The sequence below is a fragment of the Salvia hispanica genome, chromosome 5, assembly GCF_029641045.1.
Source record: "Salvia hispanica isolate PSC_SH4W2 chromosome 5, Shi_PSC_v1, whole genome shotgun sequence".
In the NCBI taxonomy this organism is placed as follows: Eukaryota; Viridiplantae; Streptophyta; class Magnoliopsida; order Lamiales; family Lamiaceae; genus Salvia; species Salvia hispanica.
In genome coordinates this window covers 15,558,102-15,629,235 of record NC_142696.1, presented here as the reverse complement: position 1 = coordinate 15,629,235, position 71,134 = coordinate 15,558,102, and the positions used below count along the sequence as shown (strand labels likewise).

Below are 71,134 nucleotides of genomic sequence, written 5' to 3'. Positions count from 1 at the left end.
CAGAAATTTAGATTACTCACGCATGGTGATGTTGTCAGAAACAGGCACGAAGGTGATGATTTTGCCCTTTCTCTTTCCTTGTAGTTCAGGTGTGCTGCCCATACATCAATTACACCTTTACTGATTTCTGAATGGGATTTCAGAGATGAAAACACTCCTTTGCTTGCCCAAACAAAGCCATTAGTGTAGACACATAAATCACTGACATGAAAGCATGCAGACAACATTTAAATATCATTCATAAATTATGTCAACTGTATGTAAATATAAAAGGATTGTAGAGATTATTCAAAGAATTAAATTATGCATACTCTTTTGTTCCTTCAGTTTCTACTATGTAGTAGTACATATCTCTTTCGCCTGGGTTCAGGGTTGTTTTCATATGCACAGCTCGTATTTCAAATGGTGAGCGTAGCACTGGGCTAGGACGTATTTCAGCACGAGTCCGTTTCTCTCTAGCTTCAACCAGTGGAATCTCAGAGATCGGAACAGGATTGAGATGCTGTTGTCAGTGAATTTAATGTTAGTTGCAATTACAAATCTTGTCAAATATATTACACTAATTGTTTCAATAACTAATATGATTATGTCAACTACACTACATATCATGTCAACTGCACTACATATCGTGTCAATAACTGTGTCAATTACATTTTAACAACTATTACAAGCAATGTAAACAATAATTCATTCATTTTTTTACCTTGTAAAGAATCATTCTTCTTTCCGTGTTTTCAGGAGTTTTTTCTTTTTCCTCATGCATCTTCTCTTTCCCTTTATGTTCTTGTATTTGTATGTTGGATTCAGGAGGAGTGTCATCCAGTGTTTCAATACCCTCTCTCATCATATACTCAACAATTGAGCATACAGCTGCATCCTCCCTGTCTTCCTGAAACTCCATGCTATACCATGTCAATTATATTTTTATCTATGTCAACTATGATATCCACAGTGTCAATAACTAATATAAAATCATATAAAAATATTCAAGAGTTTAATATAATCATTATAAATTGTACATGTTCATTTATGATATCAACAATAACATTTGTTGCCTTGATTGCTTCTTCATTGTTGCTGATTTCAAAGTCAGTACATGCTTTTGATAATAGATACAAGGCATTTTGTGTTCTTAAGTCTATATCGCTTCATCTTCTGCTTGAATTTCAAACTCACTTTTCCTGTTCTCAAATCCTATAATTGATGCTTCAATATTGACATGTGCAGGAGATTCATTTATTGGTGATGTCCTATCAGCTTCATCTTCTGCTTGAATTTCCAACTCACTACTCCTGTTTTCAAATTCTATAAGTGATGATTGATTATTGACTTGTCCAGGAGATTCAGTTGTTGGTGATGCCCTATCAGCTTCAACTTCTTCTTGCATTTCCAACTTAGTTCCACTGTTCTCAGATTCCATAATTGATTCTTGAGTATTGACATGTCCAGCATATTCAGTAGTTGGTGATGCCCTATCAGCTTGAACTTGTACTTGAATTTCCATCTCACTTCCTCTTTTCTCAGATCCTAAAACTGATGCTTGCTTGTTGACATGCTCTGAAGCATTGGCTTCTTGTTGTTGGAGATATGGGGATGCTGTGTGTGGAGATCCTAATACGGCTGTCAAGATAGGAGAGTTTGATTCATTATCACCATCACACATCATGTTCTCCTTGCTTTGTTCATCTCCTTCAACAGTTTGTCTAACCTCTTCAGGATTATCAACTGGTGATGTAGGTAAATTTTCTCTATTTCTTTCTTCTACAGCCTGTTCAAAAATTAGTTCAACAATGTATCAACAAAATGATGTATTAATTTAAATATAGGTTGTTTATGTGCTTACTTTATCGAAGAAATCTCCCAATCTGAAAGTTGGAAATTCATTCAAATCTTCAAGTGTTTCGTTTTCTTTTTCAGCATTCCGTATTGAGTCAAATACCGCTTTCCAGTTATCAACAGCAACATTGTCGTCTATATGAAATGACTGGGACAAATGCAGGAAAGTGTCACTCACAGATACGACCGGAGATTTCTGGTTTCCAATTGCACTTCTAGCAATGTCACAAACAAATCCAAATAAATCATTATTCTTGATCTGTGAAGAAGCTTCTTTGAGGACTCTAACAAGATTGGTCCTTCCATTATTTATCTGATTGATGTATTTTAAAACATTTTTCACCATATCTGATGGTAGTATGTTCTGAGAAGAAGACCCCACTCCACTGTCATCTACATCAACTCTTTGTTCTTCATTTTCTTGCTGCTGCTCTTCATTTCGAATGTATCTCTTCTTTACATTTCCTAAACCAAAAACTCCTGCACTGATCTCTCTATCTTCTCTAGCCTGAAGATGCTCACTTTTCCATCCTTTCATTAATGGAAATGTCCGAGGAACAGGACGCTTGTCTTGTATAACTCTGTCTAAGTAGCAGAGCTGCATATGTTAAAAAATGCATGTCAATTACTATTGTGTCGTGTCAACTAAATACAAAAGCCACTTAAAATAACTAATACAGCTTATGTTAATTATAGTACGAGCTATATCAACTACACACACAACCTAATGTAATTATGTTAATAATCAACAATGCAAAATGTAAAACATACCATAAGGAAGGGAAGTGGTCCAGCAAATGCATTCTTCTCTGTGATTGACCAATTTACATTTCTCACGTTATCCAGATCATCAATTATCTCTCCAATCTTAGATTTTACCATTCCACATGTTGATTGCTCAATCAATGTTGATTCTAACAATAACAAAAACATTGTCTTAAACTGCCTTCCTCCTTGAAGATCATTGAACATAACCTTTAAAACATCGTTATGGTTCACACTTTCTTTTTTCGTACCACATTTCTTTGCTATCTTCCTCATGAAAGCTGCATTACTTTTACACTTATCTCTAGAATAAGTAATGTCACCTCTTGGGAATCCATATACAAGCTCCACATCCTCTTCAGTGATATGAATTTGTTTACCATTATTAAGCTTTATCTTGCACTTATTCTCTTCAAATTTTTTTAATAATACTAATGCTAATCTGCTAGGAATGTAATCAATCTTGAAATGTAGGACACTCTCGAAACCCAACTCCTTCACAGAATTAATCTGTTCCTCATTCAGTCTGCTTATTGCATCAACAAAATACATTGGCTTCCTTTTCACTAGAAGCCTTTGAGATAGATTTTCAGCAATAACAATCTGTTTTCCATCTTCTACACTTTTCTTTTGCTTTTTCTTAACAATAATTAACTCTTTCTGAGATACTGAGGTACTCCTTTTTCGCTTGGATATTCTTCTGTTTTCTGGTTTAAAATCAAACATAATAAATCTATATCAATTATACAAAGTATCATGACAATAACAAGTGTACTCTGTTGACATCAAGTGTGTGTATATTACTAAAATTATTTCATCAGATATACCAATCACAATTAACAGAATTTCAGGCATTAAGTATACTCTATCATTAAAAGGTATTTTCCATATATAGTTAGAACAATTATATTATTACTATTATGTCAACAGTTAAAGTTGACATAACCTGTTGATTATCTTATAAAGTTTATGTCAAGTATACTCTGTTTATATAAATATGACTATGTCAACTATTATTTAAACAAGCTTAGAATATGTCAATAGCTATTGACATACTACTACAACCATACATATGTTTTCTACAGCCATCCTAACAGCCATTGAAACAAGCATACCCTATGTCAATAGTTGTTGACATACTACTACAGCCATACATTTGTAAGTTTTCTACAGCCACTCTAACAAGCATACAATATGTCAATATTATTATGTCAATACCTATTCAAACAAGCATACACTACTGTCATTACTGTCAACAGTATATTATTATAACTATGTCAATAGCTAGTATATAAAATGTCAATAATCTTAAAAATTTAAACAAATCCTTAACTGGAAGATGAAGATTCTTCTCTTCCTTTTTTTACAGTAGCATTTTTCGTTGGCATCTTTTCTGATTCTACAATCGTAAATCAACAAAAAAATTCAGCAAGTATCGAATTCATAAAAAACGAAATCGAGATGTTTATTAAAACACCAAAATCAAAGCAATATACTTAAAATATGAATCAATTTCTTAACCTGAAGAAGTAGCTTCATGCGTCGCCGATTTTGACTGTTGTTCCTCAGCTTCAATCGATTTTTCAACCGATTCTTTCCGATTTTCCTCTTCGTTCGTCATTTAGATCAGCGAGATTTTCAATGTTTTTGGTTTGAATTTTGAAAATCACCGAGTTGTTGCAGATTTTGAAGGATTCGAAGTGTATGAAGATCAGCGAGACAGATTTTTGACGAGAGATTTTAGAGTTTGAAATCAGTTGGGATGTTTCACGCTTTTTCTATTTATGAAATTACAATTTTACCCCCTTGTTGACATAAAGTTGTATTTGTTGACATTTTGTTTAGCTTGTGGATTAGTGGCCCATATTGCATCTCATTTCTCAATTTAGCTAAATAATCTCAACCTAACAAGGTCACCACAGCTTCGCGTTGTCGACTGCGCTGCGACCCATTGGTTGGCCTTCATTTTAATGTCTCTTTAACTCAAAATAAGTAGACATAGTTAAGAAATCTTAGGACTAATACTAATTATGAGATAGTACATGGTGGATATTGACATGTACTAGTAGGAATTAATCTAAATCCTACCATAAGGGTGATATGTTAATGAGTAGTACTCCCTCCGTCCCAGATAATTCGTCCCAGTTCATTTTTTATACTCATTTTGCAAAAATAATAATAAATAGTTAAAGTGGAGAAAAAGTAAAGTAAAAGAGAGAATAATGTAGAGAATAGTCTTATCTACATTATTGTTTCTCTTATTTTACTTTCTCTCAACTTTACCTATTTATTATTATTTTTGCAAAACAAGTGTGAAAAATGAACTGGGACGAATTATCTGGGACGGAGGGAGTATAATTTAAGAGACGTGAACAACCTCTGAGCCCTGGTGATCACTGGGAGCTGCCTAAGACATTGGGAGTGCGGATTTCGAAAGCAGAGAGCGAGAATTTTGGGATACTTTCATATCTCTATTAACTGTCATGCTATATAGTGTAGCTAATCCACTACAAAATTTGACTTGATCATGTTGCGACATTTACATGGGGAAGGAAACTATGTTTGCTAATTTCTTATCCCATCATGCTTACATGGCCAAATAGACATCCATGTGCGGGAAATTTTACCTAAAAAGGCTTAGTATTTGACATTTGTATGATAGATTTGGTGTTTTTTTTGCATTTGTTAATAATTTTTCTTATGCTTTTGCTTGTTTCTTTTTACAATAAAAGATCGTTAATACACTATATATTCTATATATAAGGCTTAATATTTAACTTTTGCATGATAAATTATGTGTTTTTTTGCCTTGACTAATAGTTTTGTGTCATGTCTTCTCACTGGCTAAAAGAAATAATTAAAACTTTAATTTTCTATTAAAACGGAATAAAATATTCTTCTCTAAATCCGATTGAATCCAAACCCAGGACCTAAAATTTTTGTTCCGTATGCGCACATATATATATATATATACACACAGTGTATCTCATTCTTAGACCTACTCGCATTTGCTAGAGAGAGATGGAGCATCAGCAGCACGAGCAAGACGACGACGTTTACGGCGGCGACCTGCCCGACGAGGATTACATGGAGTCCGAATTTGACCCTTCTGCCGACGCCGACGCTGATGCCGAACCCGACCCTGATGCTGAAGCCGCCTCTGAATCCAAAACGCAGGTATTGGGCGCCACTTGTTTAATTGACGGTTATGCTTAGGGTTTACTTAATTATTGGTTTTGGAATTCAAGGAGTTGGATTTTTGTGTATGATATTGTCGATGCTTTACAATTCTGTAGGAGTTGGAGAGCATGAAGAAGCGGCTGCAGGAGATTGAGGAAGAAGCAGGCGCACTTCGCGAAATGCAAGCCAAGGTTGAGAAGGAGATGGGGGCGAATCAAGGTATTGTCGAAATTCGCTTACATTTTAAATTTTTTTATACTTTAGAGTTACAATCTGGGATCTATAGCTTTTAGGTAGTTTTTTGTATATAGCAATGCATAGTTTAAACGTTTCATGGTGAAGATATTGGAACTGCCTATAATTCATTTTTACCCTAACCCCCAATATTCAGTAAAGTAAAATGCACAGCAACCTTAGTCTAGGAGAAAAGGCTTATGATGCTGTCTTGAATTGTTTGAAGCTCCGGACCTTGATATGATTGGAAGTTGAAGAAGGATATACTTTTTCATGTGCTTTAAAGGCAAGGAACTAGGGTGGACCCTTAAACGAAACCTAAATGGTCAAATTTTCATATATGTTTGGCCTAGCTTACAGTCTACTTGCATGATTTCTAATCTCCAATACATGGATCGGGATCTATAAGGGGAACATATATACCATTAATCTGAACCAAACGGGACCAATATTTTTGGGTAGAAAATACATGAACTGGAAAACAGATCCATAGTTTTGTACTTAACTTCACTAATTCAATAGCCCATACTCAGTACAAAGAGTAAATATATAGATTTTACTAAGATAAAAACCATTGGAATTCAGTGTTGCATAAATTGTATATTTTTTAAAAAATTTGCACACCTAACTGAATTAAGAGATTCCCTGTTGTACCAAATATCAGAGCAATATTGCTTGGATGTTACTAAAGTTGTAGTTAGAAAACAAAAGGATAGATTCCTGATTACTTGTGGCCTATCCTTTCTGATTTATATTCTTTAGCTGGCCTATCTGTTCATTCTACCTGTGCTTGTAAGACATTCTACTCAATGTTGTAATCTTCCTAAGGCATAACTGAGGCATTTATAAGGCGAGGTGGTTTGAGGCTTATGCCTTAGACTCATTGTCTCCCCCTTGTTTTGCTCTTCCCTAAGGGGTTGCTTTGATACAAGATCATAATGCCCATAGGAATGTCCATGAATTTTATCATCATCTTGATTAATTAACTTTTAGGTATAAAGCATTTCTATTACATCATGTTGTTTGTAAGAGCTCCCATCCTTCCACCAAATAGTCTGTTTTTTTTTTCATGGATACTCGGGTAAATACCCTTGGATTCATTGTTTGCATACTGGCTTCATATAATTCAAAAAACACTAGTTTTTTGGGCCCAAAAAATAGACCCAGAAACCATTTAATAGCCTAAAATTTCTTCTTGTGACTCGGCATCTTAGCGGACCGAGGCGTGTGCCAGTCCGGCAAGGTGTTAGACTCAAACCCATCCAGCAAGGCATGTGCTTTGAGGCATTTTCTGGCCATCTTGAGGCGTATGGCTCAATCGCTTTCAACTTTGTTGAATGTTTTTGGCCTGCCTCTAAGACATCATAAATCGGGGCGCAATAACAGTTACATAAGAATTTGAATCAAATCTGGAAGAATTTGAGCCAAATCAGGAAGAATTTGAGTCTAAAGGAAAACTGAAGTGAATATGCCTTGTATTTACTGTGGATGTGTTATTGAAGTAAAATGAAGGGAGAAGAACAAATAAATTATTTGTATAGATGTGGCGCTGGTTTTTGGAGCAATGGCAGTTCAGTGAGATACGATTTAAGGGAGGAAATATGACAGATGTCAACATTTATTGTGTTTAAGTTATTTTAGGAAAAAAATATTTTAGGTTTTAGGGATTTAAAAGGCCTCGCCCGCCTATTTTAGGGTTTCAGTATTTGAAAAGTCACAGCCACCCCACCTGCACCGCAGACGCCTCTCCCGCGCCCCTTTCATCTCGTTCTCCCCCTGAGGCAATTCCGTTCGGCCAGCGCCCCTAGCACACTTTTAACAACACAGGATGTCAGTTAGAAGTCGGACTTTGACAAAATCCTATCCTTTTTATGGTAGGTGAATCTCACATCGATTGATTGCCCATCAAAAACTGGATATGATTGTTCATTATGCGAAGTTTATGCAATTTGATTTCAAAGTTAATTATTTCAGCAATGCCATTATGTCTTCACCTTTCTTCACAGCTGTAGTGCAATATTTCTTTCTTTTTCTCTTAAGTAAGAAGTGTGAATGAAAGCTTTTGTTCCTCTTCCTCTCACTTTAAGCACTTATGTTATGTACCAGTCACATATAGTCCTTTTATACCATGCGTGTGGTGTCTTTTCTTCCCTTTATGAAATTTTTCATGCTCTCGGTCATCCATAAGCAATTTAATACAGTAAAAGGAAATTTCAAATCAAGCCTAAGAGGACTTACTTTCTCACCAATTAATATACTCATTTCTTTGTAAGACACTATTTCTTTATTCGGAAGGGCAAACGGTCATGAAGGGTCTTTATGGTATGCATTCTTGGTGCAGAAGTATGCTCTTCCTACATCTTTAGCATATTCCAGATTTTCAACTTTCTTAATAACCTTATTTTTCTGATTAGATCCGATTGTGCCTAAGTTACTTTTCCTATGCATATCCAGTTATAGTAGGGGCATACCCAGTTATAGTAGGGAAATTAGGTTTGGGACGGAATTTTGATGCAGCTCAGCTAGTAAAGTATATTTCTTGATATATATAAATTGATAAATTTATAGTGATAAATTTAATAATCTGTGTATTTTTGTTGATGAATTTTGGATGCTAGCCAAGTCTAAGTTAATATTTAGCAGCTAAAGTTTCATGTGAAGCTGGACACATTTTCTATTGCTTAAATATTCTTACTGTATTTAGCAGCTAAACGTTAATATCTCTGTGAAACAATTAGACCTACACTATTTTCATTCCGTGTGCCTAATTTGTCCCCAAATACAAATTGATCATAATCAATTAAAAGAAAAGTAGAGGCTATTACCTGGTTGGTTGATCACTTTGCTCTTATATTCTGACTAAACCTTTATTATGTAGTTACTTTGGAAGTTTAAGCAATGAAAAGTTTAAACCTTTCCTGGTGAAGATATTGGAACTGCCTATGATTCATTTTCACCCTAACCCCTAATATTCATAAGTAAAATGCACACCAACCTTAGTCTAGGAGAAAAGGCTCAGGATGCTGTCTTGAAATGTTTGAAGCTCCAAACCTTGATATGATCAGAACTCGGAAGTTGAAATGGAATATATGTTTTCATCTAGGGTGGAACCATAGACGAAACCTAAATGGTCAAGTTTTCATATTTGTTTGGCCTGGCTTTCAGTCTACTTGCATGACTTCTGATCTCCAATACATGAATTGGGATCTGTAGGAAGAATATGTACACCATTAATCTGAGCCAAACAGGAACAAGATTTTGAGTAGGAAATGCATGAACCAGAAAACAGATCCTTAGTTTTGTACTTGACTTCACTAATCCAATAGCCCATTACTTAGTACAAAGAGTAAATATAAAGATTTTACTAAGATCAAAACCATTGTAATTCAGTGTTGCATAAATATATTTTTTAAAGTTTGCAGACCTAACTAAATTAAGAAATTTCCTGTTGTTCTACTGTAGGATGTTGATAAAACTGTAGTTAGAAAACAAACGGATAGGTTCTTGATTACTTGAGGCCTATCCTTTCTGATTTATATTCTTTAGCCTGCCTCTCTGTTCATTCTACCTGTGCGTGTAAGACATTCTACACAATATTGTTATCTTCCTAATGCGTAACTGAAGCATTTCCAAGGCGAGGCGGTTTGAGGCGTATGCCTCAGATTCATTGTCTCTCCCTTGTTTTGATCATCCCTAAGTGGTTGCTGTGTAACAAGAGCATAATATGCCCATGGATTTAACTTTCAACTTGGTTAATTAATTTCAAAAAAAAAAAAACATTCCTATAACATGTTGTAAGAGCTCGCATCCTTCCACCAAATAGTCTGTATTTTTCTTGGATACTCGAATTTAAATACCCTTGGATTGATGGATTCATTGTTTGCTTACTTGCTTCATATAATTCAGTAAACAATAGTTTTTGCGCCCAAAAAATAGGCCCAGAAACCATATAATAGCCTAAAATTTCTTCTTGCTACTTGGCGCTCGAGGCGTATGGCAGTCTATGATGGTGTTAGACTCAAACCCACCCAGCAAGGCTCGAGATTCGAGGCATTTTCTGGCCTCCTTGAGGCGTATGGCTCAACTGCTTTCAACTTTATTGAATGTTTTTGGCATGCTTTTAAAACTTAAGCAGTGTTGTTAGGAGCGCGGAGCGCACCGAGGTTATTAGGTAAAAATCTGGGGCACGGGGCAGTAATAGGTAAATAAGAATTTGAATCAAATAAGGAAAAAAATTTGAGTGGATGAATCAGGAAGAATTTGAGTTTGAAGAAAATCTGAAGTGTATATACAATGTATTTAGAGAACTGTGGATGTGTTATTGAAGTAATATGAAGCGAGAAGAATATATAAATTATTTGTATAGATGTGGAGTTGGTTTTTGAGCAATGGCAGTTCAGTGAGATAAGATTAAGGCATGAAGTCTGACAGATTTCAACATATATTGTGTTCAAGTTATTTCAAGAAAAAAAATGTTTTAGGGTTCAGGAATTTGGAAGGGTCATAGCCGCCTATTTTAGGTTGTCAGCATTTGAAAAGTCACAGCCGGTCCACCTTAGCCCCAAGTGTCTCACCTGCGCCCCAGGCGCGCGCCCCCTGCATCCCACTCGCCCCATCCACCCTGGGGTGATTCGAGCCTCACCCGGGGCATACTTTTAGCAACACTGGACTACGTCAGACTTTGACCTATCCTTTATTTGGTAGGTGAACCTCACATTGATTGATTGCGCATCAAAATCTGGATAGGATTTTTCATTTTGTGAAGTTCATGCAATTTGATTACAAAGTTGATTATTTAAGCAATGCCATTATGTCTTTACCTTTTCTTCACAGCCGCAGTGCAATATTTCTTTTCCCTTTTTAGTAAGTAAGAACTGTGAATGCAAGCTTCTGTTCCTCCCTCTTAAACCACTTTTCTTATGTACCTGTCACATATAGTCCTTTCATACCATTCACGTCTCGTGTCTTTTTTCTTCCCTTTTGAAAATTTTCACGTTCTCGGTCATCCATAAGCAATCTAATACAGTACAGGGAAATTTCGAATCAAGCTTAAGAGGGCTTACTTCCTCACGACTTAATATTCTCATTGCTCTGTAAGACACTATTCCTGTATTCGGAAGGGCAAACAGTCATGAAGGGTCTTATTGGTATTCATTCATGGTGCAGCACAAGTATGCTCTACCTACATCTTTAGTAAATTCCTGATTTTCCTTTTATCAAGTTATTATGTGGAGTTGTATTTTTATTTCTCCAATTGCTTTATCACCTCCTCAACTTTCCCAGTAACCCTATGTTCTGATTAGATCCAAAGAGCGAAATTGTGCCTATGTTACTTTTCCTATGCATAACCACATATAGTCGACATATTAGGAGTAGGATGGAATTTTGATGCAGTTCAGCTAGAAAAGTTTATTTATTAGTACTATATAGGAGTAGTAATTGATAAATTTTCACTAAAGAATCAATGAATATTCCTTGCCTTTTTAATGTTGATGGTAATGCTATATTTTGTTCATCCCAGGTTTCATAACTTTTACTTTGTGTATTTTCTCGCTCCTATATAGTGATATAGGGATAAATTAATAATGCAGTCAGTTACTGCTCTTTGGAAATTGTTGGGTTTCTGCATTTTTTGAAGAAAAAGTTGATATGTTTATTTTTGTTGATGAATTTTAGATGCTAGCCAAGTCTTAGTATTTAGCAGATAATATTTCATGTGAAGCTGGATTCATTTGCTATTGCTTAAATTTCTTGCTGTACTCAAAGTGTTAATATCTTTCTGAAACAATTGGACCTACACTATTTCTTTCCGTGTACCTAATTTGTCCCCAAATACAAATAGATCATAATCAATAAAAAGAAAAGTTAGTTGGCTATTGCCTGGCTGGGTTGATCACTTTACTCTAATACTATGATTAAGTTTATATTTAGAGGCAACCACATGTTGCTCGTGGGAAGAAGGTAGATGAAAGAAAAATCGTAATCTTAATATTGTGAATGCTCGACTAATTTGCTGAAGATCTGCTTGGAATTTTTAACTAAATACACTTTTTCTTCTTTTGGGCTTTAGAAGAAGGTGGTTCATCCGTTAGCCAGGCTGAAAAGGAAGAGGTGGATGCTCGATCCATATATGTTGGTAATGTAAGTTTCTCGGTCCATTTTCTGTCTCTCATTTATTAGTGGTCTAGCTTGCTATAAATTTTATGTTCGTTATTTTGCTTTGTGCAATGCCACAAGTTTGCAGGAAAGAAGAATGGCACTCCTGTTGTAATATATATCACACATATTGTTGTGACTTAATATGTCATATCTTGTACCGAAATATGTAATGCATTAAATTATCACTCTGTTTGGTGGGTTAGATATATCTCCTATAGTTCTGAGCTCAAGTATGTAGTCTGATATCTACAATACATAGTTTCAATATGATTTACAGGTTTATTCTTTGAGCTAGTTCTGTACTTCTATATTTTGTTGAATGTTGATGTATCATTATATTTATCTTCTATAGCCTAGATGCTTTCTATACACCTCAGATCAGTTTTGTGACTAATGCATGTGTCAAACTAATGCGTAGATATGTAGGATCTCCATACTTTCATAATTTGTAACTAAGAACTATATATGTGAACTGAGTGCCTTTGGGCTTGTAAGTATTTCCATGACCTAAATGCTAAAAAGATAATTTTATGCTATGGCCTGAATCAAACTCTGTTGTTTGTGCTAAAGAGTTGCATACAAGTTTATTGCCTGATTATCAGATGTTTAATGCCTGTATGTTTGTAATTTTATCTATGGGTTTAGTAGGTGATTGGTGTTGTAGTTAATTGCATGATTGCTGTTGTCATATCTATTTGCTGCCTTATTCGAACAGGAAAATGTTAATTACATCTACTATGCTACCCATATATTTGATTTTGAAAGTGTGCTTTTGCTGTATGTTGTTTGTTACTTAGTTTATATCCTAATTGCAAGCATATTATGTATCTGCTTGGCTTAATTGAGCTTTATTTCGTTTTTTCTCCAAATACAGGTTGACTATGCCTGCACGCCAGAGGAAGTTCAGCAGCATTTTCAGTCTTGTGGGACAGTAAACCGGGTCACTATACTGACAGATAAGTTTGGCCAACCCAAAGGTTTTGCATATGTAGAGTTTGTAGAGGTTGAGGCTATTCAAAATGCTGTGCTGCTAAATGAATCTGAGCTGCATGGCCGCCAACTGAAGGTTCTTGTACTTACCTTGGTCTGTGGTCAAAGTTTTGGGGAATGTATGCTAATCACTTCAAATCATGTGTATTGTTGTTTAACAGGTCTCTGCTAAGAGAACTAATATTCCTGGAATGAAACAATATCGGGGAAGGCGTCCAAATCCATATTTTGGTTCAAGAAGGCCTTTCATGCCTGGTCCTCCTGTCTATCCTCCTTTTAGTTATGGGTGAGCAAACCAAATGCCCGTGTTTTGGCTGAGCAAGGATAGTCATAAATTGCATTCAATGTTTTCATTCGCCCTTTGTGCCTCTGGCAGCCCAAATATAATTTGCAGAGTTCTGCTGGAAAAGAATTTCTTACCGCATTAAATGTGTATAAACACTTGTTAATTTCAACTTTCCCATGTGCATAAAAAATTGTTAAAAACCAGACAATCACAATGTATTTATCTTACCACTATGGAATGAGTGCTTTTACCTAAAACTAACTACAATCTCATCTGTTTTGCCACTCTATCACAGTAATGCAACCATTGGCTTTGTATCACATTAGATGAATATTCCTTCATGCCTAATCTTAATACTTGCATGTGCAGGAGGGTTCCAAGATTCAGGCGCCCAATGCGCTACAGGCCGTATTGATGAAGATTTTTCAGCAGCCTACCGTGCGGTTGAGGAATAACTTGGGTTCAAGCAACTCCTCCATTAAATTGTATCTTCATATGATATACTTATCCAGATAGCTATATGTGGTTAATGGCTAGTTATTCAAACTTCTTGTAACTTTTTATTGTAACTTGAGTTAATTTATGACTGCTTATAGGCAAAGGAAGAGAGAAAAGCTGATAGCTTAGGGTCTTCTTATAGTCTATGGTTTTCTAAGAACCTCACATGTTGGTGTGCACTGTAGCCAACTGTTCAGTGATTACATCTATGCTAGCTGGATATTTGTGACATTATAATTCTCTATCTCATACTGCATGCATTAATGTTGATGCCATTTGGAGATTTTAGTTCGGAAATGAGAAATATCTCTAGAATCATGACTAGCTGCAACACAAGGTGGGTGTTGACTATAACTGGTTAATCATTTTAGTTGTCCGACATTACGAGTTTGGTTCACTTTTACCATAAATGATAGATAGATCTCACTTTGTACTAACTTATTTCACTCATATTCTACTATTATAAAACTAATACCTCATCCGTTCTCTAAAATATAAATTCTTTCTTTATGGGTAGGTCTCCTAAAAATAGAAACTTTCATTTTTAGGAAATTTCATTCTCTCAAATGAGGTGGAACCAATTTTCCACTAATATATATTTTTTTCTATATCTCTCTTATTTTACCATTTTGCATTAAAATTTGTGTCGTTTCAAATGTTTCTATTTTTAGGGGCGGAGAGAGAATATAAAAATGAGTTTCATATTTCATTAACTTTTTTCCACGCACTTTTCCTTATATTTCTTAAAACTTGTGTTGAAGTCAACTGAAATTCCTAATAGCAGGCGGAGGGAGTATTGTTTTATGAAAATGGGAATCCGAGCTGCCATTTTTAATGCCCGCTGAGTAAACTCACGTTCCTATGAAATGGGTGGCTAAGCCACACTATTAAAATGCATTAGTGAGATGACTATGTTCTTGTACGGAAATTGGGATGTAGAAGGTTTTTAGCAGGCTCACTACTACTCCCTCCGTCTATGAATAGGAGTCTCATTTTTCATTTTAGCTCATTCGAGAATAGAAGTCCAGGTTCATTTTTACTACAAAATGGTAGTAGGATCTCATATTCCACTAATTCATTCCACTCACATTTCATTTGAAACTAATATATACAAGTGGACCAATATTAACTAAACTTTTTCACTCATTTTCGTTAACATTCCCTAAAACCTACGCCGTTAAGAAATGAGAATTCTAATGACGGCCGGAGGGAGTGCAACCTTATTGGATGAAATTGTTGAGATGGTTCAAGAAACTCTTCTTGATACTGATGGAGTCTGCAACCATAGAGGCATTAGCTTATGATAGTGTGAAGCCAAAAATATTGCATTTCACTGAAGATATGGATGATGTGAAAAACATAAACTAGTGTGAGTATCTGTTGTCAATGCTATCTAAAACACATATAAGTTGGTTGAAGCACACAACAAGCGTTTTCAGTGGGCCTTTGCATTTTATGATTGTAAGTACTATTTTAATGCATGATGTTGTTATTTATAATATGGGGTATTGACATTGTTCTAACAGTTTTAATTATTTTTCTTTGTGCAGTTATTCTATGTGGACCGTGTTGTCCATTGCAAAAGAACTGTTGTACTCAATATCCAACCATGATGGGTTAGACTTATGCACTACCAAGAAAAAGACAAGATGAAGAATTAAAGGCCAGTGAACTTGGCATGAGATTTCCAGTGCCACAATTTGAAGTACCCATGTGTATAAGAAGTGAACCACACCAAGAAAATGTTGGTAAGGTGAATAATATTAAGAAACAAAAAGATAATGGTGAAGGAACACAAAGCCCTAAAGTGAAGTTTGTTAATAATATTATGAATGCTGTGAAAATGTTGGTAGATCCTACTACAAATCTGATAAATTTATTGAAGCAAACATCAACTGAAAAACTAAAGCAAGGCTGTTTCAAAATAATTTGTGATATAGTAAGAAAAATAACTGGGAAAGATAATCAAGAACTTGATGCTATCGTGGATCATATTTCATCTTTATCACAGTCAATGACAAGGACTAGAATGACGCATTGGAATCCTTACTGAAAGCAACACAAGAACGGAGTTGCTAGACAACAAAAATGAATTTCCAAGCTTCAGTCTAGGTTTATCTAATAGTGAAGTAAGTCAACTTTTCATTAAGTGCTATTAGGTTCATATCGTAACTGTCATTTAAATTATTGGTTTGGTTTGTATAAAATTATCAGGAAGAAAATGATCCTGAAATTTATAGTCAAGGACATGAGTCTATACCTCATGGTAATGACTGTGTGAGCATTATGATAAAAAGTGTTGGTAATGTAAATCTGGAAAATGTTAAAACACTATTTGCATTTATATTGAAAAGCAAATATAGATTTTTTATAAATTTAAATAAATTACTAGTAATATTATATTCTTGTGATTATATTTATGTTATACATAGATATCTTAATAATTAAAGGAGTATAATTTATTATTCCATATTAGTATACTCCCTCCGTCCCACAAGAATATACACTTTCCTTTTTAGTCCGTCCAAAAAGAATATGTATTTTCTATTTTTGAAACTATTTTCTCTTTAATGAGGAGGGAGTATTAGCTAGTGAAAATAAAATAGTTAATGAGATAGCAAAATATTGTAAAACAATTAAATTTAATCAAACAGTTAGCTGGTTTGCATGATTATGCCTGCGATTGGCAACATAGCAGCTCCAAAAATAGTCAGATCAATGCCACAAGTATGGAGCCAGTAAAGGAAGTCGAGGTACAGGCGATTCAAAGTACAACACTAATATATAGGTAAACCTAAACCATAATGAGCATAAGTTGTCAAAAGGTGCACTCCAAAAGGAACTTCGCAGGAGACTTCTTCACTACTAATGTATGCAGAAGAAATGCATACATATTCTGCATATATATTGGCTGCTTACTTGTGTCCCCCCCCAAATGTGGGATGCGATCTACATTTGTAGAACTTTTTGGTTTTATTTTGTCTCCCAATCCTTCATCTTTTTGCTTCCTTTAGGTTTCTCTATAGGTGCGTTCATTCCAGCCATTTTTTGATTGTACTTGGCCCGAAGAGGATCATTGTAGGTCCATCTGCATAATCAGCAAAGACAATAATTCAAGAATTTCTGCTATTCAGAGTCTCTCAGTACACTACTACTGTAATGACAAGTGAATTTAGGATGAGAAACATGACAACATCATTTTATACCTGATAGGATAATCTACATGAGTTAAACCAGCAGACACATCATAACTATCAGAATGTTATAGCAAAACATGATTTGGCTAATGATTGCTTCGCTTTAGTTAGCAAAAGCAACATAGTGCAGATACAATAACAATATAGCAAAAACATAGCATTGCTTCAAATATTCAGGATTAATAAAGATCCTCCACATATATAAAATGCACCAGCAATTAATGTCAGTCTAACTACACTTGCACCCTAGTCGGCCTAAGGACCAATAATGACCACATAAGTCCTCTAGAAGAAGCCAGAATATAGTGATGAACATTTAAAATAAACTGACAAAATGAAGATTCAACGAATCAATGGTTGAAAATAATTTCAAGGATGTGGATAATTCGAGGAAAAAATAGAAATGTAAGGTAAGAAACTTGAAGGGGAAACATGAAAATTTGTGATTTTGTGTCACTAGCAGACAGGAAATGTAGTACTATCCGATAGCATCTATAAGAGCAGCAAGAACTAACAATATAACACAGCACATTAAATGCCCAGAATCACCAATCTCAACTCTCCTAAACTCATTAATCCTCTAAAAATAAAATAAGAACACAGAGTCTCACTTGAGAAACAGCAGTTGCAGTTTTGTTTTGACTATTCTGGATAAGATACAGAGATTATAACCAAAAACAAATTGGATAAAGGACTACACATAGGTGCTATGATGGTCCTTCATGATAGAACAAGCATGTAAACCAAGAGTTTTGGAAGCTACGATTTAAAACAACAAAAGTCTGTCTCTATAACTAATGATACATAGACAAGCTACGATTTTGTATTTTGTACAGCAACTAGTAACATGAATTGTAGAGTAGACTCATCAAGTAGAAATCAGATGCACCTCAAAACTGACTTTCCAAAGACACCCATAGTAATACACATTGTGGCCATTATTATTGAGCATACAGTATCATATACACATCACAGTGATCACACAAAAATCTTGGTTGCTACTGCCAACTTCATGAAGTACCAGGAAGTTTCATCTATTTATAATATGATATTGAACTGTAGTATAAAGCAATTTATGCATAGTGGGCCTCTAGACTTGCATGTTTCAAGAATTATATACCAGCGAACTTATTAGGTTCTTTGAACTTTCATTGAGCTATCACCAATTCACCATATAGCAAAGTTGCAAACCATATAATCCCAGAATCAAATTTAACCCCCAACATGTTCGATTAGCGAATCCAATCAAATAAAACTGTGGTCAGCATGAACTTGGGAACTAAATAAAGAAAAACTACAATAGCTCATTTAGCAGAAAAAAGTTTCATATTAGTCACCCATCGTTCATATCACCACCACAAACATTTAGTTAGGTAACCATTTATATTGGGCACAAACACATTACAGAGATTCCAAACCCAACAAGAACTCAAGCATAGAACAAGTACTTACGGAGTATTCCAGTCAGTCGTATCCTCATTAACAAGATGAGTCCATTTCGTCCTCCCACTTCGGCCAAAGTGCTTAACCTGCATGACCTTCGGCAATATAGTCTTGTCCATCTTATCTTCTCCAGTGGGATCGGAGAAATCACGAGTGTAAATGGAATGAGCCCCAGCTGTTCCGGCATGATCATCAGCATTCGACTGGAAGAAAGCACCCTTATGGTAGTATTTCTGCATAAATCTCCACTTTTGCTTGGACTGTGACGTAGGTTTAGGATTCTTCCTCTCCCACTCTTTCCTCTCTTCCTCCGTCATGTTCCTGACCCTCTCAATCTCCTCTTTCTCCTTCACCATAGCATCCCTGTCCTCTCTATCCCTCTTAATCCTAGCAATCTCTCTCGCTTTCCAAGCCTCGTACTCCTCTGCCTCATTCACATCATCGTCGGTATCCACATCAGCAATATTGGCATCCAACTCCATGTTCCTCTGAACCTCAAGATCCTCCTTAATCTTCTCAACCACAATCTCCTTCGTCTCCCTCTTCCTTTCCTCAATCCTCCTCTTCGCTTCCTCCTCAAGCGCCCGCTCCTCTTCCTCCAGCCTCTCACGCTCCGCAATCGTATCCCTCTCCGACTTGGGAACAAAAACAGGCTTCACCATGGCAATGCCAGTGGTCTCTTCCTCCGAATCAGTCTCATACTCCGACTCCTCCTCCTCTTCCTCCTCGACCTCATCCTCCTCCTCCTCCGGCAGCAGCGCCGCCTCCTCCTGTTGCCTTAGCAGCAGCTTCTCCCTAATTTTCCTTCTCCTCTCCTCCAAGGCCTCATCGTCCTCCTCCTCAACATCCATCCCTTCCAGCCTCCTGCTCTCCTCCTCCACAGTCGAGACAATCTCCGCTTGCCTAATCCTCCTGTGATCCTCCCTAACCTCATCGCGATTATCAATCCGACTCTGAGCCAGACGGCGCAACCTAGGATCATCCTTCCGCGCAGCGTTGGAGGCGTCGTTAGAGGGGAAAGCTTTCTCGAGGGCAGCCGACCTCGCCATCCGGATATCGCCGCCTTCATCGTGGTCGTCCGCCCACTCCGGAGCTTTTCCCGGCCAATACCTTTTCACTTTGGTCTGCCCGATTTTACCCCTGAGCTTATCCCTAACCGCAATCACTGTATCGCTAACCCCCGCCGTCACCGACATGGCTACGGATTACTGAATCTCCTTGCTCAATGCTCCAATTTGAATTCTTATTTTCGTGTTCAGTCGAGAAAACCTAAACGAGAAATTGGGATTAATTAAGGAGTAGAATTAGAAATGAAGGAGCAATAGCTTGAAATAAAGGACAACAAATTAAGGCTGCAACTATTTATTCTTTTTATTTTAATATTTTATCGAATTAAATACTCACTACTTATTGCCTTTTTAAAAAAAAAAATACTAAACAAAAACACGTAATATGATCGTTCATTTTGTATTAAAGTATTTTAATTTATGAACAAATTTTGACAAGATTATAAATTAAAAAAACCTTATTAAAAAAATAAAGAAAAAAGAAAAGTTAAAGCTGCATTGATTCACAATTTTGGTTTAAGGCACAACATCAATTGTTGTGTTTATCAGTAGAAAAAAAAGAAGTTAAAAGCTGCATTTGATTCTCAATTTGATTTAAGGCACAACATCAATGTTGTGTTTATCAGTATAGTGGGAGATCTCCATAGGAAAACCTCAAACTCAAATTGAGTCATATTCGGGTCGGATCTGGGCAGGGCCGGGTTAGGATATTCACGACTCTATACAAACGCACATAGCACCTTTATGCTCGGTCCTCAGATAAATAATACCCTATCAGTTGTCAATAACATTTATAATAAATTGAATGTTGTAACATGCATGTGGTAAGAGACTAAGTTTTGACTTTTAATGATTCTCTGAAACCTCGAGGAGGTGGGTATGGCAGGTGATGAGGCTCGTTTCATGCATGTGTTTTATAACAAAACTGCACTGAATTCAGCAAACTAACGACCCTTTTTGAGCCAAGTGTATGTAGATTTCGCCGGAAACCGAAGATTACATCAATTCAGAGGGAGAAAGCAAAAGTTCGGGAAAGAAGAGAAAAGAGGCAGTTTTTGAGCTGATCAAGTCACATTCCAACCGGAGCCAGCCAACCTTACGCTGGAGAGAGATCATGAACTCCATGAAGGAACAAACTCTAACACTCCACTCTAGAGTGTGAAAGGCAAAAGCGTCATTTCGGGAGAGGGGGGGGGGTGGAACCCTAGGGATCAGAGCCCTACGCCTCCCTGTATAAAGGAGCCTTGCACGCTAAGAGAAGGGAGTTCCCCCACATTTCATTTCTTGATTAGTAGTTTAGGGGGGTTCTCTTTAGAGTAGGTAGGATCTCTAGCTCTCTTCCAGAGCTGAAATCAAGGTTCTCTTCAGTTCTAAGCTTTCCAATCTCTGCACACACTTGTTTTCTTTGCTTTCCTCATACAATTTCAAGTTCTGTTTTGTAATTCCACTCCAAGAAGGGGTGATGAAACAATTTCCTGCTTTCTTAGCTTAGATTATGTTTTATTTTCATGTATTGACTCTTGCTCCTGCTTTGTTTAGTTTAATTTGAAGTTTTTGTTTTCGTTCCTTAGTTTTGTGCTCGTTATGTTTTAATGCTTAGATCTGTTGTTTTCTGTTTCAGTCCTTGTCTTCCTTTTAGATCTACATGCTTTCTTTTCATTTCTGCATGCTTTAGCCGTAATTCTTGTTTTTACGTTGTCGTAGCTTAGATCGTAGAAGTAATTTTAAGTTTTATGTGTTTTGTTGTGTTTCGTCTTCTTCAACTTTTCAGATCGTTTGCTGCACTGTTTTCTTTACGTTGATCTGTTGAGGAAGACGATTCTGTTAAAGTTAATTTGCTTTCGTACTGTTTTGCAGGGGTCTGACAAACCCGTTTATTCTGTTTCTCTTTTTATAGTAATGTTTTCCGAGTTGATCAGTTAGGTAGTTGAGTTGATCAGCTTAGTTAGTTCTTTCCTTTCCGCACCAATAGATATTTAACCCACCCCCTAAAGTAAAGCATGGCAGCAGCCAAGCCCCAAGCGTGGGATCGATCCTTACTTCCCTATACTAGTTTTTTTAGTATTAGTGGGTTAAGGTTTTTGACGCTGCATCCTTTCCAACCTCTCATTTCCTCTCGCTCAAGTCAGAGCCACTCAGCTTGATCAGCCCAACCCTCTACCAGATCCACTCACCCGCATTTTGTAGGTGAAACATGCATGAATAGGCTGGCTTGATCAGGTCGGATGCCTAACTTGAGCAGCTTATGACAACAGAATCAGCTTTCAAGAAGAGTGAGACGAGAGCGAAAAGGGTGACCGTCAGCAGGATACTTGAAAAGGAATCACATTGTGAAGAAGTGTGGACCGCTTCAATATATGAATAACTTATGAATCCAAAGTGGTGTTTCACGGCCAATAAAGGACACAAACGAGAGAACTGGTGAGTTTGTAAATAATATTGTGTCAATATTATTGTCTCAGTATACACCAAGGAAGAATGGTTCAAGGCATTATGTCCACTAGGCCGCCGATATACCCGATAGTGTTGACTATGGAAGGTTCAAAGCCCCAAGCTACTGTTCCAAATGCAATATTATTTCTCGAGAATTGAGCAAAAAGTCTGCATGCATGCATACATGTCGTGTGTTGGTTTGAGCTTGTAGCGCTTTAACCAATATGGGGATTGTTGGAAAACGTGTGGGATTATGACATCCTTTTGGCTTTTCATCTTTTGTAACCACCAATTCCTTAATTGATGCAGTTATAAAATATAAGACTTGGAGCCTAAGTACATTATATTTTAGGTTTTATTTATTTATTTTCCTTTTCTGCTTATTTTCATTTTAGTTATTTTCTTTTTAGTGTTATTTTCCATAAGTTTAGGATTTCCTTTTGCCTATATAAAGGTCTCATTGTTGAACTTAAAAGACAGACTTTGATTATTAATTCTACACTGAGTTTATACTCTGAAGTTCTCAATAAGTTTGAGTTCTTTATTACCAGTTTAGTCATTCTCATACGTTTCTGCGTTATTTTGCATCATTTGGTATCACGATCCAGGTTGATTATCAATGGCTGAACATAGACATGACGACAGACGTGGCGATGCTCGTAGTGGCGGTTGTGGTGGGGGACGTGGAGATCTCCCAAACGAAGAGGCTGCGCGACAACGTGATCTGCGCACAACATCGAGATTAATGATCGGAGACAACAGGTTCGATACCTGCAGCGATGATTGGCGCGACTGGATGAGCGTCGGCGGAAATCCAACCCGATGAGGTCTAATGCGCTAGAGCATCGTTCGATGGACGATCTTCTTCACATCATCTGATGCAGATGAACCGTCGAAGAATAGTAATAGAAATATGTTTTCAATGTAGGTGTATGATACGTGATGCACTTGTTATTAGGACTAAAAATACATGCAAGTATACGGGGTAGATCTAGTATAGCTAAATGTCAGTATAGGATTGTTGAACACGGATAATATAATTGCAACTGGCTATTATGTACTAAGCGTCAAATACTATCTAGAGAAACAAGAGAATTTTTAGAGTTTTGAAAATAAAAACAATTAAAAGCAAGCAAATATCCTAACTTCCGTTTCCGACGCAGAGATGTGGACTGATTACGACTGTTTGATAGTTCTGCTTTGTTTTTTTGTTCCTTTTGTTCATTTGGCTACTAGTTTAGTGTTGATAGCTTGGAGCATCCCGACTTGTGGGAGCTCCAACTTATTTTTCCTTCATGTTCTAGTTTTAGATACTAGTCACTTTTGGGCTATGATCATGTTTTGGAACGTTATATTTTGATTTATTTACGGGTTGGGGGTCTGCCTAAACCCCCCGCCCACTATGGGCGTTTTCGATAAAAAAAAAAAAAAACAACTAAATGCAATTAAAAATCACAAAGATAAAGTATGAGAGATAAGCGAATTCTAGGGATGTGCGTTCACAGTTATGGTTATACAAATTCCAACTACAATACCCTAGCACAGTTTATACTTCGATAGAACGAGTCACACTAGTTATGCCCATGCGGTACAAGCGTAGATTACTAACACTAGGGTTGTCAATTCTAGATTTGTAACTCCTAAAGCTCCTAAGACCCTTGAAAAGTCCCCACTCTCAATTAACAGTGCCGTTTTAAGGGAAGCTAACTACAGTGTCTACTAAGTGGATCTAACTCGCCAACCTCCTCTCACGATTATGTAGCAAGTTATATTAAATCTTCATCGAATGTGTCACTCAAGCATGAAGTATTACAGAACAACTTAGGGAAGAAATGAAGTAAAAACAAAACGAGTATTAAATAGAAAACGAAATTGTATAAACCAATAAAAGTTACTAACACATCGCTAAAATCCTATGAATTTAGTTACACATGAAAGGATAAGCTAAAAACATAGATTGTAGGGAAGTCATAAAGAAAATAAGAACTAAAGCAAATAAAATTCAAAGATTGAATCCTTGTAACCTTGATCTTTTCTTGATTCCTTCTTCAACCCCTTGCACAATGAAGAGCTCTCAAATTTATGCTATGGAATTAATTGGCAAAAAGATGAAGAATGAAAGATTAGGGTTGGAGGAGGAGATTATGAAAACTCCCCTTTTTGGGGCTTTGGAAGGGTGAATTCTATGAATGAGGTTATGGGGTATATATAAGCATAAGGAGGATTTAAATTTGGTAAAAAGTATCCTCCAAGGAATAGGAAAGATGAAATTTTCGTTCCTCGTAGTACAAGGAAAGATGAAATATCTTCTTTCATTCTTTAAATTTCCGCCTAAACTGCATTTGACAGCTTTGCGCAATTTTGGTATAACGGCCATAACTCTCTCCACAGAACTTCGAAACGCGAAGCTCTTTCGAAGACGAAAATAATGACATGTAGAAATCCCTGATCGAACTTCAGGATCGACGGAAAATTGAGTTTGAACACAGCTGTCGTGCGCCGCGTTTTCCCAGCGGCCGCTGGCAAGGGTGTAGCGACCGCTGGAGAGTGTCAGCAGAGCCTTCTGGAGTCTTTGCAGCGATAGCTGCGCTTGTTCCAGCAGCCTACTGGGCGTCCCTTCAGTTTCAGCTTCTAGAAATTCACCTTTTTATGCCCTTTTTTACCCTCTATTTTGCATATTTCTCACAAAACACGTAAAAATACCAAAATGGATAAAAATACCTTCGTGAAGAAGGCGCCGGAATTGTGGTATTCATACGTGAATTGATGGAAGTTCTTCGTTAAGGGAAGAGTGCTCTTAACAAACTGGTGCTTTCATCCAGTACTCATGGATTTAATCGATTCGCCCGCCCCCCCTCAGCCGGTGTTGACAGGGGGGAACACCCAAGAATTGTTGGTCGGCCCCTCACGGCGTCAGGCAGTAGCCGGGAACCGGGAGATTAACAACCAACCGCGGCTGCCGCAGCGTGATATCATACGCGAGGTGCACCAGCCGCGCGGGAAGGAGACCGCCGACCCTCTCACGCAGTGATTCTACAAAATTATGTCACGCTTTGATCAATTGGAGATGCGCATGGATGCGTCGGATCGACGTATCAACAATTTGGAAGTAGCTCCGCTATATTTAGAGATCTTTTCGGAGGATGATGAGGACTCCGATGATAGGGAGTATCGCGCCTACAGGGAGACTTATATGCCACACCGGGGTTCAAACCCTAGACTTATATGTGGACGTCATGATGCTTTCGCTGGGCGCGATTACCGGCGCAGGGACGAAGGTTCTCCACGGGATCCCCATCGAAGGCGCACGACAAATTGGGACGTGCCGGTGGCACGACAACGTGGGGGATACAACCTCCGCCGTCCCACGGCATGGCATAGCCCACGTCAACGCGATCAAGGATACGATCGTCACGAGGGTGATGATCGATCTGGGGTTTCGATGCGAGCGCCTCACTTTGACAGCTCAGACGCAACGAATTGGATCTCCCGCGTGGAATATTACTTTAACCACAAACTTATGCCGGAGGAGGATAGGTTGCACTATGCGGTTATGTTGTTCGAACCCCCTGCGACCGAATGGATCTTTAATTACCAGAAGAACAATCCTTACGTCACGTGGCCCGAATTTTTGGAGGACGTCCGCCACAGGTTCGGACCCCAGAGTTTTAAGAATTTTACTGGCCCTCTCGCCAAATTGGTACAGACAGGATCGGTTGGAGAGTACCATGACACTTTTGAGAAATACTTGAACAAAGTCCAAGGCCTTTCGGAGAAGTCATTGATCCCAATTTTTATTGAAGGTCTTAAACAACCGCTATAGGAAAAGGTGGAGTTGCGACAGCCACAATCATTGGCAGAGGCTATGGCTTTGGCCTTGCGACTGGGGGCATCATAGGAGAACCCAGTGCAGCAATCGTTCTCTAATCAGAAGCGGCAGCGGCCGTCCCGTGACTCTAGACTGTCGGCAGGAGTGCCACCTACCAGTTCCTGTCAGCCACAGCGATCCCTTCGGGCCGTGACGGGGGTGGTCCCAAGGTAGTGCCGATTAGAGTATCCTCAGCAGAGAAGTCGGAGCATTCACGAAAAGGGCTCTGCTGGCATTGCCCTCAGAAATACGTTCCGGGACACGTCTGCGCAGTAAGAATGCTATGCTATGTTGGGGAGGACGATGAGGATATTGCAGAGGAGGGACCCAAGTACCAGCAGCTCGAGGACCACGTTATTACCACTGACCTCTCCCACCTACAATCCTTAGACGGCAACAACCGTTCGAGACCGTTTCGAGTGACCGAGAGTATCGGCTCGACGGAGGTGAGCGTCTTTATTGGCACAGGGAGCACACATGATTTTCTTCATCCTTGAGTCACAGAACTCCTTCAGTTATCTCTGACTCCGATTAGGCCCTTTCGCGTGTATGTCGGGAACGGGGCGTCCATTTTGTGTTTGCACGTCTCTCGCCGCACGAAGTTGCTTCTACAAGGTACCCTGTTTTTGATTGATCTACATATCTTAGAGGTTCACGGTTCAAACATTATTTTGGGGATGTATTGGCTGGAGTCGCTAGGCAAGGTATCCGCGGATTTTGTGGGTAAGACGTTGGAGTTCCGCCAGGGCGAGCGGACGATTGTGCTGACAGGGGATCAGCAGGGACCGAGAGAACTCTCTTTGAATTCTCTGATGATGTTGACGTCTTATTCTCCGGTGCACGAGTTCTATGAGATTGTTCCCTTGGAGCCGGAGGAGGGCTCAGACACTCGCTTGGTGACTAGTAACGCTTTCCCAGAGGAGCTGCCACCAAAAATCCAGAGCATTTTGGAGGCACATCAGCAGGTTTTTGACGTCCCGGTCGGGATGCCTCCTAAACGAGCATTTGATCATCAAATCCACTTGTTACCCAACACGAAGCCAGCCAACGTGCGTCCCTACCGTTACCCGTATTTTCAGAAAAATGAGATTGAGCGGCAGGTACAGGAGATGTTGGAGCAGGGGATCATTCAGAGGAGTCAGAGCCCTTTCTCGTTGCCCGTCTTGTTAATTAGGAAGAAGGATGGGTCTTTCCGGTTTTGTATTGATTATCGAGCACTGAACCTGGCCACGGTACCAGATCACTTTCCAATTCCTACAGCAGATGAATTATTTGATGAGCTGGGGTCGGCCAAATTTTTCACCAAGTTAGATTTACGATCTGGTTACCACCAAATCAGGATGCACGAGCCAGATATTTTCAAGACAGCTTTCCGCACACATGACGACCATTTCGAGTTCTTGGTTATGCCGTTCGGCCTGACCAACGTGCCATCTACCTTTCAGGCGGCCATGAACAGTATATTTCAGCCATTTCTGCGTAAATTTGTCATCGTGTTCTTCGACGATATTTTAGTATATAGCCCATCCCTGGAGTACCATTGCACCCACTTGGCGCAGGTTTTATCTCTCTTGCACTCTCACCAGTTCTTTGTGAAGTTGGCCAGGTGTTCCTTTTGCAGCACCATAGTCGAGTATTTGGGGCACTGATTAGTGACGGTCTCCTCAAAGCCGACCCGACAAAGCTGGACGCTATGACGGCTTGGCCGATTCCCACGAATGTGAAACAGTTGAGGGGTGTTCTGGGTTTGACAGGTTATTATCGCCGTTTTGTGGCTCATGATAGCTAGCTGCCCCGCTGACGGATTTGTTGAAGAAGGACTCGTTTGAGTGGGGTCCTGCAGCGACAGGGGCGTTTGACGCTCTGAAGGTGGCAATGACATCAACCCCGATTTTGAGCCTTCCCGACTTCACAAAGACATTTTGTATTGAGACCGATGCGTCTGACATTGGCATAGGAGCGGTGTTAATTCAGGACAATCATCCTATCGCCTTTTTCTGCAAAAAATTGGGTCCACGACGTCGGGTAGCGTCCACTTATAATAAAGAATTGTTTGCTATTGTGGAAGCTGTGCACAAGTGGCGTTAATTTCTGTTAGGGAGAGAGTTAATCATTCGATCGGACTAGAAGAGCTTAAAGGAATTATTGCAACAAGTAGTTCAAACCCCAGACCAACAATTATATGTACGGAAATTAATGGGGATCGAATACAAGAAGGGAATTACTAACAGAGCGGCTGATGCTTTGTCTCGACGGGATGAGTCTATTCCGCAGCTGGACATGGCGTCGGACCCACAGCCGGATGATCCGTCAGCGGCAGCAACTTTGCTGACCGCTATGGCGCACCCAGTACCGCGGCTGCTGGAGGTTCTCCGCCGTGAGACAGCTTTGTTGTCGGATTTGTTGGCCCTATGCGAGAAGATTAGGTCCGGAGAAGCCCCATCTTACCTGTGTCTGGTGGACGGGCTGATTTACTTCAATGGCAGGGTGCTCGTAAGCCCTACGCCGTCTATGAAGAAGCTGCTACTAGAGAAGCATCATTGCACGCCTCTGGCTGGTCACACGAGTCATGAGCGCACCTTCCGGCTATTGGCTGTGGTTCTACTGGCCGAAGATGCGGAAGGAGGTCAGGGATTTTTGGATGCCTGCATCGTGTGTCAGTCAACTAAGTATTCGACGCAGAAGCCAGCAGGGCTCCAACAACCGCTACCGGTTCCTTCTCAAGTGTGGGACGATGTCTCTTTGGACTTCATCACTGGTTTGCCTCAATCTCGAGGGTGTACGAGGATCATGGTGGTGGTGGATCGATTGTCAAAATATGCACACTTCGCCGTGTTGCCAACCCAGTTTGATGCGTTGCGAGTGGCTCACTTGTTTGTCAACACCGTTGTCCGCAATCATGGGTTTCCAAAGACATTGGTGTCAGATCGTGACTCGGTATTCTTGAATGCAGTGTGGGAGGAGATTTTGCGCCTTAGTGGCACAAAGCTCAATTTTACTACGACGTATCACCCGCAATCTAACGGGCAAACGGAGATTCGAAATAAGGGGTTGGAACAGTACCTTCGGGCATTCACCGCGGATAGACCATCGACGTGGTCGAATTTCTTGCCGTGGGCTGAGTTGGCACTAAATTGTTTTCACCACGCAGGCCTAGGTACCTCGCCTTTTCATGCCTTGTACGCGCCGCGAGCCACCGCTCCTGGTGGCAGCCCCGCCATCCATCAAAACTCCACCCTTGGTGGCTGATGCACTATTTTTTAGCACTAAATAAACCTACAAGTATACAGAGTATATATAGTATAGCCAAAGGTCAGTACCGGATATCGAACACGGGGAAGGCAAACACAAAGTGTCTATCCTCTACTAAGACTCAATTACTATCTGGAAAAGCAGTAGGTTTCGGAAAACTTTTGAAAACTAAAAACAATAAAAAGCATATAACAACTATATGCAAATAAAACACGAAGATAATCGATAGAGATAAGGGAATCCCAAAGATGTGCGTTCACAGTTATGGTTATACAAGTTCCAAACTACAATACCCTAGCACAGTTATTACTTTGATAGAACGAGTCACCTAGCTTATGCTTATGCGATGTAAACGTTGATTACAAAATTAGGGTTGTCAATCCTAACACGTAACTCCAAAAATCTCCTAAGACCCTTGAAAAGTCCTCACTCTCAATTCACAGTGCCGTTTTAAGGGAAGCTAACTGTAGCGTCTACTAAGTGAACCTAACTCGCTAGAACTCTGTCACAATTATGAAGCAAGCTATATTAAATCATACATGATTGTGTCACTCAATCATGCAGCATCAGAACTACTTAGGGAAGAAACAAAGTAAAAACAAAACGGATATTAAATAGAAAAAGGAATTGTATAACCAAAGTCGTTACTAACACATCCCTAGAATCCTATGAGTTTAGTTACACATGATGAAATAAGCTAAACACATAGATTGAAGGGAAGACAATTTGAACATAAAACAAAAGCAAATAAAACCCGTAGGTTGAATCCTTGTCGTTCTTGATGTTCTTGAAATCCTTCTCCAACTCCTTGCACAAGTGAAGTACTCTAGCTATTGATCTCTATGAATTATTTTGCAAGTAGAAGCTCTCTCTTTTTGATGAAGCTTGAGGTCTTATTTATAGGGGAAAACCAATCCTTGTTGTAGAAGGAAAAGATCTTCAAAATATGGTAAATCTTGGAGCAAATCTAGGGCATCTCGAATTCGCGGCACCTTAGCCGGCGGTCGTCGCGTTGGAGTCCAGAGAGTCTGTTTCCTCGGCGGTGGACCACCGCACGACTTCCGGCGGTCGCCCGGCGAGACTTCTCTTCCAAGCGTATTTTTCCGAGGCGGACCACTGCATTGACCTGCCCGCCGGGCGCCGTCGGTCGCCGCACACGTCCGCGGTGGTTGCCGGTCGCCGTTTGACTCCAGATTTCCAGACTTTGCGTTTTGTCTCCCTTTTTCGGCTCAATTATGCACGTTTCTCAAAAAACACGTCAAAATACCAAAATAGAAAAAATATGCAAATAATGGACGTGTGGAGTGACTTTGGCATAAAAAACGGACCAAATAACGGCATTAAAATAGTGCAAAATCCGAGCGTATCAGTGGCAGACCTGATTAAGCAGCGCGTCGAACTCCTGACTGACCTTCGTAACAATCTTAAGAAGGCGCAACAGCGGATGAGTGCGGCGGCGAATAAGCCATAGGCGTCACATCGACTTCAAGGTAGGGGATTTTGTGTGGCTGAAGCTGCAGCCATACCGCCAGCATTCGGTAGCGAAGCCAATTTCCGCAAAGTTGGCAAGGAGATTTTACGGGCCATTTGAAATCTTGCAGAGTATCAGTCCCGTGGCGTATAGGCTGCCCTCCCCGAGGGCAGTAGGGTGCATAACATCTTCCACGTTAGCTTGTTGCGGGCTTTTGTGAAGGGTGATCCCGTGGTGCCATTTCCGGCTAAAATCAGGGGTCACCGGCCGATTTTCCACCCTATGTGCATCTTGGACTCGCAGGTCATGTGGTATAATGGGGAAATAGTGGAACATGTGCTGGTACGCTGGTCCGATGGGACGGAGTCACCCTCGTGGGAGCCTTTATCCGAGTTACGGAAGCATTTCCCAGTTATCCCTATTGAGGACAAGGGCGTTGCTAAGGAGGGGGGAGTTGTTACGAATGCACTTACACCGACAGCGCAGGAAAATGGTGACGGGAGAACAGGGGAGCAGTCGGTGGACGGAACAGGGGAACAGCCGAAGGAGAATGATGAAGAGCTATCGGAGGAGGAGGAGTCTCCGATTGGGAATGAGGACGGATCGCCGGAGGCGGATGAACTGCTTGTAGATGCAGCACCAAGAAAGGACGCCGGAGGGAGACAGCTCCGACCACGAGACCAGCTCAAGCCGCCGGAGCGTCTCTAAGATTACGAGTACAAGTAGGCGTCGGATGGCGAGAAGATATTTTTATATTTCTTTTTATTTAATTATTTTAGTTGCGTAAGAATTATTTAGTTTTTCCCTTTTGCTAAACATATTTTCATTGAGCAATTTATAAGCTCCGTCGGGTTTTCTTTGTTGGTTCTTTCCCGATGTATAGGATTAGGTCGAACCAACCCTAGGGTCCTTAGAGGGTATAAATAGGGCTTTAATTAATTCCCTATTCAATTAATGAAGAATTATTTGCCCAACTTACTTGCGTAATACTCTCGTAAACCTAACTCTCTGTCGACGGAGGAAGATCTCTGCGCCAGATTATTCGTTTCAGCCGCCGACCTTCGTGACGAAGGCGCCGAAATCGTGGTATTCGTACGTGAATTGACAGAAGTTCTTTGTTAAGGGAAGAGTGCTCTTAACAGATCCCCGAACCATCCAAGAATTGTAACAACAATATATTGTCGATGCCGGTCTATGATAAGCCCGTGTACGACGGGGATATATTGTTGATACCATTGTATGATAAGCTCGTGTACGACGAGGATATATTGTCGATGTCGGTGTACGACAAGATCGTATACGACGATGATATGTTGTCGATGTCGGTCTATGATAAGCCTGTATACAACGAGGATATATTGTTGATACCATTGTATGATAAGCTCGTGTACGACGAGGATATATTGTCGATGCCGGTGTACAACAAGCTCATATACGACGATGATATGTTGTCGATGCCGGTGTATGATAAGCCCGTATACAACGAGGATATATTGTTGATACCATTGTATGATAAGCTCGTGTATGACCGGGATATATTGTCGATGCCGGTGTACGACAAGCTCGTATACGACGATGATATGTTGTCGATGCCGGTGTATGATAAGCCCGTATACAACGAGGATATATTGTTGATGAACAAACATCGCCTCCTTCTATGAAATTTGACGATGCTGCCAAAGACGAGGGCTTTGCCGTCATTGTCAATGATGAGTACAACGAGGCTGAACGAGGAAATTGCATCCTGAAAGCTGATGAGATTACAGAGAAATCACTTTACAGTTCTGATGGCTCCCATGTTTGTGAGGATTTTGGTGGTTCGGCACATGCTTGGTTAAGAAAACTAAAGCGGTCGAATCTATTAGGTGGGATTTTCGGTGAAACAAACAAAAGTGAGTTAGCTGCTTTTGCATCGTATGCTTTGGCCTTCCCAAGTAACATTGTGGCTCTTGTTGACACATATGATGTGATGCGAAGCAATATTCCTAATTTTTGTGCAATTGCTCTAGCTATGCATGATTTGGGGTACTAGGCAGTGGGTCTTGCCTACTTCGCATGTGAGGCTCAAATTTTTTTTGAAACCATTGAGAAGGAGTTTGGAGTGCCAGAATTGTTGGTGGATGTGAAACGTGGTTGATAGTCCTTGGTCAGGCAGTCTGTGTTGTGTTAAATTAGAGGTGCGATCAACTGATCAGGATAAAATCCCAACCTAGCTGAGTCGTTGGCACGAAGACCGGAACCTGGTATCAAATAAATTCCTCAACCCACTTCTACTGGCTAGTATAGTGGAGGTAATAGTCGAATCCCAGAGAAATGGACACGTTCGGGTAATTGCGATGATAATCTGGGAGGTTTTGGTTAGCTACCACGCTTTTGGGTTGAGATTCTACCTAGACGGAAATTAAAGATGGTACCCTACTGACTAGTGGGCGTGAAAGTGACTGACATGTGGCTGTGTACGTGAAAGTAGGGGACAAGGTATCTCAGAGGCATGTGGAAAGTAGACAGTTACTAAATGAGGAAATTAGAGCAGCATGGTATATTTGGTGGCTGGGTGGCAACTCTGACAGGTCTGGGGGGTACAAACTTAAAGTAAGGTACAAAAGTAAAAAGTAAGTAAAAAGCAAAAGTGGTCCAAAGTAAAATTGGATTGTGATGATTTCTTCCTCAACAAGTATCAACAGAAATTACATGAACTCAAACTCCATAGATGAACACAGATTCTCAACTTCAAACACAAGATCAACGATTAAAAAGCTTAAATTTAAGATTAACGACTAAACTGCAGATTACTCCTACTGGCTAACATGCAAGGTGGTGATGGCAACGCAAAACATGAAACTCATGCACGAAAACTTAAACTGAAACATGAACTTGAAATTCCGATCAACGACTCCAGATTTAGCCTACTCAAAAGAAAACATGCGTAAACACTTAGAAAATAAAAGCGAAAACTAGATCTAACTTTCCCAGGCAGATTCAAACCAAAGAGAGATGGGAAAAACAAACTTCATAATTAAAACGTTTAGATCTTAACGAAATACTTCAAAAGGCAACAAGATTAAAGGTTTGCAACAGATCCAACGAAGAAAGCTAGTAAAAGTTAAACTAGGAAAGCGATTAAAGATTGTTTATGCCACTCCGGGCGATAGAACTGCTACTGCTACGATGACAAACTGGCTGGAACGGTGGGATGATGACTCTCCGGTGGACGTCTGGACTTCAGGTGACCATAGTTGTGGCGAGGAATGAGAAGAATGTGGATAATGCTGAAGGAACTGATCTTCGAGAGAACTCTAACTAAGTGTAGTGGTTGGACTTTTGAACTCAGAACTCTTTCTCTCTCTCCATGTGGCTTTTTTTATAGGGAGACTTGCCCTTGCTTTTAGGGTAGACTTCCTTCACGAATTGACTTTTCTGCCCTTGTTTATGATCATCCAGCTATCCTTCTTCTCTATCTCGAGCCTTTTCTCTGGCATGCATCCTGGTCACTATTGCACCCTTCTAGCGCTCTTTTCACCTGCGTCGTCCGAACCGTCTCCTACTGACTTGGATCCCTTTATCCTGCACACTTGAGCAACTATTTTGCGGATAATACATGCAAATCACGACATACTTGTTGGGGTTTGTATACTAAAAGATGCTTCGAGCGTACATGCCTTTGTACAGTCAGCTTGTGCATGTATACGAGAAACGCCACGTCCACTTGTTTACCTATTTATGAGAATAAATAATATAATATAATGGTTTATTATTGAAATATGATAAACAAGTCTAAGGCTTTTTACTAAGAAGGTCAAGTAGGGAAATTCGATGAATCTCCTCATGAGTTTTCCAGTAGGGGACTTGGCCAGATCTAGTAAGAAGAAAAACGTATTCACAACCTAGATAGGCTTTGGCTACCTATTGGTACGGTTGCGGTGTTTGTGATAATTCTCTCTTACCTAAGAAGAGATTAGTAACACCGGTGTGGTAAAGCACTGAAAGGATCTAATCCGAAATGTATTCTTTATTGCTATCTACTGAAAGAATATATTTCAGAAAGTTTAGTATTTTCTAGTCTATGATATTAATATCAATATTGTTTATTCAATCAAACGCCACTTTGACTTATCAATATGTGAGAGTTTGTACGTAACTCAAGTTCATGATATCTTGGGTGGTAGTAATTGAATAACATGAAGGTATTGGAATATTATTTCATAGAATTCGCGTGCCCAGTGTGGTATGATTAAATCCCTAAAAGGGTGATCCCCAATGAGGTGTTTGAAAGAGGAATTTATTATTCAGAAATCTGCGCAGTTGGAATTTATTCCACGAATAATAAATAAAGTTTCAAACTAGAAAAACTCTTTGAAGAATTAATTTAATTCTAGTCACATAGCAGACAAAAAAATTAAATTGACGGATCAAGATAATCTTAAACGCGGGAAATATTATAAAATAAAATGGACCCAAGTTATTTGTAATTTGGTGATTTAAGTGGGAGTGCAATATAAATAATATTCCATTGATAATATATTAAATCATGGGTCATTTGATTTAATTAGTAATTTATCTAATGGGTGAGCCCAACACTTAAGTCATTCCATGGATCCCCTTACTAGCCCAATAAAGTCCACTATAAATAATGAATGAAAGGGAAACCCTAGCACACAATCCAAGACACACTAAACCCTAACCCTAGCCGCCAAAATCGGCGCCTCTCTCTCTCCCCCTCTTGGTCTCGATTTTCGTGCCTAGCGCGTGGGAGAATTAGGGTTTTGATTATTGTTCTTGATCTATCCTAATTCATAGGATTAGATCTAGACAACTTGGTGTTTGTATTGGATTTCCCTAGATTAATTCAAAGTTATTTAATTGGTTTTCTAAGATCCGCCCACACGGATGGAGAATCAAGGACGAGGGAATAGTACGGAAGATTCGTGGTCGATAAACCAAGGATCTCCGGGTGGTGCAGCTAGCAACGTCAATCCAATGATGGATTATGAGGTAACAATCGAATCTACATCGAATATGCATGATTATGTGTTTATTTGATGTTATATCTATAGATCTATGTAAATTGCATTAAATTGGAGTCGAATGCATAATCACCTAAATAGATCCGTTCTAGGACCTGTTTGGTTTCCGTGTCTTCCGCTGCGGTAGTCCCAACAATACTGACCAGTAACCAAGGCTTAGAATACGACTTATCAGTGGTGATGAAGATAAAGTAGACTCGAGGACGAGTCTTTTTCAAGAAGGGGAGTATGATGCAGTTATAGAAACTTGGAGGCTAAGTAAATTATATTTTATGTTTTATTTATTTCCTAGTTAATAGAATTAGTAGAAGGAAAAATATTAGGAGCAATTGTTTTCATTGTACAAAATTAAATTTTCCTTTCTTGCTTATTTTCATTTTAGTTATTTTCCTTTTAGTTTTATTTTTCTCTTTGCCTATATAAAGGTCTCATTGTTGAATTTAAAAGACAAACTTTGATTTTTGAATTCTTTATTACCAGTTCAGTCATTCTCATACGTTTCTGCATCATTTTGCATCATTAATATTATGGTTTATGGTGTCTTAATGTCATGACCTTCCATGTCCATCTTTTGTTCATATAAAAAGATGGAGTTTTAGAGGGATGAACCAACAACACAACAACATTCTCTCTTCTCTCTAGCTCTCTACATCTAGTGTGCATTTTAGGAGTATTGTTTAGCTCGATTCTCGGAACTCCATCAAGTTCGCTGGTGCCTAGTGGGTTTGAGGTGCTTCTACACGCTAGGAGGAAGTTGTTTTATCTTTGGAAACAATACATCATTCCGTGAGCACTACCTGGGACGTAATTTGTCTTGTGGAAAGAGGAATTTCCTCGACTCGACTTATAGTTTTGTTTGTTTTATTATTTACGTTGTAATTTCCATTCCATTTATTGTCGTCTTTTTCCTTTCGATTGTAATAGTTAGAGTACCGCCTGTATACGACTTGGGAATTTCATCCCATTCATTCTAAAACTTTATTAACTCTTTAATTTCTTACTTTATTCTCTCCACTCACCATATAAAATTAATTTGTATAAAATCTCATGCCACCTAAGAAATGAGTCATCTTCCCCGAGACGGATAGAATACATTTTTTACTTAACCAAGTAAAAATAAACTAAATATTTGCTCATATTTTTTAAATTAGTTGGGCTTTATCAAACTAAAATATCCATAGACTGATTTAATTTAATAGTTGAAATTAGTTGTTGACAAAGTGAGGATAATTTCGGTAGACATTAATTTTATTCGTAATTTTTTTCTCAAATTATTTCTGTTAATTTAGGAAATATCTTTATGGTATTATTGGAATTAAAACAAATAAACTTAATTTTTATAGTAGAATTATTCAGATATTATATTCTATTATATTTCCTCCGTTTAATAGTAGTAGAGTCATTTCATTTCATTTTCTTCCCTCGTCTGCAAAAATAATATTCCCTCCGTCCCCAAAAATTGATAAATTCGTGAATGACGCGGGTTTTAATCTGTAATTCGTAAAGTAAGAGAGAGATGAGAAAAATTAAGAGATGGGGGAAAAGGTAGTTAAATGAGTATTAGTTGATTGTATGGTCTACATTATAATTATAAATGATGTGTAAAACTAGTCTATTTTTGGGGGACAGAGAGAGTAATAAATTATTAAAATGTATAAAGAGTAAAGTAAGAGAGAATGACGTAGAGAAGACTATTATTTAGATATTTTAGTAGAATTATCTAGATAATTCCCTAGACTGTAGATACTATTATCTAGTAAAATATCTAAATTTTATAGTAAAAAATCTAGATATAGAATATTAAAGAGTGAAGTAGAGAATTCTAGAATAACCAGGGTATGCGTATAAGGAGTGAGTTGGATTATTATTTTGTACAAGTTGAGAAGTTTGAAAAACAAAAATATTTTCTTAGTTTCACCACATCACAACATCTCATAAATCATTTCCTATATATACCACTAATTGTACTCTTTAATGTTTTCTCCAAAGTAAACTCCTCCAACATATATCTTATATTACAACATGTATATATCAAAAGAAAAACGATTATATTTTATATTTCTAATGAAAACTTGAAACTTAATTTAGTCTAATAAATCATTGAACTTTATGAGTATACAGTGAAATTAAACTATACATACAAAATATTTTGCCAATACTTCAAATTGGTACAAAAAGTTTTAAGTTTAAATGAATCGTACAAAAAGTTTTATTACTGCTTTAAATTAATACATTTTGCTTAAATTCACCAACACTATTAATTATTTTAACTGGCTTTCACATACAAGAACGTATTCATAGCTAATGTTGTACATCATCGTGTGGAACTTGCATTTTATAAAATATCACTCCTCAAAATGTGTTGTGAACGGGAAGATGTGAATGTATTATCCTGATAATTGTGGTTTTTCTCACCCTAGCAGGCCCAATAATTAGCAAAGAAGCACCACCTTTAGCTAAATCTCAATCTCATAATAGATTGACAATTCTCGACACTACACGACACTACACAAAAAGTGAAACCAACAATTGCACCTTCATATTTCTAATAGCACTAATATGGTGCAGTGTTCTAATAATTCCAGTTTGATTATCAACTACAAAAGCACAACATTTCTTCCGGCAAAAGCTACAACAGCCGACCAAGTTCCACTTTGAATTCTTCGGCATTACTTGTCGCAAGATGTGGCGGCAAATGCGGCGCTGATGAGTTCAGAAGATGAGAAACTTTAAGACTTTTATAGGATATTAGTTGATATTTCAGCATACAAAATTGATATTAGTTATTAGTTATTATTGTAACTTAGTTAGTATTTGATCACACACCTAATCTGTTATATACTATTTAAATAGATGCAAGTTTTAACTTTTTTTCGCTATTTGTTGTTAAAGAAGGGGCTTCAAAGTATTTATCATAAAAAAGTTTGATGGTGCAATGACTATCATAATTAGTCTTATAAAATAAAGTTAAAATAATTAACGCTGTTAGTTTAAGCAAAATGTATTAATTTAAAATAATAATGAAACTTTTATGTGACTAATGTAAACTTAAATTTGTTTTGTACCAATTTGAAATACTATTGGTATAATATTTTGTATTTATAGTGTAATTTCTTGAGTATATAAGAAGGTGACAATAGCATCAGGAAATACATAATATTTCCAAAATTGTGATTTCAAAGGTTAAGAAACGATGTTTAATTTAAAATTATAAATCATTAAAAATTGAAGGAATATTGAGATATTAAAGTATGAGTTCCTCTTATTACAATTATGGTGAAGGTATATGCAGACATGGCATTAAGACAGTAGACAAGACAAATTGATAGTATAACAGAAAATGAAAATTAAAATCGTGGGAAAAAATTAGGTTCATTTAATGTAAATGGAAAATTTCATTAATTGTGAAAACACGAAAACTAAAAGGTCTAACTCATAAAACTGAATCACTAAAATATACTTGTATGATAAAAACAAAAAGTGCAACTATTACTACTCCACACCACAAAAAAAGTGCAACTATTAGTTTTTATTAGTATTAATTATTTGTGGGAAGCAGTAGAATTACATGAACAGAAATATAAGTATAGATTTAGATTCCTGCAGCCGGCAAGAGCCATGTTGAGGCCTCTATATAAGCAAGGGTGATGAATGGGTTAGCTTCAGCTGGAGTAAGCTTCTTAGCAAACGTGACTCGCTTCTCCATGTTGGCACCCGGGCCTCGGTTGTTAAATTCACCAAAATATACGGTGCTGCACAAAAATAAAATGATTATAAAATATTGTAATTTCGGTATAGGATTTTATATAGTGTTGTTTTCTGAGTTAATGAGGAGAGAATAAAGTACGAGAGATGAAAAAGTAGAGATGGTGTTGTTTCCATTTTAGGAAACGTTTTATTTTTAATAGGGTAATTTAAAAAGAAAATGTTACATTTTTAATGGGACAGAGGGAGTAATTACCTGTTAGTTTCAGGATGGAAATTGTTAGACCATCCTTCAGGAATGATAACACTGCTAATATCACATAAGGCAAAGACAACCCTTGGATATGGGAACCATGATCTGCCCAACACAGCATTCGGGGCCGTCCCGGTGATTGAGCAGTGCACGAAACTGAAGCCGGTTTCCTCTTTTGCATCATTCCGAGCATGTGCTGTGATTATCGCATTTCCATCTCCGGGAATCACGTGTATCTCGCAATTCTGCACTTGCAACAAATGGTTACAATTCATGAATTTGCATTCGTCATCACTGCGTCAACTTACCAGGTATAGAGATCTGGCGCTTCCGAAAATGAAATCAACAGTGCCCTCTATGTAGCAATCTTTGAACAAATGTCTCCCCTTGTAATCAAATACGGTATCTTGATATCCATAGAATTTGCAGTTATAGAAAACCGATGCATCTCCGCCTACTCTCACAGCTGCTGCCTGAGCTCCCACCATCTTCCCGTCCGGCCTCGGTGCAGAATTCTTACAAAAGTATTGCTAGAATTATTAGCCAGCCACATGAATAATTTATGTTTATGACTATCTCTTAAGTTTCCCAATTAAAATGATCTACTAAGTTTAACTCTTGGCTAAAGTGATTCTCTATTCGTTCATTTGTTGAGGGATGATATTAATAGAAAATAAAAAATCTTATATTTTTCTATATATATATATATATATATATATATAAGACGGGTTTTGGTCCTCATAAGTCAGAAGAACGATTCTGTATTTTTTTGTTTTTTCTCTATAGTATATTGAGGAGAATGTCAATGATCGTTTGGAAGACTACAACCGATTCAAACCCACATCAACTCAAAATCATTCCAAACAGAGTCTGTTTGGTATACTTCTGCTTTACAGTTTATATTTTACTCCATATCTTGGGTTATCATCAGAGAGACTAAATTTTGTGAACATACCACCACTTTCAAATTGACGCCCATAAAATGGTCGGACTCGGCGGTCAGCGTCGCGCACTCCACCGTTCCGTACTTGGCCGCCGTGCCGGCAAAGACCAAAACCGGCATGTTTTTGGGGTCTCCATACAAGGTGACGAACGGCTTCTCCTTGGGGATGGTGATTTTCTCTGTGTAATTGCCAGGCGCAATCGACACCACGACGCGGTGCGCGTTGCCAACAGGAATGCTATTTATGGCTTCAGTCACCGTCCTGAATTGGCCGCCTCCCCCGACCCTGATCACCTTAGGTGGACCACCTCCACCCACCGCCGCTGGCTTCTTCACGGCCAAGTGCTTGTCGAACCAGCTTCCCAATTGGGCCTTATCGGCTGGAATTGCATCGTTGGATCGAACTATGATCGGAAGGGAAAACAGGATCACCACCACAACTATAAATGACATTTTCATTTCTACTTTCTAATCTTGCATGTTTGAAAGGAACTTGTTATGTAATAATTTGCATGGAAAAAAGAAAAAAAGTGTTGGAAGAAAAGCATAAAGAAAGGGATGGACAGAATTGGGTTTGAGGTAGTGGTTTAGAATTTGTATGTCCTGGCTAGGACAATGTTTCATATTTTAGTTGGTTTGGTCAATTTCTAACTTTATATAGTGTTTCCTTTTTTTTGGTGTAATGTGGTTTGGACATGGATGGTTGATATGGTTTCAACTTTCAAGAGACTACTTTTTAACTTTGATTGAGTGAAATAATTCAGTCTAACGTGTGCATAACATAAATTTTAAATGTCCAAATACTTAAAGTTATCAAAGATAATAAATGAAACTAGTTATCATTTTATTACACTAGTCTTACATCTATTATATAGATGTATATGGGTGTTGATTCAGAAACTAACAAAAATACAGCTAGGAAATTCATATTTAGAGTTTGGGAGGAGGCATTAGCCATGAAGAAGAATTTATAAAATCAAGGCTGATAAATGGCTTTGCTTCTTCTTCTTTAAGCTGCTTAGCAAACGTTACACGCCCCTCAAAGTTTGATCCAGGTCCTTCATTCTTAAATTCTCCAAAAAACACAGTTCTGCACACATTTGTCAGTAATTGCGTTAGTTTTATTCTCTTTTGTTAGGTCAAATCTACCTACATATGATAACATTAGAGAATGACGTTACATCTCATTCTTGTTTGGTTTGTAAGATTATATCTTATAAATGAATATGGATTATGTTTGGTTCATATAAGATTGAATCTCATACATAAACTTAATTCTAGATAGATAAATATATGATAATGAGTCATGAAAACCGAACGACACCTATCTATACAATTAAATTAAGGTTTGCACCCATATTTTGAAATTTATCTTAAATACACAATGGAACTTAACTTTCTTTGGATAAATCACAAACCTACAATAAATCATTTCGCTCACATTTTACATAATGTAATGATACCTGTTATTGCTGGGATCCTTATTGTTGGACCATCCTTGAGGATTGACCACGTCGCTGAGAAAGGAGTTAGCGAAGACCACCCTTGCATAGGGATACCACGCCCTGCCTAAGAATGCAGTTTGGCCTGACCCAGTCACGGAGCAATGGACAAACACATAACCCGTTGCCTCTTCATCGTTCGACCTCTGTTGTGCTGTTATGTATGCAATTCGATCACCGGGAATAACATGTATCTCCGAGTTCTATAGATACCAAATTATATATATAGTCACATCTTTATCAATCAATGATTGAGAAGTGGTTTAACTCTTACCAGATAAATGGATTTGCCGCGTCCAAATATGAAATCGATAGTCCCCTCAATATAGCAATCTTTGAAGAAATGTCTCCCCCTATAATCGCAAACAGTGTCTTGATATCCATAGAATCTGCAGTTATAGAATGCTGAAGCGTCTCCGCCTACTCTCACGGCCACCGCCTGAGCTCCCTCCCTCACTCCGTCTGGCCTTGGTGCAGAATTCTTGCAATTACAATATTTTGCAAGTATTTTAATGCAAAATTGGTAAAGTATAAAAAAAAAAAAACAAATGTAATTGATGTAGCATTGGTGAATAGTGAAACCTACATTGTTATTAATGTAACATGTGGTAACATAGATTCCAAAAATAGAAAGTTGACTAATTTTGTAGAATGGACTAAACTAATAAAGGAAGATGGAGGGAATATCAAACTTTGATATATACTCATTCCGTCCCAATAAATATGAATTATTTAATTTTTGAAGCGAGTATTATGTAGTGTTGTTTTGTGAGTTTATGAAGAGAGATGAAAAACTAAAGAGAGTGTTGTTTCCATTTTAAGAAATGTTTCATTTTTAAAGGGACAATTTTAAAAGAAAAACGTTTCATTTTTAATGAGATAGAGGGAGTAGCATACTGACCACTACTTTCAAATTGACGCAATAAAAATTGGCGGCATCAGCGATCAAGGTTGCGGAATCGATGGTGCCGTACGTTTTCGCCGTGCCGTTGAAAACCAAAACCGGCATGTTGTTGGGGTCTCCCAGCAACGTAATGAATGGCTTATCCTTACCGATAGTTATCTTCTCAGTATAATTGCCGGGGCCAATCGACACCACCACGCGTTCCTTGTTCCCTGAGGGGATGCTATTTATGGCATCGGTTACCGTCTTGAAATCGCCACTACCGTCCACCCGGACATTGATCACCTTCTGAAAGCTTGAGGCATTTCCCACTGTGGTTTCAAACCAGCTTTCCAACTGCGATTTATCGGCGGGAATCATGAATTGGTCGTCATCAGACCAAACGATAGGAATGAAGCAGAGAATCAAGAGGAGTGTATTCATGATAGTAGTATAAGACATTTTCATTTCTCTATGTAGTAAATTTGATACCATCTGCGTGTCTTAGACAATTTTATTTTTGTCGTTTGGATTAGATTACATGATATTTATATACTAGTGTTTTGTTTTTTCCGTTGAAAATTAGCATTTATGAAAATTTACAAACATGCATTTAATCCCATGAAAAAAAAATTACAAAAATATTCCTTGAAAAATTGTATTTAAGATTTTTGAAATAAAGGAAATTAAAGTTACTAGAATTTATATTTAATACCCATGCAATGAATATTACTATTAAACATTGAGTCAAGCCTATTTATCTCATCGCTAGTGTTTTTTAACACTACTACCACCGACTTTCTGCCTTTAATTAGATACAAATCCAACAGATGGAGTACATTGTAAGACTCCGTTTGTTTCATATTAATTGAGTTATTTTTTCATTTTAAGAAGTTTCAAGATAACGAAATTTTTAGTCACGATACTCCATACAATAACGATACAATCTGTGATTAGTTGATATAAATTTACAATCGAGGGAAACTAAAACTTTTCACAAGTTGGAGTAATATATAGTGATTCAATCATTACAAACATATTTTCCTAAGTGAGTACAAAAAGTTTAGTTCTGATCAACGTTGAAATGATTCTCTATCAAGCTTATCAAAGTCTAACATTGATTTCCCGCTAGTTTAAATCATAGTTCAAAACCTTGTGTACTTACATATACATCTATATAGATGTATATGTGTGGATTGAAAAATTAATAAAAATACAGCTAGGAAATCGATATTTTGAGTTTGGGAGGAGGCATCAACCATGAAGAAGCATCTATAAAATCAAGGCTGATGAATGGCTTAGCTTCTTCTTCACTAAGCTGCTTAGCAAATGTTACCCGCTTGTCAAAGTTCGATCCCGGGCCTTCATTCTTGAATTCTCCAAAAAACGAAGTCCTACACACACTCAACATTAATTACATTCTTGTTTATTATAAAAAAAAAGAATACGACTCAGCTACAATATTGAATTTAATGTACGGTACCTATCATTACTAGGATTCATTTTGTCGGACCAGCCTTCAGGGTTGACAACGTCGCTTAGATAGGTGTTCGCGAAGATCACCCTTCCGTAGGGAAGCCACGACCGGCCTAAGTATGCGGTTTGGCCTGACCCAGTCACAGAACAATGGACGAATACGAAACCGGATGTTTCTTTATCGCTCGACCTCGCTTGTGCTGTTATGAATGCAGTTGGATCTCCGGGAATAACATGTATCTCCGAGTTCTGTAAATACAAAATTAAAATCAAATCAGAGTGTAACTAATTAGTAGTGGTTAGTTAATGGTTAATGGCAATGAGACTTACCATATAAATAGAGGTGCCGGATCCAAATATGAAATCCACAGTCCCCTCAATATAGCAATCTTTGAAGAAATGTCTCCCGTTGTAATCGAAAACAGTGTCTTGATATCCGTAGAATTTGCAGTTATAGAACGCTGAAGCGTCTCCGCCTACTCTCACTGCCGACGCCTGAGCTCCATCCCTCTTTCCGTCTGGCCTTGGTGCGGAATTCTAGCATCAGCACGTAATTTAAGAAAATGATATTCATTGAATTAAGTAAAGAGAATAAAGTACTAGAGAAATAAAATAAAATAAAAGTAAAGTAAGTCAGATAAGGTGTTTTTTTTTGTTTTTAGCCAAAAATGGAAATCAAGGAGAAAATCAATCGCATATGGTGGGACGTAGGGAGTACTAACCACCAGCATCAAATTGACGCCATAAAATTGGTCGGCATCGGCAGTCAAGGTGGCGGAATCGACGGTGGTGTACGTTTTGGCCGTGCCGTCGAAAACCAAAACCGGCATGTTGTCGGGGTCTCCCTGCAATGTGACGAATGGCTTATCCTTACCGATAGTTATCTTCTCGGTATACTTTCCGGGGCCAATCGACACCACCACGCGCTCACTATTCCCCGAGGGGATGCTGTTTATGGCATCCGTTACCGTCTTAAAATCTCCGCTGCCATCCACTCGGACATTGATCACCTTTGGAGAGCTCGAGGCAGCAGAAACATAGCCCACCGTGGTCTCGAACCAGCTTTCCAACTGAGATTTATCGGCGGGAATCATAAACTTGCCGTCGATTGAAAGAAAACTGAGAGTGAAGAAGAAGAGTGCTTTCATGAGAGTAATAGTATACGCCATTTTACTTTGTGAATGTGATAAATTCGATAGAGATTACTGGGTTATATATTTAAGAGGTTAGATATGAAGGAAAATTTAGAAACATGCAGTTAATAGCCATGCAAACCATGGTAGTCTTTTTTGTACTATTATTTACAGAATCAAGCTATTGATTTTGTTAATTAGATTTTTTTATAAACCAACTCTGATATTGTACTATATACTTTCGAATATAAAGTATACAATTGAAGATCTTCATTGACTTATTTATAGAGAATCATACGTTAAAATATTCATTGGTAGTATCAAATAATCTCATTTCATAAAATTATTTGAATTGTTGCGATGTTTATATGGCAAAGATTATTACAGATCGCACAGTCAGAATGTATACTGGTATTGAGTACTTACTTGACTATAATTTTACTTTTTAAGTTATAATAATGTATGGCACTCCATTGAATAAGTATATTTTTAATATGAATATTATGTATATTAGTACTCCCTCCATCCCATGAAAGATGTCACACTTTCCTTTTTAGTTTGTCCCACAAAAGATGTCACATTTCCCTTTTTGGAAAATGTGATCACTCACATGAATATAAAAATCATATTTTCTCTCTCCATTTAACACACAAAACAAAACCTCCTAAAATCTCGTACCGTCCCACAAGTGTGACATCTTTCGTGGGACGGAGGGAGTACTAAACTTGGACTAGAATTTATTTTTGTACTTTAAAGTTTAAAATTTACCTAATAATTATATATTGATATTTCATTTTTATTTGATTTTATATGAACCCTAAATTTTAATAATATGCCCTTTCAGAATCGTAGGTAGCCATAATAGCAGTCTTGTAACTTGTAAGCAGTTGTAACCATGCAATGGCCTACTAACTTAGCATTCATAATATTCTAATTTTTTTTATTATACTTTTTTATTCACCTTTCGTCCTAGTAATTAAAGATAACTCAAGAAAATTAAGGCCATGCTTGGTATGATGGAATAGAATGAGGAGGGAATGGAATGAAGGTGGGAATAGAATGACAATTCCATTCCATTCTTGTGATTGGTGAATGTAAGGTTTACAAATTGAATGGAATTGTTATTTCTTGATTGATTTCATTCCTAAACTTGGTAACTACGAATAATATAAGAATGGAATGAAATGAAATATGAATAATTAATATGTTGATTCTATAAAAAAAAATATTTATTTAAAAATATTTTTGTCAAATATTTTGGATCATATTAAGTTGAACTATACACGTAAATGAGTGTGTGCATATGTGGTGTATGTATTGTTGATGTGTGTATATATATATGTGCACATGTGCTTGTGTGTGTGTGTACATATATGTGCATGTGTTGCCATAGGTATGTGTTGATGTGTGTGTGTGTTGCTGCATGTCAGTGTGTGAGTTTGTGTTGCTGTGTGTGTGTTGCTGCATTTCAGTGTGTGTGAGTTTGTGTTGCTGTGTGTGTGTATGTGTTTGTGTGTGTGTGTGTTTTTGTGTGTGCGTGTGTTTTTTGGTGTGCTGTGTGTGCATGTGTTTTTTGGTGTGTGTGTGCGCGTATGTGTGTGTGTGTGTGTGTTTTGGCTGTGTGTGCGTGTGTTTTTTTTGGTTGTGTGTGTGTTTTTGTGTGTTGCTGTGTGTGTGTGTGTGTTTGTGTGAGTTGCTGTGTGTTTTTGTGTGTGTGTGAGTGTGTTTTTTTCAATTATGAAAAATTTTAAAATTTTAATTTATGCTAAAATTGAGATGATATTAAATTTAAATATAATATTAAATACTCCCTCCGTCCCAGATTTGTGGTAATATTTTGCCATAAATGTCCGTCTCATATTTGGAGTAACATTTAGAATTTACCATATTTGGACATAAAATTTTACCCCATTATTCACTAAAATTACACCCAAATGCCATTATCTATATTAAAATAAATCAAAACGAAAATAAAAAACCAAAAAGTCAAAGAGGGACCCACCTTCAACCAACTCACTTCATTTATTACACACTCCATCATCCCACTTCATTTATTAGAGCATCCACTATAGGTGGATGCTTTTTGGTGGACAACTTTTTTTTTTGTCCATAGCCCCATTTTATTTGTCCACAGCCACAAAAAAAAAAGTATCCGCAGCAATAGCGGACACTTTTTAGTGGACAAATTTCACTTTATTGTTTTTGTTGTATATTTTAATTCAATACAATTAAAATTATCGGACTATAAATAATTAGACAAAAACGGCTAGTTCAATAAAATTAAAGTAGAAAACTAAATTTTCGTCGGATTAAAGTGAGGGGAAAATTACAACGAAAATTTGATCTACGGAAAATCACACAATGTTCTTCACGCTACGCCGCCTCCCCTACGTGCCCAGATCTCTTCCATCAAATCGACCTGGAGTTGGTCATGTGTTGTGCTCCTGCGTATATCCGCGAAACGTTGGATCAGATATTCATTACTACGTGGTACACCCATCTGTATCGGCGCGGAGGAACGCCGTGACTTGTACTTGCACCATCTTCCGGCGCCCAACGTTCTACCGCAAATCCTTCATCTTCTATTATCATATTGTGCAATATGATACATGCTACCATAATATCCGCGACATCATCTTCGTGCCACACTCGTGCCGGGCAGCGTAGAATGGCCCATCGCGCTTGGAGCACACCAAAAGCTCGCTCAACATCTTTCCTAGCGGCCTCTTGTTTTCGCGCAAAATATTGTCTCTTCGCTCCAGCCGCTTGGCGAAGTGTCTTGACGAATACGGGCCAACGAGGGTATATTCCATCTGCCAAATAGTATCCCCTGCGATACTGCGTGCCATTTGCTACAAAACTGATCTGCGGACCCTCTCCCCGGCACTCATCATTGAAGATAGGCGACGACTGCAGAACGTTGATGTCGTTGTTCGAACCTGCAACACCGAAATACGCATGCCAGATCCGCAAACGGTAGTCAGCAACGGCTTCGAGGATCATCGACGAATGTTTCTGCTTGAAACCGGTAGTGAACTGGCCTTTCCACGCCACCGGGCAGTTTTTCCACTCCCAATGCATGCAATCAATGCTGCCCATCATCCCTGGAAAATTGTGCACCGCATCGTGCATATCGAGCAGTCTCTGGCACTCATCAGAGGTTGGCTTTCGTAGGAACTCCGGACCAAAGACTTCCCGAATGCCCTTACAAAACTGCCGGAGCACAGTTAGATTAGTCGTCTCACCCATCTGTAGGTATTCGTCGAACATATCAGCCGGTCCGGCATAGGCAAGTTGCCTAATTGCAGAGGTGCATTTCTGCAAAGTAGACAGCCCGATCCGGCCAGTGCAATCACTCCGGAGCGTGAAGCACTCGAACCGGTCCGCCAATGTCGTTGCTATATGGGTAAAGAGCGGTCGCGACATTCTGAAACGCCGACGAAAAATCTCAGCCGGGTAACGAGGGTCAGCGCTAAAGTAGTCGGCCATAAGCCGCTCAGCCACTCCGACATGGTCCCGTGGGATTGTCCGACGATGACGAATCTCACGAGGGATCGCCGCCGCCGCCGCCGCTGCCGCCTCCTCGTCGGCCTCCCTCTGCACCTCTTGAATCAAAGAATCCCATGCTTGATTCCACAAATCATCCATAATCGAAATGTTTTTAGAGATAGAAAATGGATAGAGAGTGAAGATGTGTGTGGAGAGAATGAAAATGGGAGGAATATTTATAAACAAACCTTTATAAATTCGAAATTAAAAAAATTAAAAAAATAAAAATTTTAAACCGGCGACCGCCGCGCCGGCGTCGCCGCACTATAGATAGGCGCGGCGGCCGCCGCTTTTCTCTCTCATGCGGCCCGTCCTCGCCGCAAAGCCGGCGATGGCCCTTCCGCCCCAAGAGTTTCGTCCGCCCGCGGGGCGGACGCACGCCCCACTATAGACCGCCGCGGCGCCGCCGCGATGGGGGCGGCCGGCGCGCCGCCCCTATAGTGGTTGCTCTTACACGCTCCATCATCTCACTCCACCATCTCATTTCATTTATTACACACTTCACCTCTCACTTCCTTAATTACACACTCCACCAATTCCTTAAAACTCGTGCCATAACTAAATGTTACTACAAATGTGGGACGGAGGGAGTAATATTTATATAATTTTGTTAAATTTTAAGAAGAAATGAAAATGAAATAGAATGGAATGACCATTCCTTAGCTAAGTGGATGGAATAGATATTCCCATGTGGAATGGAATGGCCATTCCTAATAGAATGGTGATTCCTAAGGAAAAAGTTTACCAAGCAAAGGAATGAAATGGAGGTAGGAATGTCATTCCATTCCCCCATTCCATTCCATAGTTAACATTAATCCACGAGAAATTATAAACAACGATAACCCTCACTTTTATACATTTATTATTCATTAATTAATCTTTTCTTTATATTAATAGGAGTATTATTTTTCTAATTGATGATATACTTGACTGTTTAATTCTTAGGTCATGCTTGGTATGATGGAATGGAATGAGGGTGGAATGAAATGGAGGTTGGAATGGAATGAAGATGGGAATGGAATGGAATCCTCATTCCATTCTTGTGCTTGGTGAATGAAAGGAATACAAATGGAATGAAATTATGTGTGTTGCTTTGTGTGTGTGTATTTTGCTGTGTGTGTATTGTATGTGTGTGTGTTGTTGTGTGTCAGTGTTTGAGAGTTTGTGTTGCCGTGTGTGTGCATGTGTTTGTGTGTGTGTGTTTTTTGATGTGTGTTGCTGTGTGTCAGTGCGTGTGAGTTTGTGTTGCTGTGTCTGTGCATGTGTTTTTTTTTTCTTTCTGTGTGTGTGAGAGTGTGTTGCTATGTGTGTGCGTGTGTTTTTTTTGCTGTGTGTGTGAGAGTGTGTTGCTACTTGTGTGTGGATTTTTTTTTCAATAATTAAAAATTTAAAATTTTAATTTTATCATAAAATTGAGATGATATTAAATTTAAATATAATATAAAATAATATTGATATAATTTTGTTAAAATTTAAAATAAGAAAAATATAAAATGAAATAGAATGGAATGGCCATTCCTTAGCTAAATTGAAGGAATGGCTATTCGCATGGGGAATGGAATGGTGATTCCAAGTGAAAAGGAAATAAAATACCAAGCAAAGGAATGGAATGGAGGTAGGAATGTCATTTCATTCCCCCATTCCATTCCACCATACCAAGTAGCTTCTAAGTTGTAATGGTGGAACATAATGATATAAGTTGTAAATAAATTAATGTATGTGAGTAATGAGTAGATGACAACTTTTGATAAATGGAAAGACTCACATTTTTATGGGATGAACATAAATGGAAAGTAAACATTTTTTTTATGGGACGAAGGGAGTATATTGATTGAAAATTGTATGATATCGTAGAATCGCTAAAGATTTTGATAGCATATGCATGAAATAATTTCACATACATTGTGGTACATCAATTGATCTATTTCTGTTTTCAGTAGTATTTGATTGATCTTATAAACTCTTTATACCAACTTCCTCTATCTTGGAATTATGACTTAAAATAACTTAAAATGTGATATTTCTCATGTTTTTTCCTAAAAGTATATGTTAAAGTAAGGTCGTATAGTATCAAGGTTATTCAATCTTGGAAAGTTTATATGAATTTCACCTTTGTTTGCGCAGATTAAAAACAAATCGAAGAGGAGAACTTGTTTGAAATATTACATGCACATCAGCAAATGATTGATTTTATATCTTTGCACAGCGTTATTTTATTTATTCAGTTCTAGTTTGAAATATTTGATGGAGAACTTGTTACTATAGCCACAAAATAATTCAGCCATTTAAAAACACAAGAGGAGTAGATGCACATAATCCACAAGCAAACTTAGATCGCAACATCAGAGATCGAGATCAGAGAGATGAGGCGAAGCGATTGAGAGTGACTATGCCAGAAAGCGCAGCCTTGTTTCGTTCTTTGACCTTCACCTGATAAATCACACTGCAAATTCCAACCACTTGTAAGCATACCAAACAAATTCATCCAATATAACTAGTAAATGTTAAAATCATATTTACCTGAACCCTTCAATCCACATTTCTGTTATCAATGTTTCACCTGGGTATACATGTAACAGAAATCTCCCAGTTATGTTGCGGATCATGTTTTGGTCTCCCCGACAGATGCTGTTAATGATGGCTCTAATTGCAAACCCAAGAGTGCACAGTCCGTGCAAGATTGGACGAGAAAATCTGATGTGTCCAAATTTAACAAAATGAATAGACATGAACGATACATCAATTCAAGGTTTTGCATTGAATTTTAAACAAACATATATGCTAAAGTTCTTGTTCCAAAATTTTAGGGAAGTTTAATAATATCAGTATCTGGGACTGGGATTGCTGAAATAAAGACACTGGGAAACAGGAAATAGCACAGAGTAAGGGAAAAAATTCAGTTTAATAGGTACCCGGCTATTTCGGCAACTCTAGGATCTGAGTGCAATGGATTGTAATCACCAGAAAGCCTGTAGAGGAGGGCCTGCATCATTTACTGAAAAATTCAAAACTACAAGCATATGCAAGTAGTGACTAGATGTGATGTGTTTTTAATCAACATGTAAGTGAACAACAAATTATCAAAAAATCATAGCCAGCTTTCTAGTTACTGAGAAAAAATAATAAATCCAACATTGTGAAATTTCTCAATTCTCATTCATCAATCAGTTCAGCACAAAATATTACTCAGAGTTGCTTTTACATATCAAAACCCCAAGTCAAAGAAGAGAGAAATCACTTGCTTTGTTTTAACTTGAAAGCATATGTCCACTTACGGTAACCCAATAGCACATCATAAACATATCAAACCGAGTGGCAGGTTATAAAAAGAATTTGTTTCCAAATCAAAATGTAAGACATGATTTGAGTGGAAGCCTGGGAGGTATTTGGTATCTTATTTATAAACAGCAATTTGACTGGCTGGCACATAACTTTTATCATCAATTTATATAAGAGGTTAGTTTCTTTTTCTCTTTTCACCATTTTTCGCTTTATTGGGTTGATAAGTCATGACCATGCTAGCTCGAATAAACAGAAAGATCACCACCAAAAAGAAGTGACAACAGCGAGACACAATCCAGCTAGCCATGTATTTATGATAAATGATGATATTGATCACTGCTACTGGTAGATATATATTTGATTGTTACCATTTCTCTATTCCTATGCACCCATGTGCTTCTGAGCTAACAACCATATCTGGTCCTAAAAATAAAATCACACATACCTGTGACGGATGCGTGCATTCTTCAAACACAACAAATGGTTGACTTTCAGGAATTTTGTAAGTCGATATTTGACCGGAGGGGTGTTTTGTATAAGAGTAAGGCTGGGGTGATTGTGAGAATCCACCAGCACCACGCAAATAGACAGCTGATCTGTTAAACAATATAAATATATATCAACTTTCAGGATAACATAAATTAAAATAAAAAATTAAAAGTCCAGTGGCATAGATATATATGGGGTATACAGAAAACCTTACCGTTGCATGCACAGCTGTACACCAGACTCTTTTTCATAACTTAAAATCTCAACCTCGAGAACCGTTGACTTACCTGAAAGGAGATCCCAATATGAGCTTTCTTTTATGAAACATTCAACCATGAGGAAGAAAGTAAATATCATAAACAACACAAAAGCATACTATTGCCTGAAAATCTTAATCCCAATAGAGGCTTAGTGAGGACAATAAATTACAAAATGTATATTATAAGATACAACAATTCATACTTTTTCAACCCACGTGGACTTCTAAAAAAGGTTAAATCCTGAGAATAGGATCTAATTATTGTTTATTTAGAGTGGCACCTGGCGTTTCTGGGAAGGCATATTTTTTGTTACCTTATGTTGGCGCTCACTATTGCAAAACGATATAATCAATATTCAATATAAGTTCTAAACATGATTTTAGCCTGACTCATTCATCGTAAGGAAAAGGATATAAGAAATCTCCCACTGAGGGTATGGTCAATATTTGAAGTAAACCTTTATCATGCAACCCAGAAACCGTAGCCTTATTAAGTATCTGTATCAAAATAGACATAAACTAATCAGCTCAAGCAAGCAGAAAAAACTAACAATCTAAAATAAGATGAGTGAGAACCTTACATAGCCATTAGAAGGAAGAGGTTTGTATATCTCTATGTACTGTTGCCCATGTAATAGAAGACGAGGATCAAATCTGGAATTGAAAAAATGCCAGAAATTACTTAAAGCTAGTATGCTCGATAAACCATTTCCAGAACTGTATGCTTAATGTCAAAGCACACAGATGTGCCAAGAGAATTGACATCATTACTCACACCAAACCAGGCATCTCTATAATCTGTGACTGAAGTCCAGCAGAAAATAAACTAGCAAATGTTGGCAAAACCTGTGGATGTACAAAGGATAAAAATGAATATATTTCTTAACCAGCTCAACAGCACACAAAATTCGTATAAAGAAAATAAACTTTCTCAATTTCTTGCTTAAACTTGATTTCATTTTCCATATGAAGGGGGTGAAATCAGATAAGTCATACAAAATACAAACAAGATATTGGGTAGGCCAAATTCAAGTCCGAATATAATTATAGTCATCATATTTCATCTTTCGGACTTGCTTATGATCACCGGCAAACAGAATCAACAATCAGCCACAATTGGCCATATATTTTTATAATAATCAACCAGCATATATTGGAAACAAGGACAAACCTACAAGGGCACACATTAATATAAAAGTTTTTTTTTTGTTTAATCCTATATACAACGGTAAGATATCCCTAATGTAAGTAACCTCAATTGATTGTTGCCCATCTTGATGGTAAACATATTTCAGCTCCTTATCATCCACCGGATCTCTCGAGCAAGCTCCAACACCAAGTGCATATAGTGCAGCGTCCCTGGCAATCAACCAACACCGTCAGTTTTTTGCTCTTTTTTTTACTGCTTCAATCACATAACTGAGCAATAAACATAAAAAAAGAAGAAGGATAGAGCGAAAAATTCAGGCCGGCATACCTTTCAGTATAGCTGTAGGTTGACTGATGCGCATTTTCACCGCCAAAAAAGAAGGAAATTAGGAGGAAAATCTAGATTAAAAAAGAATGTGAGAAATGTACCTCAGGAAATTTGTATGAAATAACCAGTTGGGGATCAATCTCCGCTGTTCCAGCCATAGACGATTCCGATTGGCAAATTTGCTCAAAATTAAGAGAGATGTTTAGACAAGGGGTATGCGGATGGGAACAGAGGAAGCTGCTGTGCTTAATACGCAGCGTTTAATCCTTCCCGGAACGGCGTCGTTTTGCTGATATCTCAAATCAATCCAAAGGAAATTCATTCTCTCTTGGTCTTTTCGTCGAGCAATTGGCAGACACTACCTACAACTCTTAATCTCAAAAAGACATCTAATTGGATGTTTCAACACAAGCATACATACCACTTTCCTTATACATATAAATCAAATACTACAAATGATGCACTTGTGATAGGAAATGCATCACACACTATTAAAGATACCCCCATCCCATCCCAGAAACCATCGTTTTCCTTCTCTCTCTCAACTCCCTCTTTCTCTCCAGAACAGAACTCGCCCAAAATTCCATCACTCTTTGGCCCTCAATTCCTCTCACAAATTTTAGCAAAACAAAGATCAATAGATGAGAGGCTTCCTTTGGGCTACCGTACATACCAAAATGATTTACAATATTTTAATTTAATATAAAAATTTTTAAGTTAACATATACTCCCTTCCTCCGTTACTTAGTATTGGTGTGGTGACATTTCATTTAGACACAATAATTAAGAAAATGATATATAATGTACTTATTAAATAAAAATAACAATAAAGTGAGAGAGAAGAAAAAATATAGTGAATAAAGTAAGAGAGAATAAAAAGGGACTCGGATCCTCTGCTGTGCTCCAAACGCAGAGGTTTCTATATGAAACACAGATGTTTGGTTTCAATGCACTTTCTTATTCTTTTTAATATTTTAAACATGAAATGCACCTATCCTTTTTACCGTAGTTCTATGTTTTTGAAAAACACTAGTAGTACATATAAGTATTCATTATTTCACAATTCATTTTTATATGCACATTCTTAGTTGATCATTTTATATTATGATGATTTCAGCTTTTAGCTGATTATTATTATTTATTATGTTTTATTTTGTTTTAGCTGATTATTATTTTACTTAATGAATGATAATTATAATTAGGGAATTAAATAGATACTCCCTCCGTTTCACGTTACTCGTATTTTTCATTTTAGGCCGTAAATTTGAGATTGATTTTTAGTATAATTAAATTAAAATTTTAAGTGTAATGAGACATAACTTAATAAAGGGGCTCTTCACTTAATCTAATACTCTCTCCGTCCGATGTTACTTGCACTCTTCCATTTCGGCTCGTCACAAACTACTTACAATATTTATAGTTTAAGTTGGAATTAATGTTTTTAATTAATATGTTAGATTAAGTTAAGAGCCCCTTTGTTATGTGATGTCTCATTACACTTAAAATTCTAATTTAATTAGACTAAAAATTCAATCCCAAATTTGCAGCCTAAAATTAAAAGTGCGAGTAACATGAGACGAAGGGAGTATATTAATTAAATACATTTATTCTAACTTAAACTAGAAAAATATAAGTAGTTCGAGACGGGCTGAAATGTAATAGTGCAAGTAACATGAGATGGAGGGAGTATTAAATAATCAAACACACAGTAATAATATTACAATATTTAGAAATGAAATTAAAATAATTCAGTGATAATTTCAAATGGATATTAAATAATAAAATAAAATATAAATCTAATGTGACGAAAATACTTGTATTATAAAAAACTGAATTTTATAAAGGATTTAAGTATGTCAAAGAATATAAAATAAAAGGCTAAAATTAGACAACAATGTATGCACATTTAATGTTTAAACTATTGAAAAGAATGAAAAAGTGCATTGAAACCAAACATCTGCGTTTCATATAGAAACATCTGCGTTTTGAGCACAACATCTCATGTTGTGCCTTGAGGCACAGCAGAGGATCCGAGTCCAATAAAAAGTTGGTGAAAAGAAATGTATTGACTTTTACTATAAAGGAAAATGACTCCACTAGTATGAAACGTATCAAAATGATAAAATGACTCTACTACCATGGAACGGATGTAATACAATATCATACAAAAAGTTTGATTAATATAAAAAAAATTGAGTTCTCATGGTACTACAATATTATACGAAAATTTTGATTAATATTTTAAATTAATACATTTCATTTAAAATTTCTAACACTATTACTTTTTCTATACGAAAAGTTTGATTAATATTTTAAATGAATACATTTCATTTAAAATTTCTAACACTATTACTTTTTCTTATTTTTCACCCATGCACTCTTAAATTAGCTACCAATATCAGCTGAAATTGCATGCGAATTCATTGTTTGATAAAAGTCTATATGGCAATACTTGGGGTATTAATTAATGAAAATAATATTATGATTTTGCAATGCATAATTTTGGAATGGATAGGATGAAAAATAAGAAAAAGTAATGGTGTTAGTGATTTTAGAAGGAATATATTTTTTTAACACTTATCAAACTTTTTGCATGATACTTCCTCCGTCCCACTTTAGAGTTTAATTTGAGTTCGACGCGAGTTTCAAGAAATGTAAAGGAAAGTGATGGAATAAAAGTTGAAAAACTTACAAATAAGGTGTACTACAATGTACTATCGGGTCGAGTGGGAAGGAGAGCTAAAGGCATCTTGGATGCCAAGACATTACCGCGATCGAGGAGACCCGTGGGGTGTACGAGCACAACAAGATGTGGTCTAGGATAGTGGTGATTGGAGTCGAGGCGACTAGGCCGGAGAAGAAGGAGGCTATGCGGAAGAAATTGGGCTTGCTCTGCTCAAGCCTCATACTCTGTTCTCCCCAATTTTGATGCTCTAGTCAGTGGCGGATCCAGGAATTTTAGATTGGGGTGTGATAAATAATTAAATCAACTTGGAGATAAAAAAAATTTAATTCGATAGTTCTGCTTCTACTATGTCGACAATGAGTCATTTCATTGTATATAAAAAACAGATTATTTTTAGTATTATTGCTTGGTAATTTTCAGTATTTAAGATAAAATAAAAACTATGTACATCATATATAATTAATGTAATTTTAAATATGAGCATAATTAGAAATCATAAATAAATATCCAACCGTACGTGGCTTTTATTTGTAATAAAAATTGAGAAAACAATAAACTTTATATTTAGTTATACATTATTTAGAAACATATATAATAGTAATTAATGATCAATATTCAATCATATGCAACAAAAGTAAAACGGCGAAACATAAATAATTACTTCGTAAATGATTATATTCATTCAGGGGAGCACTGTTCATAGATTTCCATCCCAGGATGAGTTATCACCCCTACCAAACATTGCCTTACACTTCTAATATCCTACTGATATGAATCGTTAGATAAACAGATGTAGGGTTGTGATTTCATCAACTGAGATTGCATTTTTTAGCGTGTTTGTCATTAAAGGGTAAATTAGTCCATTCGTTTATTTAATCCACTCTCCTAATTTGAGGCGTAACACGATCTCATTCAACTCCTTTCAACCTGTCCACTCTCTTTCCAAATAATTCATCTTCTCAATTCCGTCTGCCGCTTTCACTTCCAAAAACCTCCAAAAACACATTCCCGATTCAAAACCCTAACTCAATCCCGCCGCTCACCACAATGTTGGCGACAGTAAACCGCTTCCATCAGCATAGCGTAAACCCTAAAGTCCAGCAATTTCATCATCATAGCGTAAACCGCTTCCATCAACCAACCACCAATTCGATAAATGTCTAAAAGACGAGAAATTTCGAACACCACAGAGCTCGACGTCGAAGAATCTTCACGAAATGGTAATTTCTTGCTTTGTTTGGGTTCTTGTTCCGTGAGTTTCTATTTGCTGGTTCACTCCTTGTCAAAAAAATTTTATTGTTTGTAGCTTTCGGTTAATTGCTTGATTTGTTTATTTATCCGCTTAATATTGCGATGGTGTTGCTTAAATTTCTGCGCGAATTCAAGTAGATTAATTGATTTGGTGTGCAGGATTTGGTTAACGGTGTTTTGTTGTTGCTTATTGCGACTGATGTTTTGCTTGATGTCTTCTTAAATGTGCTTATTTTGATGGAAATGTTGCTTAATGTTGCATAAGCTATTCGAGATGTTGCTTAATTTGTTGGACAATATGCTTTGTTTGAGAATTTGATTGAGAATTTGCTCAATTTTGCAATTTTAGTGTGAAAGTTTGCTTATTTTGTTGTTTACTTTGTGCTTATTGTGGATGCGACAAGTTGATTATTGCTTATTGCGGACATTGCTTAATTTGATGAATATTTTGCTTATTCTATTCGAGTTTGTTCTTAATTATTGAAATACATTGCTTACTTCATAAACTTGGTTACTATCCTTGACTGACTCAAGCATTTTTTTTTTCAATTTGATTGACAATTTACTCAATTTTGCAATTGTAGTGTGAAAGTTTGCTTATTTTATAAAAAAAGATTCCTTATTCTTAGTACGACAAGTTGTTAATTGCTTATTGTGAACATTGCTTAATTTATTTAACGTTTTGCTTATTCTATTTGAGAGTGTGCTTTTTTTTTGGATACATTGCTTACTTTAGAAACTTGCTTACTATCTTGGACTGACTCAATCATTTTTTTACACCTTCCAGTAAAAAGCGATAGAAAGGGAAGACTTTGGCTGATAAGGCAACTGATCCCGAGGCTGAACAGATTCAACATATTGAAATCGAAATAAAATCACTCCATTGCAGGAGTTCTATTTAACATTTTAGTGGTATGATTGCTAGACTTAATTCGAAGCAGAGGAATGTAGTCCGAGAGATGGGATTCGGACCACATTGACTGACGTACGGGGCACTCTCGTGTACTGGATTGTATTAAATCAGCATATCGTGTCGAGCAGCGTCAAGCTAGTAGGAAACAATCATAGCATATTGATGCGGAAGACGTCCATATGATGTTTGGTTTCCCAAAAGGTTCCTTACCAATCAGACGGAAGGAAAGCCTTGAGGGTCACCCGTATGCAGACGGGATTACAGATCGTATTGGCAAAGATGAAATGCAACTTCTTGACACTAATGTCGAGAATTAGATGTTCGCAGTCCGCAGACATTGAGGGAGAGAACAACTTCAAAAAATGTTTCATGATCTTGAGAAGTTGCATTTTGTACTTTTGCTTCGAAATGTTGTTTAATTTATTCGATATAATGCTTAGTTTGAGTAAGAATTTGCTTAAGTTGTTGGAAAGATTGCTTATTTTGGGCGAGAATTTGCTTAAGTTGTTGAATAGATTGCTTATTTTGGATGATAATTTGCTTAAGTTGTTGGAAAGATTGCTTAATTTGGGCGATAATTTGCAACAACATAAACTACAAAACCATTGTGTCTCAGTGATACATGTGCATGGTATTACATAAGGCTGCTTAACCGGTCGGTTCCGGTTCTATCCGGTCCGGTTTGACCGGGTACCCGGTTACAAATCTTCATGAATCCCGGAATCGGAACCGGAACCGGATCCGGTCGGTTCCGGTTCGGAACCGACCGGGTAAGAACCGGCCGATTCCGGTTACGAACCGGATCCGATTTATAGTTTTTGATTTATTTATTTTTAAATAATTCAACATCTAGAAATATAGCAATTAATACCTACAAATTCAAATAAACACACAAAAATACAAATCAACAAGATAATAATATTTATCATCCAATACCTAAAAATAATAATTCAATTAATACCTAAAAAATATAACACCTAAAAAATAAAATCAACACAACAAAATACTAACTAGTATACAACCAATATTCCAATAAGATAATAAATAAGAGTAATTTAGTTAAACTCACCGTAAGATTAAGATCCTATAATATTATTATTTATTAGGGAAAGTTACGTAGTATATTTATATTTGATATTCATAATATTATTAGAATTTAAAATTGAAAATCTAAAATTGATTTATTATTCGGTTTCGGGTAAGAACCGGTCGGTTTCGGGTAGAACCGAAACCGGAACTTTTTAGAAACATTAGAACCGGAACCGGAACCGGAACCGGTGAACCAGTTCCCGGTTCCTCAATTACCCGGTCGGTTCCGGTTCCGATTCCGGGTACCCGAGAACCGGAGAACCGATTAAGCAGACCTAGTATTACACCAAATTAAATTACGTATTCGAATGTCTTAAAATTTCTTTCCAATGACAGGCTTCAGCTCATCCGCATGCATCTCACTGATAAAACATGATACGAAATTAATGACATACAAAACATATAATAGCTTCACAACATATAGTGCATTCTTAGTAAGACGGTATTGCATTGCATACGTAGTCACTGCAATACAAAATGGCTGAATTCATCTATGAATACCATAAAATCTGAATTTAGCTTTAATGAATTACTCCCTCCGTTCCATAAAGATTGTCCCATTTTTTCATTTCTGTCCGTCCCACCAAGTTTGTCCCATTTCACTTTTTACCATTTTTGGTAGTAGACCCAATATTCCACTAACTCATCCCTACTCACACTTTATTATAAAACTAATACTTTAAAAGTAAGACCCACATCACACCAACTTTTTCAACCCACTTTCCATTACATTTCTTAAAACCTGTGCCGGGTCAAAGTGAGACTATCTTTGTGGGACGGAGGGAGTATTTATTAGCTTCACAACATACAAATATTGCATCGACAATAAAATGGTATTGCCTTACTTAGTCACCGCATCACGTAGATTCACCAGTTGAATTACATATTTTTAGTGGTAGATTTCATAAAATATGATTTAAAAATAAAATATATCGAATAACTATAAAAATAGGAGTTATATAACTTGCCATACAAAAAGACATTTATTGCGTCAAGAAATTAGGGGTAGTATAATTGCAAGAATATGTGGTACCTAAATTGCCCTTTTTACACGTAAATCTATTTTTTTTATTGGTGTTCACCGTGGCACAATCAAGTGCCTTAATTCCATAAATCGAATGGTTGGTATTAGTGGGAAGTTATTTTTTAAAAATGTGCTATATTTTTGAAGTGCTCTCCTATTCCTTCATACATAAGTGTAACAAGAGTAAAACAATTACTAGTATAACTAGAAAGATTAACAAAAAAGTACTATTATAACTAGAAAGATTAACAAAAAACGCTCCTGACAGAATTCAATCTCGGGTGCTAACCAACAATAAGTGAGCATTTTACCACTAGGTTATTCACACTTTGGGGGTATAGTCTTCTACCCCTTGTTCTTAATCCGCCACCGGCTCTAGTTCACAAAGTGCAAATATAATTAAACCAATTCCCCCATATATCAATAGGGTATAGATTTTTAAAAAAAAAAATGCATTAATAAGGCTCGTATCATGGCCACAATAATTTTTTTTGTAACTTTTTGTGCACATTGATTCTTTTTCCTATCTTTTAACTTGCCATTAATATACTTTCTACATAAATCAAGTTCAAAAGAAGGATAAAAACTACTCCATTAATCGAAATCTAAAAGTGATGCCTTTTCTTTCATCTTTAGAAATCAATCCCTTCGTCCATGTGACTTGATTCATTTATTTTCTTATTAAGTAGGATATCCTAAAATACAGACCAAGTCAAATACATTAGCGGGAAGGACAAAATTTTGTTTTGAAATGTACTTGCCTAAATCCGTTATGCTCGGAGCATATGACCATTTCTTCAATCTATATCTCTTACAACTTTGTCTTAATTTTTACTACTTTTTATGTAATGAACTAATATCTTTCGCATCTTATAGAAAAGAAAAAAGAGTTCGAATTTCATAAAAATAACAGAAAATATATAATGGGCCAATTTGGGTTTAGTATAGAATAAATAACGGCCCGATTAAATGGTTTGTCGATATTGAATTTCTTCCGATTGCATCATAATCTACATTTATGAGGTAGACTTTTAACTCATCATTTCACTAATAATTAATTAAAAATTTAACCATATTTTATTCCACCTATTAACTTCAGAATATTTTTTTATTAAACAAAAATCATTTTTTTCAAAACGAATGCAAAAACTGATAACTCTACAGCTGTGAATAGGAGGGAGTAATAAATACAAGTGATATAAAATTAGTGGAATATGAATTCCGTATACAAAATATAGTAAAAACATATGGAACAACTTTTCACGGACGAAGGAAAATCGGAAGGGATCAGCTAATACATTTGCTACCGTAACACCACATTCTCGTAACGACGATCAAAGCTTTGGTACATCAAGTTTTTTTTTTCAAACTTGCGGTAACGTTGTTTTAAGTGTTGAAATCTTTGATAAGTTAGCTAATCAAATACATTTGCGAGAAAATGAATTCTCAAATAGTTTTGGCGTGCACGAAAATACAATGAGTTATAATAATATATTCCCTCCATCCCCAAAGAGTATTGAACTTTGAGTTCAACACGAGTTTTAATAAATAAGAAGAAAAGTAAGAGAGAGAGGAAAAGGGTGGTGGAAATAATGTTAGTGGAGAGTGCAGTCCACATTATTATAATGGTATAAGTGTTTATGATAACTATATAAATTGTAAATAAAATAATATGTAGAGGTAGTATGTTGTTTGAATTTTTCAAAATTAGAAAGTTCATACTCTTTAGGATGAACGGAAAAAGAAATAGTTCATATTCTTTGAGGACTAAGGGAGTACAATTATAGCTTCAAATGCAAGAGTCTTTTCTCTATAAGTGGGATATAATTTGTTGGTTTTTTTATGGACAGAGTTGGATAAGAGCATCCACAGCGGCTGACAAATTCAGCCCGGTCTCGTCTCGGAGAGACGAGACGCCGGCGAGACGCCGCTGTGGCGTCCATCTCGTCCTGGTCTCGTCCCGAGCCCGTCCCGCGTCCCGTCTCGCCGAGGCAGCTGGCGAGACGGTCTCGCCACGCGCTGGGCGACGTGGCACGTCGCTGGTGGTGCATGACGCCCACTCGCTGACCCCGCGAGTGGGCGTCGAATATCTGATTTTAATTTTAATTTTTTTTTAAAAAAAACTCGATGTAAATATATTTTTTTTTATTAACGGTAATATTACCGTTTTTTTCAACGGTAATAATTTTTTTTTTTCTTTTTTCTTATTCTATAAAATACACACTACTCTCTTTCATTCTCCATTCCACACACAAACACTACAAACACCACATCTATTCTTCTCTCAATTCACTTCTCTTTCCCTCTCCAATTTCTTTAAAAATGTCCGGTGATGGAAACTCCAGCGGCTCCGACGGCTTCGATTTAAACGCGTTTGGCGACTGGGGGGGCATGTACAACTCGCTGGCTCATTCGTCAACGCCGGGCACCGAAGGCTCGACGACGCCGGCGCCGTACCAAGCTCCACATTTCGATCTGGATGCATACTATCGTCCCTCCCCCCCTCCGAGGGCAACGCAGGGATTGTCCCAAATTAGGGAGAATTTTCAGGAAGAACACATTCCGGAATACGTTCCGTTCAGCAGTAGTAGAGGCTCCGCCAGCCGCGATACCGAGGACGAAGAGACCCCGGTGGAGGAGGAGGTGGATGAGGATCTAGGCCGTCATCCATACAGCTCCAAGGAGACGATGGCTCTATACACCTCTTGGCTCACCGTCTCGTACGATCCCATCGTCGGGAATCAACAAAACAAATTGTGCTTTTGGCAGAAGGTCACCGAGCTTTACAACACAGATTCAAAGCCGAGGGGGAGTCGCCCCCGCACCGTGAAGATGCTCCGCGCTCATTGGGACCAGGTTGACTGAAGAGTTGATTTTCTGCTTGCTGTATCCTTTCAATTTCTAATTACACACTTCCTAGATCCAGTAAATCAACTAGATCACAAGGTCTAGAGACTCACAAGACTGGAAGTCTGGTCGTTGGTACGCAAGCAAACCTTCAAAACCCTCAACCACAGATACTAAACTAGCACAGGGAAGTAGGGATCGATCCCACAGAGATGGACTCGTATAGTACATGCATAGAGATTTGGAAACTATTTTTGGGTTGGCTGCTGCCACGCATATTTTGGGTTGAGGAATTTAACTAAGTGAATTTGGAAATAAAGTATGCTATGCTAACTGCTAGATCTAGGCAAAAAATGAATTATGTATAAGAACTAAATCAAATCAACTACTAGATCTGGGACTTCTACGAACATCTCTAGACCAAGGAGATTAAAACAAGTGGGGACCAAACTCTGAAAAAGGTAAGTACGGACAGAATCGAATCTGCAGCCTAACTAACTAAAGCATCAACTGAAAATGACTTCATCTTCTTCAACGAACACAAATAAATGCAGAGATCAAGAAAAACAAACTCAGATGTAGATCGGAGGCATAATCTTAACAGAAAACTAAACAACGACGGAAATTAAACTGCTAGACGAAGCAAACCAGGCAGAACAAAATTTCCCATAATTTCATGCACAAATTTCACCTCCCCTGTTCAGATCCACACTTCGGATGCTAAATCCACTCCGGATCCAAGCATCAGAACAAAAATCCAACCGAACACAACTTCAATACCACGATTCTCGAATCTCCTAAAATATTCAGCAACAAATTCAAGAGAACATCTCAAATAAACAAACCAAAATAGCAAGCATCATAATAATCAACACGAAATCTAACTTCATCAAAGTAAATCAAATGTAAATAGAACGGATAAACTGATTCAGCAACAAAAACAGCAAGCTCGACTTCCAAAAGTGAAGTTCGAGACGGAACAGAGTAGTAAACAGAAATTAAGAGAACAATTGTTTCTTCGCCCTCAAGGGACGGTGATGCACTGATACGAGACTCCTGAAAACGAAAACCACCCCAAATTTCCCATATCCCTAGTGTGTGTGCTAAGAGCGTGACTGTGTGTGGAGTGTAACCGATCTGCCATTCTTGTTGCGCACTCCTTTATTTATAAGCTTCGAGGTGGGGCCCAGCGAGGTATTGATTGACTTGATTGCCCTCAGCTTTTGGCTTCCTTCCTCTAGCTTTTCCTCGTGATTCCGTTCCTGCTCCTCGCTAGATATCCTCCTCCAGCATCTCCTGGATCTAGCGCTACACACACACCTGGCTTAACAAAACTTGTTAGATCCAGCAGAAATGTGATGTTTTTCACTACATAACCAATGCATGAAATTAGCCTTATCAAACTGCTCACACTTAAACCATACTTGTCCTCAAGTATAAAGACAAGAAGAGAAAAGAATAAGGCGAATTTCAGGCATGGTTATCCCCTTGACCGACTCTACAGATTCTAGACAAAACTCCTACACCTAGACACAACTGAGACAAGGCTAGACACTAAAACAAAAAAAACACATAATCACATAAGATGAAAACATATAAACACATATGCATGAACTGGTTTCAACTTTTAGGCAACCGTCCCCACAAGATTAAGGTCAATCCAACAGGCTGCACTCCTCCAAATAGGCCCTTTTCTCCCCTCTACCTAGCCAATCTGTCAGCTCGTCAAGATAGCCTTTTACTTCCCCAATTGTTAGATTCACTCGATCGCTCATTCCTTACCAGGGATGTTAGGACCGATTCTCTCTTAAGTTATTGCCAAACCACTGAAACCTCGGGTTATGAGAATTCCTCCTTCTATCCTCCGTCACTATCCCCCTTTTTTCTTTTTTTTTTTTTTCTTTCTGGACTTCGTCCAGCTTATACCTCCTTGATTTCCTGGACTTCGTCCAGCTTATACCTCCTTGATTTCCTGGACTTCGTCCAGCTTATACCTCCTTGATTTTTTTCTCTCTTTTTATTTCCTCCTCTGGACTTCGTCCAGCTTATACCTCCAAATTTTTGCGATTATATATTTTCTCCTTTCCCTTTTTTTTATTATTTTTTTCTTTTCTCTTTTCCTTCAGCATTCAGTGGCAGACTTTTGACATGTGTTAGCTCTAAGTGTTATCACAGGCTTATAACTCACCTCTAGAGTAGGGCTTCACAACTAGGCAAGTAAAGGCATTTACTATCGTTCTTGCTTCATTCAGATTGGTTCGGCTTACTAAAGAATCAGGCTTCTAAGTTGGAATACCTCCTATTTTCAATTACTCTCCCTAAGGGAATCTGCCGTATTATATCCACTAGTTCATGCGACACACCCCTAGACCTACGACTCCTCAAAGCATAATAACACTGCATTGATTCCTCTCCCCCTCCCACTTCACTCAAGCTTGTCCTCAAGCCATCGTCGTGAAGGGGGGAAAACAGAGAATTCAATGCAGAATTAAACAACAATTTCACTTAGACCAAGCATTGGGCTAAGTGGGAGAAGATAGCATAAAACACAGCAACGCATGGAAATAAAACACAGAAAAAGAAACACAAAAACTAAAATTTACTTGGTCTGGGGAAATTGCTCATTTCTGGGGCTGGCTCCCGCGAGAGCCAGACGGTGGTGGAACACTGGGGCGGTTTGTTTTCACTTTCTTCTTCGCTGGTTGCTCCAGCTCTTCCTTTCCTTCTGCAGCTTGATCGAGTCCTGGTTTCCTCATTAGCATTTTCGTCCTCGGTGGATTTGGAACTTTCTCGGGAATAGTCGGGGTGGTCAACTGCTGGAATGGCTTGATCGAGGGACTGCTGTGGATGATCTTCTGTGCCTCGCCACTTGACCCAGGAGTCGACTTCGACTGGGTCAAGGGAAGCGTCTGATGCAGCCATTTCAACATCCGCGTAGATATCTCCACAGCTTCCGCCACTCTTTCACTTTGTTTGGCACATTTCGTGGCCAAATCTGCTACGTTGCTGCTCAGAACTTTTACTTCTTCCCGACTCCCATTGAGTTCCTTCCGTATTCCCCCGAGTTCCTTCATCATCTCCTTTTTCATCAGTTGCATTTCCTTTTTCATGTCCTGCACCTCCTTCCTAAGCTCTTCCACCTCTTCACTTGGCATGGCCTCCTCAGCTTCCTCCGGCTCCGCCTTCGCTTTATCTCCCAGCGAATAGAAGTAAGTCTTGTTGCCTTGAGTTTGCAACAAGCCCTTGTTGAAGAAGTAGTCTACGCTGAAAACCTCTGGGCGGTCGCACATCACTATGGGCACTTGGGGCATCTCATCTCGCCTCGAGATTCCCCCTGTCTGTTGACATCTTTCGCAGCATTGACAGTATTCAAAGGCATCCTTGTTCAATGTAGGCCAGTAGAATCCACTGTCTAAAACTTTCCTTGCGGTTCTCCTTGGTCCGAAATGCCCTCCACACGCCAAGGAGTGACAATGATGGAGTACATCTCTTTGTTCCCATTCAGGAATGCAGCGTCGAATTATCTGATCTGCGCACATCTTCCAAAGATAAGGATCATCCCAGAAGTAATATTTGGCTTCGCTTTTAAGCTTCATCTTCTGGGCCCGGGAGGCTTCCTCTGAACTTGGCACCTCTCCCGTGACCAAGTAATTTGCCAGGTCTGCGTACCATGGTTCTGCGTTACGTACGCGCTTTCCTCGATCAGATTCTCCTGGACCGGTTAAAACTAAGACAGATTCCCAGCTTATCGGTCTAGGTGGTTCGTCCATATAGTACAAATGTTCTTCGGGAAAAACATCGGGAATAGCCTCGTCCGTATCTCCTTGATGAATTCTACTCAAGTGGTCAGCCACTCGATTCTCTGTTCCTCTTTTGTCTCTTACTTCCCAATCAAACTCCTGTAGAAGTAGGACCCATCGAATTAGCCTTGGCTTTGATTCTTTCTTAGCTAGCAAGTACTTTATTGCTGCATGATCAGTGAAAACAATAACCTTTGACCCAAGAAGATAAGGGCGGAATTTTTCGAACGAGTAGACGACAGCCAACATTTCCTTCTCCGTAGTATCGTAATTCTTCTGAGCTTGATTTAGTGTCTTGGACGCATAGAAAATTACGTAGTTTTTCCCATCTATCTTCTGCCCTAGGACGGCTCCCACAGCGAAATCGCTCGCGTCGCACATTATCTCAAAAGGGTGATTCCAGTCCGGTGCCCTGATAATTGGTGCGGACACTAGTCTCTCCTTGAGCAATTGAAATGCCCTCTTGCATCCCTCATCAAACTCGAACTCCACATCGTTGTGCAGCAAATGAGTGAGTGGTTGCGCAATTTTTGCAAAGTCCTTGATAAACCTTCGATAAAACCCTGCGTGACCGAGGAATCCTCTAACTTCCTTTTGATTTGTAGGGTAAGGTAGCTTTGCAATCACTTCCACCTTTGCCTTGTCCACTTGTATTCCTCTTTCAGAGACCACATGACCTAAAACAATCCCCTCAGTTACCATGAAGTGACATTTTTCAAAATTCAGGACTAGATGTTTCTCTTGACATCTTTGCAGCACTAGGTCAAGGCTGGCTAAACAAGTATCAAATGAGCCTCCATATACAGTGAAATCATCCATGAATATCTCGATGCATACCTCTAGTAGATCCGAAAAAATACTCATCATACAACGTTGGAATGTACCTGGTGCATTACATAGACCAAATGGCATCCTTCGGTAGGCATAAGTTCCAAAAGGGCATGTAAATGTGGTCTTTTCCTGGTCCTCTGGGTTCACGAAAATCTGGAAATAACCGCTATATCCGTCGAGGAAACAGAAATACTGTTTGCCAGCCAGCCTCTCTAGCATCTGGTCAATGAATGGTAAAGGAAAATGATCCTTTTTGGTGGCTTCATTTAGTTTCCTATAGTCGATGCACATCCTCCATCCAGTGACCAGTCGAGTAGGCACCAACTCGTTCTTGTCATTCTTCACCACTTGTATTCCAGATTTCTTCGGTACCATGTGAACCGGACTGACCCACTCGCTATCTGGAATAGAGTATATGATTCCAAGGGACAGTAGTTTCAGAACTTCCTTGAGCACTTCCTCCCTCATGTTTGGATTCAGTTTCCTTTGTGGATCACGCCGAGCCTTTGCCCCTTCCTCTAGTCTGATGTGGTGCATGCAAAGATCAGGGCTAATTCCAACTAGGTCAGAAAGTGTCCACCCTATGGCCTTCTTGTTCCTCCTTATTACTTCCAGCAGCGCACTCTCTTGGTCTTCAGTCAAGCGGCTGTTAATTATCACTGGACAAGTTTCTCCTTCCTCCAGGTATGCATACTTTAAATTTTCAGGCAAAGTTTTCAACTCCTTCTTCGGTGTGATGGCTTCCTGAGGTAAAGGGTTCTCCGCCTTACTTCTTGGCGCCATTTCCTCTAGATTCGCTCCCTCGTCTGGGCTCTTCTCCTGAACAGATCTGGCTGATTGGAATGATAGTGGCTGGTGGCAGAATGCCATGATCGCTTCATTGATCTGATCATCTGTCAAGTCCTGTGTGAAAAAAGTTTCACACCATCCTGTCACCTCCTTTTCTACAGTCTGGCTCAGCTCCGAATTGTCAAACTGTTCCTGCATTAGTTCAGTCTCAAGATATTCTTGGACTAGGGGGTTAATTACATCTACAACATGCAAGTTTTCAACATCAAGCGGTTTTTTCATAGCTTCTTCAATGTTGAAGGTGTATTTCTCCCCATGATAGTCCAGGCATATGGTTCCATCAAACACATCAATAACAGTCTTCGCGGTGCGAAGGAAGGGTCTCCCCAGTAACACCCCACTAGACTCAGCAGATTCATTACCCCTCATTTTTATCACATGAAAATCAGCTGGGTATAGGAAATCATGCACTCTGACTATGACATTTTCCAATACTCCCTCAGGCGATATGCATGTTCTATCGGCCAACTGAATCACTACTTTAGTATCGACCAAACTGACTCCCACCAATTTTTTATATATTGACAGCGGTAGGACATTTATCGAAGCACCTAGATCACACATGGCATGCTCAATTTTAATATCACCTATAGAAATAGGAAGAGTGAATATACCTGGATCTGTACACTTTGACGGCATCCTCCTCTTTTGTATCACGGCGGATACATTTTCTCCTATAACAATCTTCCCATCAGGTTTGGTTTTTCCTGCTATGAATTCCTTGATGAACTTGCTGAAGGTGGGTATTTTCAGAGCCTGCAAAAAGGGTAGGTTAATCTCCAGCTTACTAAATATTTCCACAAGGTCCTCAGTATCATCTTTCTTTTTCTTGGCTTCTCCTCGATATGGGAATGGTTTGGGTCGCTTTACTGCATTCGTGGAACTCCCTGCTGGGGCTGCACCTGTCTCCCTGCTTCCCTCTTTAAGTTCCAACTCAGGTTCTGGATCAAGGAAAAATGGGTCACTTAGTCGAGGCATAGATCCCCTTAAATCTCCCTCCTGGAGGTCATCCTGTATAGGAATTTCTCTGAGTCCAGGATCATCTCCTCGAGACTTCTGATTCCCCTTTTCTCCGTTCATCTGTGAGGGTGTCTCCTCGTTTATCACTTGCTTCGGTCCTTCATAGCCTTTCCCCGATCTCAAGGTAATTTGACTAATATTTGCTCGGTCTGGTGGTTTGACAGTGGCAG

General features: G+C 38.1%; 7 protein-coding genes across 7 annotated transcripts; 1 reads left to right on the top strand and 6 right to left on the bottom strand.

The window, feature by feature from the left end:
- Positions 1–5,553: 5,553 nt before the first annotated feature.
- Positions 5,554–14,179, top strand: LOC125191078 (polyadenylate-binding protein 1). Its single transcript, XM_048088539.2, has 6 exons — positions 5,554–5,778; positions 5,898–6,000; positions 12,086–12,156; positions 13,049–13,240; positions 13,326–13,450; positions 13,820–14,179. The coding sequence occupies exons 1-6, from the start codon at positions 5,623–5,625 to the stop codon at positions 13,863–13,865; spliced, it is 693 nt and encodes a 230-aa protein (XP_047944496.1). The 5' UTR covers positions 5,554–5,622; the 3' UTR covers positions 13,866–14,179.
- A 2,392-nt stretch (positions 14,180–16,571) lies between these two features.
- LOC125189088 (uncharacterized) lies at positions 16,572–19,913 on the bottom strand. The gene is made up of 2 exons (XM_048086283.2): positions 18,598–19,913; positions 16,572–17,036 (listed from the first exon to the last, which is right to left on the bottom strand). Exons 1-2 carry the CDS (start codon positions 19,782–19,784, stop codon positions 16,922–16,924), a joined length of 1,302 nt encoding a protein of 433 aa, XP_047942240.1. The 5' UTR covers positions 19,785–19,913; the 3' UTR covers positions 16,572–16,921.
- Positions 19,914–39,212: 19,299 nt separating this feature from the next.
- Positions 39,213–41,131, bottom strand: LOC125186071 (pectinesterase 1-like). Its single transcript, XM_048082385.2, has 4 exons — positions 40,617–41,131; positions 39,970–40,176; positions 39,665–39,906; positions 39,213–39,455 (listed from the first exon to the last, which is right to left on the bottom strand). The coding sequence occupies exons 1-4, from the start codon at positions 41,061–41,063 to the stop codon at positions 39,296–39,298; spliced, it is 1,056 nt and encodes a 351-aa protein (XP_047938342.1). The 5' UTR covers positions 41,064–41,131; the 3' UTR covers positions 39,213–39,295.
- A 403-nt stretch (positions 41,132–41,534) lies between these two features.
- Positions 41,535–43,457, bottom strand: LOC125189802 (pectinesterase 1-like). Its single transcript, XM_048087035.2, has 4 exons — positions 43,008–43,457; positions 42,381–42,587; positions 42,068–42,309; positions 41,535–41,694 (listed from the first exon to the last, which is right to left on the bottom strand). Exons 1-4 carry the CDS (start codon positions 43,455–43,457, stop codon positions 41,535–41,537), a joined length of 1,059 nt encoding a protein of 352 aa, XP_047942992.2.
- Positions 43,458–44,208: 751 nt separating this feature from the next.
- Positions 44,209–45,634, bottom strand: LOC125189803 (putative pectinesterase 63). The gene is made up of 4 exons (XM_048087036.1): positions 45,188–45,634; positions 44,796–45,002; positions 44,473–44,714; positions 44,209–44,383 (listed from the first exon to the last, which is right to left on the bottom strand). The coding sequence occupies exons 1-4, from the start codon at positions 45,632–45,634 to the stop codon at positions 44,209–44,211; spliced, it is 1,071 nt and encodes a 356-aa protein (XP_047942993.1).
- Positions 45,635–48,027: 2,393 nt separating this feature from the next.
- On the bottom strand, positions 48,028–49,246 carry LOC125191317 (uncharacterized). Its single transcript, XM_089059093.1, has 2 exons — positions 48,719–49,246; positions 48,028–48,042 (listed from the first exon to the last, which is right to left on the bottom strand). The coding sequence occupies exons 1-2, from the start codon at positions 49,244–49,246 to the stop codon at positions 48,028–48,030; spliced, it is 543 nt and encodes a 180-aa protein (XP_088915219.1).
- A 2,074-nt stretch (positions 49,247–51,320) lies between these two features.
- Positions 51,321–55,320, bottom strand: ECH2 (enoyl-CoA hydratase 2). Its single transcript, XM_048082680.2, has 11 exons — positions 54,756–55,320; positions 54,655–54,677; positions 54,431–54,536; positions 53,953–54,023; positions 53,759–53,831; positions 53,636–53,675; positions 53,133–53,205; positions 52,875–53,025; positions 52,060–52,130; positions 51,668–51,841; positions 51,321–51,590 (listed from the first exon to the last, which is right to left on the bottom strand). Exons 1-11 carry the CDS (start codon positions 54,810–54,812, stop codon positions 51,503–51,505), a joined length of 927 nt encoding a protein of 308 aa, XP_047938637.1. The 5' UTR covers positions 54,813–55,320; the 3' UTR covers positions 51,321–51,502.
- Positions 55,321–71,134: the final 15,814 nt, after the last annotated feature.

Bases quoted from the DNA above. Each gene is read 5' to 3' on its own strand.
- LOC125191078 (XM_048088539.2), top strand. From the start codon at position 5,623: ATGGAGCATCAGCAGCACGAGCAAGACGACGACGTTTACGGCGGCGAC. The intron at 5,779-5,897 runs GTATTGGGCGCC...ACAATTCTGTAG, and splicing joins CCTCTGAATCCAAAACGCAG to GAGTTGGAGAGCATGAAGAA. The intron at 6,001-12,085 runs GTATTGTCGAAA...TTTGGGCTTTAG, and splicing joins GGAGATGGGGGCGAATCAAG to AAGAAGGTGGTTCATCCGTT.
- LOC125189088 (XM_048086283.2), bottom strand. From the start codon at position 19,784: ATGTCGGTGACGGCGGGGGTTAGCGATACAGTGATTGCGGTTAGGGAT. The intron at 17,037-18,597 runs GTAAGTACTTGT...CTGATTATGCAG, and splicing joins ACGACTGACTGGAATACTCC to ATGGACCTACAATGATCCTC.
- LOC125186071 (XM_048082385.2), bottom strand. From the start codon at position 41,063: ATGAAAATGTCATTTATAGTTGTGGTGGTGATCCTGTTTTCCCTTCCG. The intron at 39,907-39,969 runs GTAAGTTGACGC...TTGCAAGTGCAG, and splicing joins GCGCCAGATCTCTATACCTG to AATTGCGAGATACACGTGAT. The intron at 39,456-39,664 runs GTAATTACTCCC...ATTTTTGTGCAG, and splicing joins TTCCATCCTGAAACTAACAG to CACCGTATATTTTGGTGAAT.
- LOC125189802 (XM_048087035.2), bottom strand. From the start codon at position 43,457: ATGAAAATGTCTTATACTACTATCATGAATACACTCCTCTTGATTCTC. The intron at 42,310-42,380 runs GTAAGAGTTAAA...TGGTATCTATAG, and splicing joins GCGGCAAATCCATTTATCTG to AACTCGGAGATACATGTTAT. The intron at 41,695-42,067 runs GTATCATTACAT...AAATGTGTGCAG, and splicing joins AAGGATCCCAGCAATAACAG to AACTGTGTTTTTTGGAGAAT.
- LOC125189803 (XM_048087036.1), bottom strand. From the start codon at position 45,634: ATGGCGTATACTATTACTCTCATGAAAGCACTCTTCTTCTTCACTCTC. The intron at 45,003-45,187 runs GTTAGTACTCCC...TGCTGATGCTAG, and splicing joins GCGTCAATTTGATGCTGGTG to AATTCCGCACCAAGGCCAGA. The intron at 44,384-44,472 runs GTACCGTACATT...GAGTGTGTGTAG, and splicing joins ATGAATCCTAGTAATGATAG to GACTTCGTTTTTTGGAGAAT.
- LOC125191317 (XM_089059093.1), bottom strand. From the start codon at position 49,246: ATGGATGATTTGTGGAATCAAGCATGGGATTCTTTGATTCAAGAGGTG.
- ECH2 (XM_048082680.2), bottom strand. From the start codon at position 54,812: ATGGCTGGAACAGCGGAGATTGATCCCCAACTGGTTATTTCATACAAA. The intron at 53,206-53,635 runs GTTTACTTCAAA...ATCTCCTTTCAG, and splicing joins TTCTGGGTTGCATGATAAAG to GTAAGTCAACGGTTCTCGAG. The intron at 53,026-53,132 runs GTAAGGTTTTCT...ATTGTTTAACAG, and splicing joins GTACAGCTGTGCATGCAACG to ATCAGCTGTCTATTTGCGTG.